The sequence below is a fragment of the Zea mays genome, chromosome 2, assembly GCF_902167145.1.
Source record: "Zea mays cultivar B73 chromosome 2, Zm-B73-REFERENCE-NAM-5.0, whole genome shotgun sequence".
Classification (NCBI taxonomy): Eukaryota; Viridiplantae; Streptophyta; class Magnoliopsida; order Poales; family Poaceae; genus Zea; species Zea mays.
Window position 1 is genome coordinate 1,569,406 of NC_050097.1, and position 70,687 is coordinate 1,640,092.

The 70,687-nt window shown below is 46.9% G+C and overlaps 4 protein-coding genes across 37 annotated transcripts; 3 read left to right on the top strand and 1 right to left on the bottom strand.

Moving 5' to 3' along the window:
* Nucleotides 1-2,181: 2,181 nt before the first annotated feature.
* LOC103645755 (general transcription and DNA repair factor IIH subunit TFB2) lies at nt 2,182-22,473 on the bottom strand. Of its 33 annotated transcripts, none has more exons than XM_020548051.2 (19): nt 21,995-22,234; nt 19,152-19,264; nt 18,835-19,073; nt 18,352-18,392; nt 18,075-18,255; nt 17,836-18,003; nt 16,672-16,740; nt 16,076-16,169; nt 15,784-15,884; nt 14,987-15,032; nt 14,851-14,910; nt 14,690-14,758; nt 14,216-14,299; nt 14,062-14,145; nt 13,831-13,916; nt 3,495-3,585; nt 2,965-3,045; nt 2,818-2,892; nt 2,182-2,703 (listed from the first exon to the last, which is right to left on the bottom strand). In XM_020548051.2, the coding sequence occupies exons 5-19, from the start codon at nt 18,185-18,187 to the stop codon at nt 2,569-2,571; spliced, it is 1,356 nt and encodes a 451-aa protein (XP_020403640.1). In that variant the 5' UTR covers nt 18,188-18,255; nt 18,352-18,392; nt 18,835-19,073; nt 19,152-19,264; nt 21,995-22,234; the 3' UTR covers nt 2,182-2,568. The 33 variants fall into 33 exon arrangements, with proteins under 33 accessions (XP_020403640.1, XP_020403644.1, XP_020403636.1 ...); XM_020548055.2 differs by having other exon boundaries at nt 18,075-18,237; nt 18,835-19,022; nt 21,995-22,217; XM_020548047.2 differs by lacking the exon at nt 21,995-22,234 and adding an exon at nt 20,887-21,465.
* Nucleotides 18,974-20,990, top strand: LOC111590815 (uncharacterized). The gene is made up of 3 exons (XM_023301578.2): nt 18,974-19,087; nt 19,148-19,273; nt 20,893-20,990. The coding sequence occupies exons 1-3, from the start codon at nt 18,993-18,995 to the stop codon at nt 20,966-20,968; spliced, it is 297 nt and encodes a 98-aa protein (XP_023157346.1). The 5' UTR covers nt 18,974-18,992; the 3' UTR covers nt 20,969-20,990.
* Nucleotides 22,474-38,749: 16,276 nt separating the features above from the next.
* On the top strand, nt 38,750-42,029 carry LOC100192904 (Tetraspanin-19). 2 transcript variants are annotated; one of them, XM_023301427.2, is made up of 6 exons: nt 38,750-38,979; nt 39,047-39,245; nt 40,343-40,442; nt 40,837-40,917; nt 41,034-41,138; nt 41,498-42,029. In XM_023301427.2, the coding sequence occupies exons 2-6, from the start codon at nt 39,085-39,087 to the stop codon at nt 41,699-41,701; spliced, it is 651 nt and encodes a 216-aa protein (XP_023157195.2). In that variant the 5' UTR covers nt 38,750-38,979; nt 39,047-39,084; the 3' UTR covers nt 41,702-42,029. The 2 variants fall into 2 exon arrangements, with proteins under 2 accessions (XP_023157195.2, NP_001131563.1); NM_001138091.2 differs by having other exon boundaries at nt 38,769-39,245; nt 41,498-42,027.
* A 6,232-nt stretch (nt 42,030-48,261) lies between these two features.
* On the top strand, nt 48,262-49,815 carry 100272838 (Rubisco accumulation factor 1, chloroplastic). The gene has a single exon (NM_001147291.1). It carries the CDS (start codon nt 48,281-48,283, stop codon nt 49,670-49,672), a length of 1,392 nt encoding a protein of 463 aa, NP_001140763.1. The 5' UTR covers nt 48,262-48,280; the 3' UTR covers nt 49,673-49,815.
* Nucleotides 49,816-70,687: the final 20,872 nt, after the last annotated feature.

A 70,687-nucleotide genomic window follows, 5' to 3' on the forward strand; every position in this document is an offset into this window, starting at 1 on the left:
TACAAGTGAGTATGAATCTCAAGAAAGAATGAGAAAGAAGAAAGCAATCCAAGCGCAAGAGCTCAAAAGAACACAATAAATCGCTCTCACTAGTCACTAAAGCTTTTGTGGAATTGGGAGAGGATTTGATCACTTGGGTGTGTCTTGTATTGAATGCCTAGCTCTTGTAAGTGGTTGGAAGTTGGAAAACTTGGATGACTTGAATGTGGGGTGGTTGGGGGTATTTATAGCCCAACCACCAAACTAGCCGTTTGGTGGGGCTGTCTGTCGCATGGTGCACCGGACAGTGTCCGGTGCGCCAGCCACGTCACCAGGCCGTTGGGTTCCGACCGTTGGAGCTCTGACTGCTGGGCCCACCTGGATGTCCGGTGGCGCACCGGACATGCACTGTAGAGTGTCCGGTGCGCCACTTCGCGCGTGCCTGACTTCTGCGCGCTCTGGCGCGCATTTAATGCTTCTGCAGGTGACCGTTGGCGCGAAGTAGTCGTTGCTCCGCTGGCTCACCGGACAGTCCGGTGTACACCGGACATGTCCGGTGAATTATAGCGGAGCGAATTTCCGAAGCTGGCGAGTTCCAGAGTCACTCTTCCCTGGGGCACCGGACACTGTCCGGTGAATTATAGCGGAGTGCCTCTGGATTTTCCCGAAGGTGAGAAGTTCAGCGTGAAGTCCCCTGGTGCACCGGACACTGTCCGGTGGTGCACCGGACAGTCCGGTGCGCCAGACCAGGGCACACTTCGGTTATCCCTTTGCTCCTTTGTTGAACTCAATTCTTGGTCTTTTTATTGGCTAAGTGTGAACCTTTGGCACCTGTATAACTTATACACTAGAGCAAACTAGTTAGTTCAATTATTTGTGTTGGGCAATTCAACCACCAAAATCAATTAGGAAATAGGTGTAAGCCTAATTCCCTTTCAGTCGGCAAAGGGAGGATTAGGGTTGAAAGAGACCCGGCTCTTTGTGGGCGCCTCAACGAGGAAGTAGGGCACCTTGGTGGTGTGACCGAACCTCGGGATAAATCTTGTGTCTCTTGTGTTCTTGCTCATTGTGTTTGTTTGTGTTATTCGTTCTCTCACCATTCCGTGAAAGATTTGTTTATATCTTTTTGGTGTGTTGATTTTGAGAAGTGCCATTCTCAGATCTACTAGTTTGAACTCTGTGGATCAACTAGAACATTTCATTTCCAAAGTTAATTGGGTGAATTTCGAGATCAATTCAATTTATATCACATTCTTTAGTTGAGCTCGTGCAAACCGGTTGAACCGGTTTTGACACCGGTTGAACCGGTTTTACCCAGTTCGTTTCTAGTTTTTGTTGAAAAAAGTTTCCACTTGCCTATTCACCCCCCTCTAGGCAACTTTCAATAACCATAAGAAAAGAGATGGTGATGATCATAAAGAATAATCAAGTCCTCGACATAGGAAGAGAAAGAAAGAAAGAAAAGGCAAAATACAAATGCTCAAGAGAAAGGTATAAACTAAGGATATTTTTTATCGGTGAGGACATAATAGAGCGTGTGATTAGATTTAGAATAGATTATCATACTATTAAGAGGAGATTCTAATTAGACAACTCGGCCATCTAGACCTCTAAATATAGAGTGTTTCTCCATTATCTTTATATAGAGAGATTTATCTTCTTGTCTATATATTTTAATACGTTAAATAATGAATTAAGTAAAACTAAAATATGTAACATTTGAAAGCATAATAGATATACAAACAAAATTAAAATAAAATATGTCTTATTTTTTATATAGAGAACGGTGGTCAGGCTCACAAATAGACAGCGTGTTGAAGCACTTTTGATTGGCTCCCACACGCTTCAACTTATTGACGCGAGGCCGCCCAAGCATAAACCCCCCGAGTTTTATTTATGCTTGTTGGACTGCAGCAGATGGAAGCTGGAACCATGTTGCTGTTTATTTTTGCTTTCGCCCAAGAAGACGCAAGCTGCTGCTTCTAGATCAGTTGTCTTTCATTGCCTACGAGAATGTTTCACTTGGTTAGGCATGGCCAAGAAAGAATTCGGTGCTGCCCATGCAGAGTCAATAGTAAGAGCAGGCAACGCTTGTCCGAATTAAGATAATGTTTAGTTCTGGAGCCAGTTAGAACTGGAGCCAGTTAGAACGGCTCCATCCCCAGAGAAACGGCTCCGTTCATAAGATTTTAGAGAGTTAAATGGTTCATCATTTGAGTTTTTTTCATTTTTAAAATCACTCCGTCCTATATAGAATCAATCCAAATAACAACAAATTAAGAGCATACCAACTCCATCCCACCATACTACCTACCTAAGAGTTCCAACAGGACCTGGCCACCAGCCATACACCAGCATAGGGTACAGTCACTAGTAACATTTAGAAGCAGATCAAGGATGTTGGGCCTTGCTCCATTGAACACCACATTATTCATATGCTTCCACAGCTCACAGGTCACCAAAATAATTCAAAAACTGAGCCCTTTTCTAGACCCTTTCCTGATATTTAAAGGAGAACTATTACCCGATACAGTGTTTCTATGCACTACAAAGAAGCATAGCATGGTCCGTCAAGTACAAGGTCGTTCCTCATCTTTGCCTGCGAAGGAACTCCCTCATTTCGGGGTGGAACTCCCCTCGTACAATTAGTCTCATTCTCTTGGGGTCCTCCCACAGCAAGTACCCATTATCCCTTGCATAATCACAGCATTGTTCAAACCATTCCTGCACGAGGAAGCACAATTAAATGCAGCGCCAGTGTGCCAGAAACATCAAGGAGCACACTATGCGAGTATATGTTTGCCAGATGCCCTTGGGCAGAGATAATAACGTGTTTACCTTGCTAGGAAAATCTTCGTACAAATGCGATGGAATCATCTCAACCCTGTTGAGGTCAGTTTCCCACAACCTAATCTGCACACATGAGCATTGAATTACTAAAGTACTGTATATTAATAGTAAGTGATGCCTCGTCACAGTTCTTACCTGATCTGTGACATTCTCCGGGACAGCGGGTATCTTGTCAGCAACACGAGGGTGAGCATTTTGCCTAAGAAATGAAATTATCTGAAAAACAAGAACGTAACCAGTCTTGTTAAAACAATATGCAAGCTAGATCTTAGATGTACGACTGCTTTTACAGGTACCCTACAACTGCTTTTTCAAGACAAGATAAAGAACAGAAAAGAAGCTGGTGGACAAAATCTGTTAATGAAACTTGCATAGTGCCTACCAAATAAAAACTGTAAATTCTGATAGGTGATGCATAACGGATTTTAACATACTCCCAAACTGTCTATTACTCGTCAGTCTGGTTGACACAATCTCCACAATAAACACCAATGACCATTCCAAGTTTTAGATACATGTCAATACTTTTGATAACAAATCTACCTACACATTTTCCTCATTTCACATGAAAACAATCTACCATACTTAGTGGCCACAGTTTAGAAGATCCGCGGTGCACCTTTAAAGATTACAAGTAAGCCTAGGTTTGTATTATACAGATGTACCTGCTCAGCAGTTATCCCATTTTCAAAAGCACCATAGATACTTTCTTTTGTAACAGCTCCTACGATGAGGTTTGGAAGTTGATACTCCACCCTTGAAAGAAAACACAAACTGAAGACTGAATACTTCCCTTTCAGAATAAATGAGTACATCCACAAAGATAAAAAAATGTTGGCAACAGACAAGGTAATATCACAGAAATAATCAGGTCAAATTGCCAATATAATGAAAACTTAAGAACAATCCTGTCAACTAAACTCATTCAAAACCATGTTTCCAGTTTGAAATCTTGGAGTCTCTAATCAACCCCAGTAGCGAAAGGGCCTCTAGCCGAGTTGGTTAGGTGGTCTGAGTAACACTCCTCAGGTCCTGGGTTCGACTCCCCGTGGGAGCGAATTTCAAGTTGTAGTTAAAAAATCCCTCATATGTCCCACGCCAAAGCACAGGTCTAAGGCTCAAGCTCGGTCGCGGTCGTTCTCACATGGGCTTCGATGCCGCTGTGTATGGGTGGGACAGGGGTTCGGGAGTTTTCTCGACCTGTGTGAGAAGGTCTTCTTCTTAATACAATACTCGGGGGCTGTCTTACCCCCAACCGCAGGTTGAGTTTTTAATCAACACCAGTAGTAGGATACAAAAGTCAATTTCACATTGCCATGTCGGTTGCAAAGCTAGCAGTCTAGCACAAGGGTGGCAAAGCACCATCCGGACACAATACAGCCAACAGTGCACAGCTGACAACAATACTTTCAGATGCAGGTGGTTCAAAAAGCAAGATTTGCAAGATACCCACATTACCACAACTCTAAAGTGTTACCATCTCGAGGAAATGTCTACAGATGACTTACTTTAGTAATTCAAGAGTTTTGCCTAGACATAATACTTTATCTTAGTCAAGTTTGTCATGGGTGATTTGGTCTTGAATGTAATTAGCGTGTATGCCCCATAAATAGACTACGATGAGTCACTAGGCCGCGGGTTCGAAACAACCTCTCCGTATTTGCGGGGCGAGGCTTGCCTCAGTTTATCCCTTCATATTCCACTCATGTGGGAGCCTCTGGCGCTGGGTCTGCCCTAGATGGCATGGTTAAAGCTATGCCAATTAGTGAGAAGCTTTTTATAGGAAGAGGTCTTAATGGACATGTAGGTACAACAAGTGCAGGTTCTGAGGCGGTTTACAGAGGTTTTGGGTATGGTAGTAGAAATTAGAAGGGAGAGAAAGTCTTGGACTTTGCATTAGCTTTTGGCCTGTTGATAGCCAACGGTTTCTTTAGGAAGAGAATCTCATTTAGTCACCTATAGCAGTGGCCAACACTCTAATCAGATTGACTTTGTCCTTACAAGAGAGGATAGATGAGCATGCTTAGATTGCAAGGTGATATCTGGGAAGTGTGTTGTCTCGAAACATAAGCTTGTGGTGGTGGTCTTTCTTTTTCATGTGCGTGTCCATAGGAATAAACAAGCCAAGATTGTGAAAACAAAGTAGTGAAAACTGAAAGTGCAAATGTCAGAAGTCTTCAAGGAAAGGGTCATCAAAGAGAGCACTTGAAAGGGAGAAGATGACACAAGCAACATGTGGGAGAAGATGGCAACCTGCATTCAAAAAATGGCCTCAGAGGTGTGTGTGGATCCACCAAAGGAGTGGAGGCGAAGCTAAAGATACTTGGTGGTGAGGAAGTCCAAAGGGCTATTAAGAAGAAGAAAAAATGCTATAGACGTTTGCGCCACGATAGGAGCGTAGACAATATAGAGAAGTATAAGGTGCCAAAGAAGACCGTAAAACAAGCTATAGGTGTGGCAAAGATAGGGCGTACGAGGATCTTTACCAACGTTTAAGTACGAATGAATGAGAGGACATATATAGGATGGCTCGAGTTCGTGAAGGATGACTTCAACCAAGTGCATTAAGGATGAACCAGAGCACCTTTTGGTGAAGGATGATAAAAACAGACATAGATGGCGATGAAAGTATTTTGACAAATTATTCAATGGGGAGAACACACAACCTTTCAGTTAGATGACTCTTGATGACACAAATAGGTGTTTTATGCGCATGATGATATGATCCAAGAATCTAAAATTAGAGAGGCATTAAAAAGGATAAAAGAGGGTAAGGCGATGGACCCTAATGGTATCCCAGCTGAGACATGGAGATGCCTTGGGACATAGCTATAGTATGCCTAACCAAGTTGTTCAATCATATCTTCCGATCAAACAAGATGCCTCACGAGTGGAGAAGTATATTGGTACTGATATACAAGAAAAAAGGGGATATTAAAAGTTGTACTAATTACCACAAAAATAAGTTCATGCGCCATACTATGAAGCTATGGGAGAGTTATCAAGCATCGTTTTTTTCTCAAACACACAGGAGAGTTGTGTGCCTTTATAAAATAGAGAAGAGAAAAAAAGTCTTACAAAAAATACCCAGCTAGGTCCAGACAAAACACCCACATAAAAGAAAGGTTACATAGCATCAAAATAACTCAACTCAGTGATCCTAGAAGACACAGCCAAACACAGGCTGCCCAGCTTGGTTTTACGCTCGAAAGGTTAATCATGGAAGCAATTTTCTTAACAAGACAAGTGATGGAGCAATATAGGAAGCAGAAGGACTTAACATGGTTTTTATTGACTTGGAAAAGTTTAACACAAAATACCAAAGAATGTTTTGTGGTAGGCTTTGGACAAATGAGTACGTTGGACTCATTAAGGGCATGTACAATAGTATTATGACTAGTGTTCGAACAAGTGATGGAGACACGGCGAATTAACCGATTAGAATAGGACTGCATCAAGGATTAGCTTTGAGCCTTACCTTTTTTCCTTGGTGACAGATAAGGTCATAAAGAGACATACAAGGGGATATCACTCGGTGTATGTTTTTTTTGCGAACGATGTAGTGCTTGTTGATGAAAGTGGGACAAGAGTAAATAGAAAACTGGAGTTGTGGCGAAAGATTCTAGAGTCCAAACATTTTAAACTCAATAGAACTAAAACCTATATGAGATATGACTTCAGCACTAGTGCACATGAGCAAGATGTTAGTTTAAAAGGTCAAGTAGTGCCTAGAAAGGACACAGTTTGGTATTTATGATCAATGCTGCAGAGATGAGAATATTGATGAAGATGTTAGCCATAGAATCAAAACAAGGTGGATGAAATGGCGTCAAGAATCTAGCATCTTATGTGACAAAAAGGTACCACAAAAGCTAAAAGATAAGTTTTATAGGACGATTAGACCTACTGTGTTGTATGATGCAGAATGTTGGTCTACGAAAGACAACTTATTCAACAAATAAGTGTTACGAATAGGGCTGGAAAAATGGCTCGGGCTCGGTGCAGCTCGGCTCGGCTCGGCAAGGCTCACGAGCTCGTAACGAGCTGTGATGTACGGAAATACGTACACACGTCGGCACAGGGCACGCGACGTGCGGCGCGCGGCTGAGCGCGCAGGACGCCTGATCCAGCAGGCAGCCAGGCCTAGCGGCTAGATCTGGAAAGAATAAAAGTGATTGATGGCCTTCCTATTAGTCCGGGCTAGATTTAGAAGGAATAGGAGTGATCTGTGATTGATGGCTTTCCTTTATTAGTCCGGGCTAGATTTAGAAGGGAATAAGAGTGATTAGTGATTGATGGCTTTCCTTTAATAATCTGGGATAGATTTAGAAGGGAATAAGAGTGATTAGTGGCTTCCTTTAGTAGCCCTGGCCTATGGCCTTATATACCCCCTGTAAGCACCCATGATGAGGACAAGAAAGTTTTATCTCAGTCTCCTACCTCTCTCTACTCGGCAACAGGGGGCATAACCCGTTGACGAAGACCGCCGTTCCTGGGGGCATAACCCGGTCGGCAACACGGACGGCGGCTACGACCTTCGGAGCCGCGGTCCTCCTACCCTCGGGCCCGACGCCCTTGACAACCTGGTATCAGGAAGTCGGCGATCCCCAACCACCACCCCCAGCCCTTCAGCCGCACCACCACCACCAGCCCCCACCTCACCGTCCACCGCTACGTCCAGGTTCATCACCATGGGTGACGGCGCTCAACCCTCCATGGCCGACGTCATGCAGATGCTCCAGACCCTGTCCACCAACATGTCCAAGATGCAGTCCGACATGGTGATCATGCAGGAGAAGGTCGCCTCCGCGACCGACTACGGTGGCCACCAAGATGGGCAGCCCCGCACGGATCACCCGCCGAAGTTCCAGAGGATGGAGTTCCCGCGCTATGACGGCAAGTCCGACCCGCTGATCTTCATCAACAAGTGCGAGTCGTACTTTCGACATCAACGCACCATGCCGGAGGAAAAGGTATGGATGGCATCTTACAACATGGACGACGTGGCCCAGCTGTGGTTCCTCCAACTCCAGGAGGATGAGGGCACGCCGCCCTGGGGTCGCTTCAAGGAACTCCTCAACCTCCGGTTCGGACCAGCGCTGAGATCAGCGCCGCTGTTCGAGCTGACGGAGTGTCGACGCACGGGATCGGTGGAAGAATATTCCAACCGCTTCCAGGCCCTTCTTTCGCGTGCTGGCCGGCTGCAGGAAAGCCAGCGCGTACAACTGTACACAGGGGGGCTGCTGCCGCCGCTGAGCCATCAGGTCCGCGTTCACGCGCCGGAGTCCCTGGCCGCAGCCATGAGCCTGGCCAGGATGCTGGAACTGGTGGAGCTAGACCGGCTCAACCCCCTACTCGGTCGGGCGGCCCCGCGCGCGGCCCTGCCCGCTCTACCTACGCGGCCAGCGCTGCCAGCGGCCGGCGCGCCTCCGGTGCTTCCCGTACCGGTTCCCCCAGCACAGCAGCTGGCCCTCCCGGCGCCTCCTCCACGCGGCGCGGCTGGGGCTGCCAAGCGCCTTACGACGGAGGAGCAGGCGGAACGTCGTCGTCTTGGCTTGTGTTACAACTGTAATGAGCCGTACTCCCGCGGGCACAATCGGGTGTGTCGCCGCGTCTTCTACATTGACGGCTTCGAGCTGGAGGACGCTGCCCAGGAGGCTGACGCCGTCGACACCTCCGCACCATTGTTCTCCCTTCGCGCTGTGGCTGGTATGCCCATTTGTGACTCCATGCAGGTGCGCGTGCAAGTGGGCGCCGTGACGCTGACCGCCCTTCTGGACACTGGCTCCACGCATAACTTCATCGCCGAGGCCGCAGCGTCACGCACGGGGCTTGCTGTCCAGACCAGCCCACGCCTCACGGCCACCGTGGCGAATGGCGAGCGCATCGCCTGCCCGGGTGTTTTCCGTCAGGCCCCGATCACCATCGCAGGCGAGGACTTTTGCGTCGACCTCTATGTGATGCCACTGGCCGGCTACGACGTCGTCCTCGGCACCCAGTGGATGGTCACGCTAGGCAAGATGGTGTGGGACTTCACCACGCGCACCGTGGCCTTCACACGCCATGGCCGCCCCGTCTGCTGGGAGGACGTGGCCGCCCGGCGCACACCGCGCCTCGACAGCATCACGGCGCCCGAAGCCTTGCTGGAGGAGCTGCTGACCACGTTCGATGGCCTCTTCGCCGAGCCCTCGGGCCTGCCACCGCCGCGGGCGCGTGACCACAGCATCGTACTCAAGTCGGGCACACTGCCGGTAGCGGTCCGGCCGTACCGTTACCCGGCGGCCCACAAAGATGAGTTGGAGCGACAATGTGCAGCAATGATCGCACAAGGCATCGTGCGTCGCAGCGACTCCGCGTTCTCGTCCCCGGTCCTCCTCGTCAAGAAGCCGGACGGATCGTGGCGTTTCTGCGTCGACTACCGGGCGCTTAACGCGCTCACGATCAAGGACGCATTCCCTATCCCAGTTGTCGACGAGCTGCTGCACGAGCTCCACGGGGCATGCTTCTTCACCAAGCTCGACTTGCGCTCCGGGTACCACCAGGTCCGCATGCGGCCGACTGACGTGCACAAGACGGCGTTCCGCACACATGACGGCCTCTACGAGTTCCTGGTCATGGCGTTCGGGCTGTGCAACGCTCCCGCCACGTTCCAGGCCATGATGAACGACGTCCTGCGCCCCTTCCTCCGCCGCTTCGTGCTGGTATTTTTTGACGACATTTTGATTTACAGCCGCACATGGGCGGACCACCTTCGTCACTCACTCACTTGCGTGCTGTCTTCGGCGCGCTTCAGCAGCACCAGCTCTTCGTCAAGCGCTCTAAGTGCGCTTTCGCGGCCTCCTCCGTCGCGTACCTGGGACATGTCGTCTCGGCGGCCGGAGTCGCCATGGACCCCGCCAAGGTGCAGGCGGTGCGCGACTGGCAGCAGCCGCGGTCGGCCCGCGCGGTTCGCGGTTTCCTCGGTCTTGCCGGGTACTACCGGAAATTCGTGCACAACTATGGCACAATCGCCGCGCCGCTGACCGCCCTGCTCAAGAAGGACGGGTTCCTGTGGTCGGACGAGACGGCGGCTGCCTTCGCCGCTCTGAAGGAGGCGGTCACGTCGGCCCCGGTACTCGCCATGCCGGACTTCTCCAAGACGTTCGTCGTCGAATGCGACGCTTCGTCCCACGGCTTCGGGGCGGTGCTGGTCCAGGACAGCCACCCCGTGGCCTTCTTCAGTCGGCCCGTGGCGCCTCGTCACCGCGCCCTAGCCGCCTATGAGCGGGAGCTGATCGGCCTCGTCCAGGCAATCCGCCATTGGAGGCCCTACCTTTGGGGGCGCCGATTCGAAGTCAAGACCGATCACTACAGCCTCAAGTACTTGTTGGATCAGAGGCTGTCCACCATACCACAACACCACTGGGTGGGCAAACTTCTCGGCTTCGACTTCTCCGTCGAGTACAAGCCGGGACATACCAATGCCGTCGCGGACGCGCTCTCACGCCGCGACACACCGGAGGAGGGCTTGGTGCTGGCCTTGTCCGGACCACGCTTCGACTTCATAGATCGGCTCCGTCAGGCACACACCGTCGACCCCACGCTCGCGGCCCTCCAGCACGACATCAGCAGCGGCGCCAGGTCACGGCCCTGGGCGCTAACCGACGGCCTCGTCCACTATGCGGGCCGGCTGTACATTCCGCCCGCCTCCCCGCTGCTTCAGGAGATCTTGGTGGCGGTCCACGAGGAAGGCCATGAGGGCGTACAGCGCACCCTGCACCGACTCCGGCGCGACTTCCATTTTTCTCACATGAAACGTGTGGTGCAGGATCTGATTCGTGGCTGTGCAGTCTGCCAACGCAACAAGCCCGACCATCAGCACCCGGTCGGCTTGCTGTTGCCCCTGCCGGTGCCGCAAGGGGTATGGACGGACATCGCCATGGATTTCGTCGAAGCGCTGCCTCGCGTCCGCGGCAAGACCGTCATCTTCACGGTGATAGACCGCTTCAGCAAGTATGCACATTTCGTTCCCCTGGCGCACCCGTACACGGCCGAGTCTGTGGCGCAGGCATTCTTCACCGACATCGTCCGTCTCCACGGCATTCCCCAGTCGATCGTCTCTGACCGGGACTCGATGTTCACCTCCAACTTCTGGACCGAGCTGATGCGCTTGAGCGGTACCAAGCTACAGATGACCACGGCATTTCATCCCCAGTCAGACGGCCAGTCCGAATCGGCGAACAAGGTCATCATCATGTATCTCAGGTGCTTGACGGGAGATCGACCCCGCGACTGGTTGCGCTGGCTCCCATGGGCGGAATATATCTTCAACACCGCTTTCCAGTCGTCCCTGCGCGACACGCCATTCCGCGTCGTCTATGGCCGCGACCCTCCCTCACTTCGCTCCTACGAGCAGGGGGCTACGCGGGTGCCTGCGGTGGCCAGGACTTTGGAGGAGCGCATGGAGTTCCTGGCAGATATCCGTCACCGGCTGGAGCAGGCCCAGGCTGTCCAGAAACATCATTATGATCGTCTACATCGTGACATCGACATACAGGTCGGCGAGTGGGTGCTGCTTCGTCTACGCCAGCGCCCGACGGCCTCCATGCCCGACTCGTCGGCTGGCAAGCTGAAGCCGCGGTTCTACGGCCCTTACCGCGTCGTCGAGCGCATCAACGCCGTGGCTGTCCGCCTGGCCCTGCCTCCTCAAGCTCGCCTCCACGACGTCTTCCACGTGGGGCTTCTCAAGAAGTTCCACGGCGCGCCTCCGCAAGAGCCTCCAGCTCTACCTCCGGTTCGCCACGGCGCAGTTATTCCAGAGCCAGAGCAAGCAGTCAAGATGCGGCTGCTCAGGGGAGTTCGGCAGGTCCTCATTCGCTGGCGGGGAGCCTCTCCGGCATCGGCTACCTGGGAGGATGTGGACACATTTCGCGCTTCATACCCACTATTTCAGCTCGAGGACGAGCTGCCTCTCGAGGAGGGGAGAGATGTGATGTACGGAAATACGTACACACGTCGGCACAGGGCACGCGACGTGCGGCGCGCGGCTGAGCGCGCAGGACGCCTGATCCAGCAGGCAGCCAGGCCTAGCGGCTAGATCTGGAAAGAATAAAAGTGATTGATGGCCTTCCTATTAGTCCGGGCTAGATTTAGAAGGAATAGGAGTGATTTGTGATTGATGGCTTTCCTTTATTAGTCCGGGCTAGATTTAGAAGGGAATAAGAGTGATTAGTGATTGATGGCTTTCCTTTAATAATCTGGGATAGATTTAGAAGGGAATAAGAGTGATTAGTGGCTTCCTTTAGTAGCCCTGGCCTATGGCCTTATATACCCCCTGTAAGCACCCATGATGAGGACAAGAAAGTTTTATCTCAGTCTCCTACCTCTCTCTACTCGGCAACAGGGGGCATAACCCGTTGACGAAGACCGCCGTTCCTGGGGGCATAACCCGGTCGGCAACACGGACGGCGGCTACGACCTTCGGAGCCGCGGTCCTCCTACCCTCGGGCCCGACGCCCTTGACACGAGCCGAGCCGGTTTTGTGAACTCGAAATTTTGTCGAGCCGAGCCGAGCCAGCTCGTGCGAGCTCGCGAGCCGGCCCAACCAGACTACGCATGTGTTGCGTGCGCGCGGTGCTCCTATTGGCGTATGGCTGTGGGCTGCGGCCCAAGTGCCCAACCGCACAACTCCCAATCCCAAGTGACCAAGCCCAACAGAGAGACGTGCTTCAGCCTAAACCCTAAGCGTCGTTCTAGAGCACCAGGTTGGCAGCTCCAGCCTCAACTCTAGGCACGCCGCCGCCGCGTGCAAGGTTGCCGGCTTGCTGCCGTTCGCCGAGGCGCCATTTGCCTGTCTGCTCGTCAGCTCCGGCGCTCGTTAGCTCGTGGACCTGGGCGTCTGCAGTCTGCTCTTCGCCAAGGCGCCGGACGCGAAGGACTGCTCGTCTGCTAATTGTGTGTGTGTGTGAGCAGTAATGACTAATGGTGTGTGAGTGTGCAGTTGTAGCAAGCCAGCAAGGAGAAAGCAAACAAGCAGTAATTGCTAATGGCGTATGTGTGTGAGTGGGTTCTGCAATCTGCAGTGCGGGTGATCTAGAAATCTGCAACCTACATTGTGTTATTATGTAGACTAAGCAGCACCCAAGCAGGCTTAATTGGCTCGCGAGCCGGCTCGAGCAGGCTCGCGAGCCTGTACTGAGCCGAGCCGAACCTCAATACTGAGCTCGTTAGAAGTCCAAAACAGACCGAGCCGAGCCGGGCTCGGCTCGTTTCTAGCCCTAGTTACGAAAATATGTATGTTGCATTGGATTTGTATTCATACAAGAAGGGATCGAGTCTAGAACGATAGTATACACGATAGGCTAGGGATAGCATCGATTGAAGAAAAACTTGACCAACACCGGTTAAGATGATTTGGACATATACAACACAAATCTCTAGCGACACCGGTGCATAGTGGGATCCTAAGACACAATAGTAATGGAAAGAGATATAGGAGAAGGCCGAAGTTGATACGAAAAGAGACAGTAAATAGAGAATTCAAATAATGAAACCCAAAGATTTATCCTTGAATAGGAGTGCATGGGAAACAACTATCGACGTGACTAAACCTTGACTTGTGGCTTCTGTTGAGTTTCAACTCTATCATATCACAACTTGATTGACTAAAAGACTTTGTTGTTGTTGGTGGTGGTGGTGGTGGTGTTGTTGTTGTGAAAGTACACGATTACACTAGAAGCTTAACCTATGCAGTCTAATTTATCAAAGCCAAAAAAACAATCTGGAACTCACAAGAGTGACCACTGAGCAATATAATAGGAATGCCAGATTAACTGAATTAAAATATACTAACATAACAATCAGGCAGAGTTATGACACATCAGTTGCCCTCTTTGCATGCGAGTTCTCTAACAGGAGCTAGTGCGCTACGTGCTAACTGCTACGATACCATAACATTAATTTAAAGTAGTAGATTGGTGATGTAGGTTATGCCACACATAAGTCATAAGATATCTCATGTACCTTGCAAAAAGGCGTAGAATTTCACAGTGCAACTTGGAAGTAGAGTATGCATACATTCGAAAGTTTGTCTCCACAACCACAAATCCCTGCGACAACAATACCAGTATCAACTCTGAGATTAAATAATCATGATCACTGCTTATAGGCGACAAGTAGATGGAGGTTACAAAGAAGAATTGAAAAAAAAAAACTAAATAATTGCAGAAGGAAGTGATGTAAATGTTATTCAACCTCTTTGTTAGATGACGAATCTGACAAGCTTGCTGAAAGATTAGTAGCCAATTGGGTAGGAATGAACCAGCTATCCTTTCGACCCTGAAATTCAAAACTTCTATTATCATCAGAAAGATTGTCGGAGCAAAAGAACAAAAGATAAAATGTCTACCTGCTGCTGTTTGACTAGTCCTAATTCTGCAAGATCCCTGATGGCAATCCTCTGGACATCAGTCAGAGTGTTCAAGCTATAAGCCTAAAACATTAACAAAGCAGACAGAATGCATGGCCTTGAATCTCTCAAGCAACATACCAGGCACAAACTTGGATGTAATATGCAGGATAATTTCATCTATTAGATTCAGACTGCAGCGCCTTAAATTTTTTTCATGTATTCTTAATCAGGCATGCAAGCTTGATGAGTTGATGTTCCTACCATGTAAAATACTGTGGAATAGTTACAGTTTCTTAGATATGCTCTTCTGATATCACTTATGAGAACTTCATTTTTCCTATTCATGTATTGTATTGCCGAAGGACAAGTTGCTATAGAAGTTTTCACCGACATCAGACATCACCATATTGGTAAGAGAATTATGTATAGCTACTTGCTTAACATGATGTTCTGAAAGTACTATCACTTTACCGCTCCCAATTTATGAAAGCTAAGTTCCAAGAGAAATGATATCAGCTCCGTAGGGTCCACTCCACGTTCCTATTTAATAACGCAAATAATCAGCAACCAAGTTTAACACAAAGTCACCAACGTGAATCAACAGAAATATTACAAGGATATGCCACAAATACCTCAGCAGATGAAATGTATTCTCTCATTATGTACCAAAGTTGTGCATTTGTTTCCATCAGCTGATAGCATAGAAAATATTAAGAGCAAAGACGGAAATCTGCCGGTTATCGTATTAGCTGGGAACAGAGAACTAACAAGAAATTGGAAGCCATTTTCAGTCAACTTTGAAGCTTCACCATCCCTGCAAGCACACCAGATCAGGAAATCATATCATCGAAAATATTGCTTATATCAAAATAAAGGGCAGGCCCAGTGCGGTTGGCTCCCACATGAATGGAGTCTAGGGAAGGGATAAACAGAGGCAAGCATCCCCGCAAATGTGGGGAGGCTGCTTCAAATCCGCAATCTGATGACTTGGTAAGACAGCTCTCACCACTTTACCAGGCCTACCCTTCATTGCTTATATCAGTCAATGAAAAATATATAGAGATATCAAACATGTTTTACAAATATCTTGATTATTTTAACAAAAAAACATTAAGCTGAACTGAATCATTTCTAGGATAATCAGTTAATCAACTCTTACAACCAGGGCATAGTACAGTAAACTAACAGTAATTTGTTGTCAGCCCCCATCAACTTGAATATACTACTCCCTCATTTACAAATTTTAAGATGTTGTCTTTTTAGATACATTGCTTTTACAGAGTACCTAGACATAATGTATATCTAAGTGCATAACAAAAACTATGTATCTAAAAAAGCCAAAACGTCTTGTAATGAGGAATGGAGGGGGTAGTTACTACTTACTGTTTAGTGTATGTATTATTATGTAGAATTCTAGAAAATGCCACAGGATATATTATCCAACTGTACTAGAAGAAATAAAGAGTTGCAGTAACTTGGCAATTCATTATTGTTCAAATAACATTTGACTACCACTAATATATGTGAAACTAACCTAGCTGTCAAGACAGGGAATTAGATGGAACCTTGAACTCAGAAGACCACGCTGAAACGTCTTCATCATGGAGGAGCTAAAACTTGACCCTTTTTCGACTTGAGATGAATTGATCAATTGCAACAAGAAGCACTATAATCCCAATACGAAATAGGAAAATTATATGTATTATATATATATATATATATATATATATATATATATATATAAGCCAACACAGAATTCAAAGAAGGAAAAAAGAAGACGGTGAAGATACTATAAAGAACAGTAAAAAACAGGCAGGCATGATAAACACATTCTGAGTTAAGCATTGGCATCCTAACCTCCCATTGATCAAGAGCATAGGCTTCCAGATCTGCTGGTGTGGGCAATCGACCAGTGACACTTAATGGTAAAGGTTCCCTTGGTAAACTTCCACTGCAATGAAAGTAAAAAAAGAAAAAAAACATGTAAAAGTCGTATGATCAACTGATTAATTTGCTCCACAAATAGACCTCGGAACAAAAACATAAAATATCACCAGCTTGAGATATATCATGCTGCATTACTTACATCACCAGCTTGACCTATCATTTTAGATTGTTTCTTTAAATAAACAAATAGTATGAACAGTATCACCACACAATAATCTTCGTTCCATGTAGTCATGTACAAAATGGTACTTTCTTCACCTTTTCAATACAACCATCTGTCGAAGTGAATTATTTTCTTCATAAAAAAACACCATAGAGTTTTTTCCCAAATGATATTGATACCAGCAGGGCATAGGGTAGTTTTATAAGGCAGAATAATCATTCCACACTTGGTATATACTGTGCATAATATGAGTGATGCTGATGCCATCATAGCAGCTTTAAGTTTGAGAAAGGATGGCCCATGTGATTTCAAACAAAGAAAAGAGTAGTTGAGAAAATCATACCCATCAACCAAATACTTCTGCATGTTTCCCTGGAACTTCTGATTCATCTTGTAGCTCACGTCCCGTCGTCTACATATCAATACCGAAACCATGAGAGCTAGGAAGTGATTAATTTACCACGCACCAGCAAGCTTGCAGTACTAAGCACAGCAGTTAGTCATTGTAGCAGCAAATGCTAATAATTAGTTAGCAGTATTCTCAAAGAAGTACACAGTAAAGAGTCAATTGTTATGATCAATCAATCATTACAAATTCTCGTTTCTCCACCTTAAACAAAATGGTATGGATATTTCAAAAACAAGCATTCATACCAAGCCATGTGCCCATGTATACAAGCATACCATTCACCTTGACATGTTAGAAGTATATAACTAAGACAAAAAAAAAATTCAAGCAATACAGGACAATCTCTTTCAGCCAAAGTAAAGAAACATGCAAAACTATAAGTGTGTGCTCAACAACACTAATCAGCACCCAATTTTTTGCATCCAAACTCCAAATACATGGTCACCTCATGATGATAATTTAGCAACATAGCCATCACATTTCCTGTGATCACCGGTTATTTCATCATGAACATGTAGAAGGTTGGCTGACTAAATAAATAAAGCAGGTGTCACAACTTAATAGCTTGCTACACCCACATGTTGTCAAACACGCACAGATGATGTTAAGGCTAGTAGACCGACACTTATGAAGGCTATTAGTTCCACCGTACAACAGAATAGGATTATTTTGTTCAAGTTTGTTAGCAGATAATATTAGTTACTTGCATGGATAAGATCTGTTACTTGCATGCCTAACAACCTACTAACAAGTAACAAATCTTTCCCACGCAAGTAACTAGTCTTATCTGCTAACATACTTGAACAAACTAATCCTAATCTGCTGTGCTGCAGAACTAACGATCCTGGTCAGTGCCAGCCCACTGGCCATAACAGCTGAAATACAAATTATTGCTTACTCTGAACAACAAATGTGTTATTGATTGGCATAGAGGAAAACAATTACGATAAAATTTTAACATTGGTAACTGTAAAAATCTAAGCTCCCATTAAATTGATTCGTTAACAGCTGATCTACTCAAGGCCAGTTGCAGTATGCTGATACTTCAAGTTCAAGCTATAAATACCCAAAATCTCGTGGAGATTGATGATTTCTTACCTGTCGCGCACTTCAACAAAGACCCTGAGCTGTAGAAGCTTATCAATGGCAACCTTATGCTTGGCAGCATATTCATCAAGCACCCACTCTTCCATTGCTGCAGCGGTCACTGGTGCCAGCACATACAACATCTGCAGTGCATACTTCTTTGCCAGTGGGGGAAGTGACCTGTGAACTTAACTGGATCAAGATGAGGAAAGCATGAACTAATAATGCACAAAAAAATGTGGATTATGGACCTGAGTACTGCCTCACAGATAAAGGCTGAGTCATAGAGCATATCAAGCTTGCCCGCAGGAAGAGCAGCCACCATATCCATGAAGTTCCGTGCCACCACCATTACCTGCGGCATCTTCGAAGCGGTGGTGGAGAACAGAGGGCTGGGTTCCAAATCCTTTGTTACTTCAAAATTACATACACCTGACCAGTTTCAGTAACCAAGGGCGGACCGATAACTTTTTCTGCAAAATAAATTAGGGTGGAGTTGCTTCGCACAGCCGGGAGGGAAGGGTGTACCTGTACCAGAAGGATGCTACTGTGTGCAGTTTGAGTATAACCTAAATTCACAGTTCGGTATACATGTATGATACTTGTAAGAAATTCGGCATGCAAACACAAGGCTGTCGAAAGCACTATACACATTTAAAAGGCATCGATGGCATCTTAAATTCAACACAATACGTCGGTGTAGATAGTTCTAATATAACTCGATCATTTCCGTGCTTCATTCATAAGCTATGTGACAACAATTGCAATGTGTAGGTAAGCTGACACAAGATTAAGCCCAGATATGAAGTGAAATGGAAACCGGCACTGAACTAAATTCTCCGCCGGATATGCTCAGTGCTGCTCTATTTAAGGAATTGACAGAATAGCTGCGTTTAGGGATGGCAGCGGGTCGGGTTGTGTTCGGGTATAATACCCGACCCGATATCATACTCGACCCTTTACAAATATCCATACGCACCAAGCCAATCGGGTAAAAAAATGGACCCATACCCGTGCCCACCGGGTACCCGTCGGGTATCGGGTATCCGGTGGATATGCTGCTGTAAAAATTTTCTGACTAGTCGTGGGCTCGTTGATCTGCCACCGCGTTGATCTGCTGGTCGTGGGCTCGTGCCGCCGTGGATGCTGGTCGACTGGGGCGGCGGCTGATGCTGGTCGTCGTCCGTCGAGGACTAGCGCTGCCGAAAAGCATGCGACATCAGCTGACCGGAAGCAAACGCGGGGGCGAGCTGCGAGCAGGAGCGTTTGGTGAGCGGCGTGCAGCGGGAGGAACTGCAAGGGGAGCGATTGAGCAGCCGAAGAGTCACCTGGCGACCTGTTGCTGCCTGCTGGGGAACGACGGCGACCTGCTGCTGTCTGCTGGGGAACGGCGGTGTCGGGATGCTGCCTGCTGGTGCGGCCGACGGTGCACTCGAGATGCCTGTCTCAGGTTTAGCCGGTTAGGGTTAGGAGAATAGGATAGGAAGGGTTTAGGAGTATCAGTCGGCATGCTAGCAGGCTAGCAGCAGCCAACACTCCAACAACGACACGACCTGCACACGTCGGGATGCCTTTGGGCTTTTTTGCTTTGCTTCATGGGCCAAAAACACAACATGTGAAATTGTGAATTAATATTTCGGATATCCAGTGGATACCCATGGATAAAATATATTATCCGTACCCTACCCGACGTATTTCGGGTACCCCACCCGACAGGATCCACGGGTGAGTTTTTCAACCCGTATCCATGTTCATTGGGTACGAAACCCGTGGGTATCCATACCCACGGGTCCAATTGCCATCCCTAGCTGCGTTATAGCAAATAGCGATTCCCATTGCCTAGGTACAATGCCAAATAGGCTCAGTGCTCAACACTGAATAAGACGAGACGAGGAGGTGCTACAGTCTGCAAAAGGATGTCCGCCACTCTGCCCCTGCGGAGGTGAGCAGCGGCTGAATCCCTAGAACGTCGGCAGGGGAGAGATGGGCACGGCGGGTGACTGGGTCCCTCACGCAGCAGTGGATGAGGAGCAGAAGACGGGGCACAGAGCAGCGGGGGATAGTGTGGCGGTGGCAGCGCAAAGCGAGGCGAGGCAGACAGCTAGAGTCAAGGCCTCGCGGTCGCGGGTGTTGAATCTTCATTTCACGCCCGGAGATAGCAGCAGTGGGACCAGGAAGGACGATGGCAGCGCTTGCGGCTGGGTAGGATGGCGTCGTCGCGACTGGAAAGGGGAGCGGCGGGGCGACACGAGGGACAGGGGAGGAGGAGGAGGGTGCGGGCCGTGATGGCAACAGGAAAGCGGGATGAATGAATGGACAAGCGGACGAAGAACACATGACAAAATGAGAATGGTTGGATGGAGATGAACTAGCTCTGCCAAACCCCGATAGGAGGAGAGACTTCCCACGATAAGGAGAAAAGTGGATTTATGCCATTATAAAACTTAGGATTCGCTCAAATGCCATTATGGGAACACGCTTCGCTAAGAGACCATTATCAAACGTTGTCTTACAGACAAAATGCCATTTGGGGGGTTATTTGAAACTTAACCTTATTTGATTATATTGGCAGCTAGTGGCCGGACACTTTTGCCCCTATCAAATCTGTTCGCCGTTCTCCCTCCCCCGACAAATTCAGAACACAGTCGGCAGTCGCTAACACGCGATGGGATACGGCGAACACCGAGCAGCAGGTCTCTAAACTAAAACTTTGGCAGCACTCTTAACCAGTCAACAACAGATCACCAACCATTCGATTTCACACAAATGTAATCCTACTGCAAGTGCAACAGCCACCTTTAGAGGCGTTCATTAGCAAACGCTAGAAAAACTGCAAATGGCCATATTCATATCGAACCAATATGCATAGTTGAATCACGTAAGAAGCAGACCAGACCAATATGCCACTAGTTGAAGAAACAATCAAATCGAACCAGTGGAGATCTTTATAAATTAATTCGAGATAATAACTAGGCAAACCAATTCTATATCATAGTTTCATTCAATAGGATGGGATAGCAGGCGATTCGAGCTGTTGATTGGGAATCTAACCGAGCTGCTCACCTGCAGATTGGAATTGGATCGATGGATGGACCGCGGACGCCCGCACGCCGATTGGATCTCCTCCTCCTTGGGCGGCTGCTAACTGGGTTGGGATGGGACAGGAGCCTTCCTCGCCACAGCTGCCGTGCCGTGCTGCTCCTCTTCTCCGAGACGCTGGGACCCCGATTAGAGACGTCTGGAAGACGGGAGGCGGAGAGGTATGACGTGACGGAGTTTCGTCGTCTAACTCCACCGGCGCGCTGAACCTTCAGCTCGGCCTGCAGGAGGACGCTGGGAGCTTCGGCTGCGTCGGGGCAGGAGCCGGTCGTTAGGCCGAGTAAGCGGGTGCGGTCCGGATCACCGGGGGCGCTGGGGGAGGGCCGGGCGGCGGTGGGACTGCCAACGGAGGCGCGAGCTACCCGATGTGCCAGATGGATGACTGCCGAGCGGATCTGACCAGCCGCCAGCGCCCGCCGGTGGAGCTCGCCGAGCGTCTGTGGACCACCGCTGGTGGAGGGAGAGCGCCGAGCACCGGTGGAGGAGAGCGACGTCGTCGTCGGTTTTGGTGGAGGGGACACAGAGGATAGAGAAGAGAGCGCCGTCGGGTTTGAGATGCAGGCGCTTTTAGTTCGAAGGGCAAAAGTGTCCGGTTACTGCGGTTACTGGCTGCCAATATAATTAAATAAGGTTAAGTTTTAAATAACCTTTAAATGATATTTTATTTGTAAGACAACGTTTGATAATGGTTTTTTAGCTAAACGTGTTTCTATAATAGTATTTGAGCGAATCTTAAGTTTTACAATAATGACATAAATTCAATTTTCTCCGCGATAAGACGCGATAAGATACAGGAACTATGGTGCTCAAGGCTCACTATAAACTACAAGAACAGACACTCATTGTGCTTAGTCTAAGAGCCTGAAATTATAACGACAAACACCGATATCTAGTGAACAACAAACAAAGAAAACTAGTGAAGAACAAACAAATTTACTCTTGTACAGTATACAGTGACCAGCTGCCCCAGAGGCTATAAGCAAGCATACTGATATTGCCATCTAGACTTTAACTGGCTGCGGTCCAACAAGCACAAAAGAAAAGTAGGCTACTAAAGAATCAGATCAAATACCTGTTATAAGAGAAACTGAGAACCTGCAGTCTGCAGAGAAGCCAGGTCTGGCTGAGTGAGTGGGTTGCAGCCGGGGCCGGACAGAGGCTCGACGCGCGCGAGCCGGGGCGGGGCTCGACGCCTGGTGGACTGCGGGCGGGCGGCGGGCGGGGCGCAGCCGCTCGGGGCGGAGATGGAGGCGGGCGGCGCTGACGGTGGCCTAGGCCCTGGGCGGCTGGGCGATATCCTGCTCCTCGAGGCGAAGTAATTATTTTAGGGTGTGTCTGGTATATGACTCTGTTTTATTTTAGAGCAGCTTTATTTAAAAAAACTCTAGATATATTAGTTTTGTATCATAATTTAGATTGTTTTATCATGGCTAGTGGCAGTGATAGGTACTCTAAAAATTGTTTAGATTGTTTTTTAGAGATTTTGAGTAGTAAAATAGGTACTTTAAAAAATTGTACTATAGTTTTTAAAACTCTACGTAGTTTGCAACTCTGAAGCTAGAGTGTTTGACAGACGTTGGTCGGTTTCTCAATAAAGTTTTGCTCTAGAACTATGTCAAACACGTACTTAGTCACTTAGGAGTTAGAGATCTAAACATAATGAGCTAAAAGTGACTAAAGGCATGTTTGTAAGCAACCTAACTTTTAAGATTCTAGTTTTTAGAAACCTGGTTTAAAAGCACTAGATAGTAGTGTTTGAAACCACATCAGTTCTTATAAACTGCCTTTAGCTAGGGGAGACTAGCTTCTTAGTTTTAAGAAACTGAGAATCCAACTTTTATAAATTATAAAAAAAAACTAGTATGTTTGGAACCACCTCGATTTCATAGACCAATTTTTAAAAAAAACGAGTGTTTCCAAATAGGTCTTAAATATAGTCACTTTTAGCTCTTCATATTTAAATGTTTAACTCCTAAATGATTAAAAATAGTCATCTTTAAAGTTTAACTCATAAATGATTAAAATTAGTCAATTTTTTGCTTTAGCTCGTGAGATCCAAATAAACCCTTAGATCTGCCCCTAGTTGAAGAGACTGGTTTTTTTGGTTGACCATGGTCCTTGAACAGTTTGGCATTGCGAGGAGGCTCAATGTTGAGTTGAAAGACAAACATCTTTTTTCTATTTGTCGGTCAATAGAGTGGGTTAACGTGTATCTACAAATATGTTGAAAGTCGCCTAGAGGGGGTGAATAGGTGAAACCTGAAATTTATAAACTTAAACTTGCACTAAGGTCGGGGTTAGCATTAGAATTAAATTGGAATTCGAAAGATAGCTCTCCTGACTTAGAGTTGCTCAATCAATGCGAATGACGTTTGGGAGCAAACTCAAATCAATATGAACAAGGGAACTTTAGAGAGAGGAAACAGGGGAACAAATCAAATGAGAATCAATGCAAGTGGACACGATGATTTGTTTACCGAGGTTCGGTTCCAAAGAACCTAGTGCCCGTTGAGGAGGCCACAAAGGCCGGGTCTATTCCAACCCTTTCCCCTCTCAATCGGTCACATAGACCGGTCGAGCCTTCTCTTTAATCAGTTGGTTCACTAAGACCCCGCAAGGATCACAACACACTTAGGTGTCTCTTGCTAACTTTACAAAGCACTTATGAGAATAAGAATAGAGAAGGAGAAAGCAATCCAAGCAACAAGAGAACACAAATATTTCTCTCACAAGTCTCTTAAGCACTAGAGTTGATTTTAGGAGCTTGGAGTGGATTGAATGTTTTGAATGCGTCTTGGAGTGTTTGGCTTTGCTCTTGCAATGAATGTAGAGTTCAGAAAACTTGGATGCCATTTAAGGAGGTGGTTGGGGGTATTTATAGCCTCCAACCACTTCCTAGTCGTTGGTTGTTTTTGCTGGCGATGGGCACACCAGACAGTCCGGTGGTGCACCGGACAGGTACTGTTCACTGTCCGGTGTGTGCCACGTCAGCACGACCGTTGGGGTTTGGAGCGATTTGACCGTTGGAATGGCTGCACCGGATATGTCTGGTGGTACACCGGACATGTCCAGTGTGTTTGACTCGCTGCTCTGACTTCTGACTTCCATTGTTCCCTTTTTGCAGTCGACCGTTGGCGCCAGGTTACTGTTGCTCTGTTGGCTCACCGGACATGTTCGGTGCACACCGGACCAGTGAATTATAGCGGAGCGCGTCCTGAGAAAACTCGAGAGTAGCATGTTCACTTGGTGCTCGGCCTGGTGCACCAGACACTGTCCGGTGCGCCATTGGCAGCACACTCTCAAGTCCTTTGCTCCAAATTTATTTGAATCCTCAACTGATTTTTTCTTGGTTTGTGTTGAACCTTATACACCTGAGATAAATAACATCTTGGCAAAACTAGTTAGTCCACGTGGTTTGTGATGGATGTCAACCACCAAAATCAATTATAGGAAATAATTAAACCCATTTCCCTTACATATGCAAAGTCACAAAATAAATTTTCCAAAAAATATTAACATCTAGAATAGATTACACCATCTATAATATCAATTATGAGTATTAAATATAAACCCAATTATATTTAACAAATTTGCCTTGTCTTTTAGTTTTCATCGTTGTAGTTAGTTGTATAATTAGACTATATCTAATATTAGTAATTTATACAATTATATAATCCATTAGTTTAAACTTTGCAAAACATACACAATCAAATTACCTGCACCCATAACCTCCACTAAGCCCACCAAACAAATTACACACAGTCTTAACACACTATCAAAACCAACGGTTAAGACCGCCGAATAACTCGGTCTCTTGTCCACTCAAATCTAATGGACAGTATTGTCGGTACCCTGAATCAGGTGTACCCCTTACTACAGTATGAAAACACGGTGCCTGTGCAGCTATCTCTGGCCGCGTGGTGAACAGCGCCCGACTCCACCACGTGGGCGGTCCCAAGGACGCCACGTGACCAAAAGAGGTGATATACTCTAGGATGCCATCAGTGGGTCCAGACCTCCACGAGAGAGCACTGGACCCCTGTACACTCAACCCGGACCTCCGAGTACGGTTCGAGACTCCCAAGTAAGCAAGCCGGACCCCTTGGGTGGGGACCGAACCCCTATGAGTGAGGTCCGGACCACCTACAGCAAGGTCCCGGGACAAGGGATACCCTGGCCTATGTCAAGGACACGCAAGGGTCCGGTACTGACGCGTGTCCAGTCGTCGATCTGTGCGCTTCCGCTCTCTGCTCAGGCGGAGGCCCGGTGCTGCCACGTGGCCTATCGCCCGTGACGTAAGCCAGCGGACGGAGCCTGACGTAAGGTCTCTGGGTCGCATTGCCTCTGCATTTATTGCGGAAAAGACGTGTCGCCTGTCTATCCCGCTGACAGACGATGTGCCCCCTCAGCATTTAATGTGTCTTGTCCACTCCGCTGGCAGGCGGTGTCACACCCGGTTTTAGAAGGCAAACCGAATGCGAACCATGTACGTGCCAGGATCAGTTATTCACGTACACAGCAGTTACATAATATGGACATCATCACACAGTGCTCAAAATAGTATTAATAAGGGAAATAGTCGATTACATCATACGTCTGAGACGTCCATATAGTTCTTACAATAAATCAAAGTGCGGAAAAGAAACGTAGATAACGCGGCCTTCACAGGCAGCCGACTGGGGGTTGCCGCTAACCCACACCTAGAACTCGTCGTAATCTTGGAACTCCTGGAAGTCTCCTTCCACAGCTTCATCTTCTCCTGAGCAGTGGTTGCAATGCTGACAACCTGGGGGGGGTTTGGTGTGTAGAGCAAGGGTGAGTACACATCAACATACTCAGCAAGTATCCTGTTTGGCTGTAGTGGACTAGCTTTATGTGGGGATAAGTCAAGCAGTTGCTTTTAGTTGGTCAGATTATTATTTACTAGTAGAAAGCCAAGTTTTAGCATTACCCAAGTTATTAACCCGATGTATCCTTTCCAAACGGAAAGAATACCACTTACCAACACCATAATCATAACCGGAACCATCAATCTCATAACCATCTGTACCACAATGTCTCTGATCAAGTATCACTAATCTCTGGAGCTCCCTTGGCCGCTCATAACCGTGAGCACGGCTGATATATCAGTTTCATAACACTCTGCAGAGGTTGTGCACTTTACCCACAAGCCGTGATTCCCTCTCTGGCCCGGGCTTGCAAGACCCTTATTCACTCCCGAGGTGAATGGCCAGGGATTCACTACGAAGCCTTTACAAAGATTCCCCGGGGCTGTAGCCACCCGTTAGGTTTCCTAAATGCACCGCACTCCTCCCCAAGGGGCGAACCCAAACTTGGCAGAGCGAGCCGCATACACCGAGCCCCATTGACGGCACGACGGCTAAGTGAACTACACCCCGGATCCTCTAATTATTCAGCTAAGGGCACCCCATTCCACCCTCATGGTTGCACTGTTTTCCCGGGCGGTCATCCATAGAACAGGTCCTTACGGAGAGGCACTCGAGAAACCGCTCGAGTCCCCTTGAAAACCACAAGTATAATCATAAAGAAGAACGGGAAAACAGCGTATCATAGATAATCACATCATGTTCATTGATTAGAGTTGAGCAATAGCATCAGACTAAGTAGTAATAATCCGACCCAAATAGGTAAACAAGGACTTGGATAACAAAAGCTAGTCAATCCTTAGGTATAAATGTGTAAAGCGGGAGGTGAATTAAAGAATGAATAGGACAGAGATAGGTCAAAGGACACTTGCCTCCACCAACCGACTGCTGCTCAGGGGCTTCTCCTGCGAATTCCTCGGGCTCTTCGACCGGATCGTTCTCTATGCGAGCGCAAACATACATACATACATCCACATATTTAATACAAAAGAACAGTACACCATACAAGATAACAAATAAAGCGAATATGCATCAAGTATGACATTCGATAACGCATTTGTTATTGTTAGAAAGAAACGGGAAAGGTCTCGCAGGGGGTTAAATCTTATGCACTAATGACACAATTGGTTTTTAACAAAATAATTCTGTTATATATATTTATACATACTGATGGAAACCTAATCACTTTTAGTTGATCAACATTGCACAGGGTAAACAATTAACTACGTGAATCAATAACATAACGGAATTTTAAATTAAACTTCCTATTTTCCCATAGCATGAACAGTGATTAGTCTACTTAAAATACAGTAATTATGATCACAGAAAGTAAATAAAATAAAAAAAAATAAAAAAAACAGAGGGGGGGGCGGTTGAACCGGCCCTAGGGCGGTTGAACCGGCCCTAGGCGGGGCGCGGGCGGGGCTGGCCGGGCGGCTGAGCCGCTGCGCCGGCCGGTTGAACCGGCGGCCAGGCGGGCGCGGGGGGGGTCGGGCTGGGCGGCCGAGCGGCCGAGCCGGCCGAGCCGGCCGAGCCGGCCATGGGGCGCGCGCGGGGGGGGGGGGGGGGGGGGGGCCGGGGGCGCAGCCAAGGGGCCGAGCGGGCGGGGTGGGGCGGGCGGCCGAACCGGCCATGGGGCCGAGCGGCGAGAGGAAGGGGAGGGAGGAGAGGGGAAGGGAGGAGAGAGGGAGGAGGGGGGGGGGGCGCTCACCGGCGTTGGGGATCGACGGCGAGGGGCGGCCGGCGGCAGGGGGCGGCGCGGCGACCTAGGGCAGGGGGCGGGTAGGGGGTAGGGGCGGCGGCCTAGGTGGGGAGGGAGAAAATGAGGGGGGAGAGGGAGAGGGTTAGGGGATAAGGGAAAGAGGGGGGGGGGGCGGCTGGGCCTATTGGGCCCAAGGGGGGGGGCGCCAGGGGGCGGCTGGGCCGGCCGGGGTCGGCCCAGGGCGCGGGAGAGAGAGAGAGGGGAGAGAGAAAGAGAGAGAGAAGAGAAAGAAAGATCTTCTCCTCATTTTCGAAATCCGATCTTTCTACATGAATGCAATTGCGCTTTCAAAGCAATCAAAAGAAATGCAAGGTTCGGCATGGTGCATCGAACAACATAAAGTATTTAGGGTTTTTCCTACACGGGAGATCCAAACCGAATCCCGCTAAACTTTGGAAAATGTCAAGGTTTAGCGAGGGGAAAAAGAAAAGGAAAAGGTAACGCCCGAATTTTGGCGAGTAAAGAAAAGAAAAAATTCAACTGCAAAATTCGGGGCGTTACAAACCTATCCCCCTTAAAAGAATCTCGCCCTCGAGATTCAGGGCTGGCTAGCAAAGAGCTCCGGGTACTTGGCCATCAGATCATCTTCACGCTCCCAGGTTGCTTCTTCCTCAGAGTGGTGACTCCATCTGACTTTGCACATTCTGACGGTCTTCCTTCGGGTGACTCTATCTGCAACCTCAAGGATCTGAGCTGGCTTCTCAACGTAGGTCAAGTCCTCCTGGACCTCAAGACCTTCCACTGGCAACTGCTCTTCTGGCACACGCAAGCACTTCTTCAACTGAGACACATGAAAGACATCATGCACAGCAGACAAATTCTCTGGCAAACTGAGCTGATAGGCCACTTCTCCACGTCTTGCAAGAATCTGATACGGACCAATGTAGCGGGGTGCCAGCTTGCCTCTGACTCCGAATCTTCTGACTCCTCTGATCGGTGACACTTTCAGATAGACAAAGTCTCCGACTTCGAAGCTCAGCTCTCTTCTTCTTGTGTCTGCATAGCTTCGCTGCCTCGATTGCGCTATCTTCAGATTCTCTCGGACCATCTTGATGTTCTCTTCGGCTTCAAGCAAAATGTCTGGCCCAAACACTTGCTTTTCTCCAGGCTGATCCCATTGCAACGGAGTTCTGCAACTCCTTCCATACAGCGCTTGAAACGGTGACATCTTCAAACTGGCCTGATAACTGTTGTTATAGGAAAACTCCGCATAAGGCAATCGCTTGTCCCATCCGGACTGATCTTGCAACGCACAGGCTCTCAACATATCTTCAAGAATTTGATTGGTCCTTTCAGTCTGACCATCTGTCTGCGGGTGATAGGCTGAACTGAAATTCAGATGCGTGCCCAAGGCTTCATGCAACTGCTGCCAGAAATGAGAGGTGAACTGCGTTCCTCTGTCTGACACTATCTTCTTTGGCACACCATGAAGACAAACGATCCGAGACATATACAATTCTGCCAATACTGCACTGTTGTGGTTGGTCTTGACAGGTATGAAGTGGGCTGACTTGGTCAAGCGATCCACTACTACCCAAATGGAATCGTAGCCGGCTCGAGTGCGAGGCAATCCGACTATGAAATCCATACCAATTTCATCCCATTTCCACTGAGGGATCTGCAACGGTTGCAACAATCCAGCTGGTCTCTGGTGTTCTGCCTTAATTCTTCGACGACTATCGCACATAGCCACATGCTCTGCGATTTCTCTTTTCATTCCGTACCACCAGAATTTCTTCTTCAGATCCTGATACATCTTCTCACTACCAGGGTGAATCGAATAAGCTGTCTCATGAGCTTCCTTAAGAATCAACTCCCGAATAGACTGGACATTGGGAACACACAAGCGGTCTTTGAACCATATCACGCCTTCTGCATCTTCTCGAAAATCTTTGCCTTTGCCATCTAGAATCAATCGCCGAATCTCACTGATCTTCTCATCACTCTTCTGCGCTTCTTTGATTTCGCGCTCCAAGGTAGGTTCCAATTCAACTGTGACTCCTCGCGAATTGTTCAGAAATCCGAGACTCAACCTGTCAAACTCCTTGGCCAACTCATAAGGCATCGGGCGAGCGACCATCAGATTAACTTGACTCTTTCTGCTCAAAGCATCTGCCACTACGTTTGCTTTTCCTGGATGGTAATGAATCTCCAACTCATAGTCTTTGATCAATTCTAACCATCTTCGTTGCCTCATGTTCAATTCTGACTGAGTGAATATGTACTTCAGACTCTTGTGGTCTGTGTAAACATCGCATTTCTGTCCATACAGATAGTGCCTCCATGTCTTCAGTGCGTGAACCACTGCTGCCAACTCTAGATCATGGATTGGGTAGTTCTTCTCATGAACCTTCAGCTGTCGGGACGAGTAAGCCACAACTCTTCCCTCTTGCATCAACACACATCCCAAACCTGTGTAACAAGCATCGCAATACACCGAGAAGGGCTTGTGCACATCAGGCAAGACTAGGACGGGCGCTGTAGTCAACTTCTCTTTCAGCGCTTCAAAGGCCTCTTGGCATTTCTGGGTCCACTTGAACTCAACCTTGTTGCCTAGCAACGCTGTCATTGGCTTCGCAATCTTCGAAAACCCTTCAATGAATCGCCGATAATATCCGGCCATTCCAATGAAGCTCTTGATTCCTCGAGCATCCGTTGGCGCTTTCCAGTTTAGAATGTCTGCCACTTTCTTCGGATCCACAGCCAATCCTTCTTTGTTGATTATGTGACCCAAGAACAGGACTTCACTGATCCAGAACTCACACTTGCTCAACTTTGCATACAGCTGGTGCTCTCGCAATCTTTGCAATACCATCCTCAAATGTTCTGCATGCTCTTCTTCGCTTTGAGAATAAACCAGAATATCATCAATGAATACCACCACAAACTTATCAAGGTAATCCATGAATACACTGTTCATCAAATTCATGAAGAATGCTGGCGCATTGGTCAAACCAAAAGACATCACTGTGAACTCATATAAACCATACTTGGTAATGAATGCCGTCTTCGGAATGTCCGAAGGTCGGATCCTGAGCTGATGATAACCTGACCTCAGATCGATCTTGGAGAACACACTGGCTCCTCTCAACTGGTCGAACAGATCTTCTATTCTGGGCAAGGGATACTTGTTCTTGATCGTGACCTCATTCAAAGCTCGATAATCGATACACATCCTTTTGGTGCCATCTTTCTTTTCCACAAATAGGACAGGGGCGGCCCAAGGCGAGGTGCTTGGCCGGATGTAACCTTTCTCTGACAGCTCATCAATCTGCTTCTTAAGCTCAACCAACTCTGGTCCGGATATTCTGTAAGCTCTCTTAGAGATGGGGGCGGTTCCAGGAAGAAGCTCTATAGCAAATTCAACTTTCCGCTCTGGTGGCATACCCGGTAAATCCTTTGGAAACACATCTGGGAATTCAGACACAACCTTGATACTCTCAATTGGGTCTGCTTCACTGCTATCGACAGCCATCTGATAACAACTTCCTTTCTTTGGCTCGGGCGGGACTAACTCGGTCACCACTTCCTCTCCTAGTGGGGACACCAACTTGATTGTCCTTTTATCACAGCTGATAACTGCCTGATACTTATCTAACCAATTCATCCCTAGGATGACATCTATTCCCTGAGTACCCATTACTATAAGGTTGGCGGGAAATGCTATCCCCCTTATTTCCACACTTACATTTAAACAAATGCTATCAGCTCGAATTCTACCACCGGCTGAGTCAATTTGAATGGGGGTTAACATGGTAGTAGTTGGAAGATTATGTGCTTCTACCCATGATGCAGTAATGAAAGAATGTGTTGCTCCAGTATCAAATAACACTTCTGCAATATGGGAATCGACTGGGAACATACCTACTATCATGTCGGGGGTCTCCTGAACTGCTTCAGCTTCCAAATGGTTCAGTCTTCCATGATTATAGCGCGGCTGAGAGCGATTGCCTGCTCCAGGCTGAGACACATTCTGCTTTGCTGGGGCATTGGGGCCTGACTGCTGCTGGGCTGCCTTCTTCGGACATTGCATCACCCAGTGGCCTTGCTCTCCACAGTGGAAACATGCCCTGTTTCCAACCTGAGCTGGTGCTGCCTGACTGTTCTGCTGATTTGCTGGGGCAGGAAGACGAGGTGCTTGCTGATTCTGCTTTTGAAACTGACCTCCTGACTGATTGCTCTGACGGTTCTGGTACTGATTCTGAGGATACTGCCTTTGGAACTGCTGATACTGCTGACGCTGCTGATGCTGCTGAGGTGGACGCTGGTTCTGCCTGAACTGCTGAGGTTGATTGCCTGAGAAACGAGGACGGCTGCTGCTTCCAGGCTGGGGTCCACTGATCTTGCGCTTACGATCTTACATCTCCTTACGCTTCCTTTCTGTCATGATTGCTCTGTCAATCAGGTGCTGGAATGTCGGGAATGTGTGATTCATCAGCTGATACTGCAGAGGGTCAACCAAGCCTCTCAGGAAACGGTATTGTCGCTTGGCGTCGGTGTTGACATCTTCAGGAGCATAGCGAGACAATTGCAGAAACCTGTCTCGATACTCACTGACAGACGATGACCCTTGCTTGAGGGCCAGGAACTCCTCCTTCTTCACTGTCATCAGACCTGCAGGGACATGGTACTGACGAAAGCTACCTCTGAATTCTTCCCAGGTGATGGTGTCGGGGTTGGCATGGGTGGCGAGGTAAGACTCCCACCATGATTGGGCTGCTCCTCTCAACAGACGGGGACCATACAAGACTTTCTCCCGGTCATCGCACTGAGCGGTATGCAACTCCCGCTCCACGGTGCGCAGCCAATCTTCAGCATCCATGGGGTCAGAAGAGTGAGCGAACGTTGGTGGATGACCTCTCATGAATTCAGCACGCTTGTCTCTAGGCATCTGAGGCTGGGGTGGTGCTTGCTGCTGTTGCTGCTGCTGCTGCTGCTGAATGGCGGCCAAAGTCTGACCGATGGCTTGAACTGCCTGAGTCTGCATCAGAAACATCTGCTCGATCGACATCGGGGGCGGGGGCGGCAGATGCTGCTGCTGGGGCACCTCATCCTGCGGAGCGGCTCGCTCCTGCTGAGCACACCTTCCTCCTCTACGCCTGTTCTCTGACATCTGCAGAACGCAACCACACATCAGAACTGATCTGACAAATCTTGCAGCATAAGAAAAGAGTATAGAATTCTCCAACAGCACTGAACAGATGAGCATCTTCACTGATCTCCAACACAGACCACACAGCTTCTCAGATAAAGAGGAAAGGAGAATAATGGGTTTCCCAACTATATAACTAACTTTATTGACATAGTATGTAAACCAAAATGCAGGGGATATCCACACTCTGGTGACAATCATTACAAAGATCCAAACCAAACATAGTTCATCATGACAAACATAAATGCACAGGATATAGCAAACTACCCTGTCTAACTAAAACTAACTAAGACCGAGACTAACGCTAAGACTGAAGCTTCCATGTATATATTTATTTCGTATTAATTACAAGATCCAACTCTAACGATCTATGGTTCTAGGTTTATCTTGGTCTTGCAGGCGGGATTGCCATAAGACTGGTGTCCACGCTGAGGTGAGCGGTACGGGTGCTGAGTCCCAACGGGAGCGGGGGAACCACCGTCCAGATAACGACGTTCCGCGCGCTCAGCCCGCAGCAGGGCGATCTCAGCACGAGCCCTACTCAGCTCGTCTAGTGCATGGTCCAGCTCCGTGTTTAGCACGGCGGCTAGGTTGACTGTGCTGCTCAACCTAGGATTGCCCTCACCGACAGGTGAGACAATCACGCCTCCTGTGCTGCCAGATGAACGGCGGGGGTAATACTTCAGGTCAAGACCGTCAGCTGCCCCACCGAAAACCGAGCAGTAGTGCGAAAGCGCACGCCGTGCAGCATCTTGCATGGCTGCCTCAGCTGAGTCCCGCTCAGAGATAGAATAGTGCTCTGAACAGGCCTCTGCACCCTGGAGACTGTCCTCCGGGCAGCGCACCAAGCAAGTCGCCTCCCAGCGGTCCGGGTAGACCCCGCGACTATGCTGGTAGACCACACAGCGATACTCGACGGACCAAGTATGCCGGTCAAATGCCCGACGTAGCAGGGTGTCGAGCGCATCATGGAAGTGACACCCGCGAGCAGCGTCGCGAGTGATGGGTCGAGCAACCCATCCTTCCGGCTCAGGGTTAGCAGAGAAGTCGGTGTCGTGGCTCGAGCTGTCGTCGCCATCTCCGTCGTCTGGGTCTCCTCCGGCAGCTACTCCAGAAGCTGGGGCGCCCAGTGGTGGTGCAGGGGGCGGCTCCAGAGGAAGCACAGGGGAGCAGCTCCTCACAGACTCTATCTCCTGGTGGAGCGAGAAGGAAGAGCTCTGCTGCTCCTGTCGTCGACGCTCCTGCTCCTCACGCAGGCGGTGGTGTAGTCTCTCCAAGTGGCTGGACTGTCCGGCCACGGGACGGCGAAGCGGACGCTCAGCAAGGCGGGAGGGTAAGAAGGGGATGACTGACTTTCGTGCAGTGTGTCTAAGTCGAGCCATCTACAAAAGACATCGCAAGCAAAAGGGTGAGAACAGAATTAATATGACCAGCAAGTAATGAATCATAAATAGATGAAGGATTGGAGTAGAACATAATTTTCAGCAAGGTATAATATATAGTAGAACATAGGTTTGGTCAGTAGGACCAACTTTTGAAGAGATATCAAAGTCAAGGTAGGGACAGAGGTCTATAGTCCTTAGAACGACCATTCTACTCTAGGTTAGCGGTCCTACAGTCAGCACGACTTTGATACCACTTATGTCACACCCGGTTTTAGAAGGCAAACCGAATGCGAACCATGTACGTGCCAGGATCAGTTATTCACGTACACAGCAGTTACATAATATGGACATCATCACACAGTGCTCAAAATAGTATTAATAAGGGAAATAGTCGATTACATCATACGTCTGAGACGTCCATATAGTTCTTACAATAAATCAAAGTGCGGAAAAGAAACGTAGATAACGCGGCCTTCACAGGCAGCCGACTGGGGGTTGCCGCTAACCCACACCTAGAACTCGTCGTAATCTTGGAACTCCTGGAAGTCTCCTTCCACAGCTTCATCTTCTCCTGAGCAGTGGTTGCAATGCTGACAACCTGGGGGGGGGGGGTTTGGTGTGTAGAGCAAGGGTGAGTACACATCAACATACTCAGCAAGTATCCTGTTTGGCTGTAGTGGACTAGCTTTATGTGGGGATAAGTCAAGCAGTTGCTTTTAGTTGGTCAGATTATTATTTACTAGTAGAAAGCCAAGTTTTAGCATTACCCAAGTTATTAACCCGATGTATCCTTTCCAAACGGAAAGAATACCACTTACCAACACCATAATCATAACCGGAACCATCAATCTCATAACCATCTGTACCACAATGTCTCTGATCAAGTATCACTAATCTCTGGAGCTCCCTTGGCCGCTCATAACCGTGAGCACGGCTGATATATCAGTTTCATAACACTCTGCAGAGGTTGTGCACTTTACCCACAAGCCGTGATTCCCTCTCTGGCCCGGGCTTGCAAGACCCTTATTCACTCCCGAGGTGAATGGCCAGGGATTCACTACGAAGCCTTTACAAAGATTCCCCGGGGCTGTAGCCACCCGTTAGGTTTCCTAAATGCACCGCACTCCTCCCCAAGGGGCGAACCCAAACTTGGCAGAGCGAGCCGCATACACCGAGCCCCATTGACGGCACGACGGCTAAGTGAACTACACCCCGGATCCTCTAATTATTCAGCTAAGGGCACCCCATTCCACCCTCATGGTTGCACTGTTTTCCCGGGCGGTCATCCATAGAACAGGTCCTTACGGAGAGGCACTCGAGAAACCGCTCGAGTCCCCTTGAAAACCACAAGTATAATCATAAAGAAGAACGGGAAAACAGCGTATCATAGATAATCACATCATGTTCATTGATTAGAGTTGAGCAATAGCATCAGACTAAGTAGTAATAATCCGACCCAAATAGGTAAACAAGGACTTGGATAACAAAAGCTAGTCAATCCTTAGGTATAAATGTGTAAAGCGGGAGGTGAATTAAAGAATGAATAGGACAGAGATAGGTCAAAGGACACTTGCCTCCACCAACCGACTGCTGCTCAGGGGCTTCTCCTGCGAATTCCTCGGGCTCTTCGACCGGATCGTTCTCTATGCGAGCGCAAACATACATACATACATCCACATATTTAATACAAAAGAACAGTACACCATACAAGATAACAAATAAAGCGAATATGCATCAAGTATGACATTCGATAACGCATTTGTTATTGTTAGAAAGAAACGGGAAAGGTCTCGCAGGGGGTTAAATCTTATGCACTAATGACACAATTGGTTTTTAACAAAATAATTCTGTTATATATATTTATACATACTGATGGAAACCTAATCACTTTTAGTTGATCAACATTGCACAGGGTAAACAATTAACTACGTGAATCAATAACATAACGGAATTTTAAATTAAACTTCCTATTTTCCCATAGCATGAACAGTGATTAGTCTACTTAAAATACAGTAATTATGATCACAGAAAGTAAATAAAATAAAAAAAAAATAAAAAAAACAGAGGGGGGGCGGTTGAACCGGCCCTAGGGCGGTTGAACCGGCCCTAGGCGGGGCGCGGGCGGGGCTGGCCGGGCGGCTGAGCCGCTGCGCCGGCCGGTTGAACCGGCGGCCAGGCGGGCGCGGGGGGGGGTCGGGCTGGGCGGCCGAGCGGCCGAGCCGGCCGAGCCGGCCGAGCCGGCCATGGGGCGCGCGCGGGGGGGGGGGGCCGGGGGCGCAGCCAAGGGGCCGAGCGGGCGGGGTGGGGCGGGCGGCCGAACCGGCCATGGGGCCGAGCGGCGAGAGGAAGGGGAGGGAGGAGAGGGGAAGGGAGGAGAGAGGGAGGAGGGGGGGGGGGGCGCTCACCGGCGTTGGGGATCGACGGCGAGGGGCGGCCGGCGGCAGGGGGCGGCGCGGCGACCTAGGGCAGGGGGCGGGTAGGGGGTAGGGGCGGCGGCCTAGGTGGGGAGGGAGAAAATGAGGGGGGAGAGGGAGAGGGTTAGGGGATAAGGGAAAGAGGGGGGGGGGCGGCTGGGCCTATTGGGCCCAAGGGGGGGGCGCCAGGGGGCGGCTGGGCCGGCCGGGGTCGGCCCAGGGCGCGGGAGAGAGAGAGAGAGAGGGGAGAGAGAAAGAGAGAGAGAAGAGAAAGAAAGATCTTCTCCTCATTTTCGAAATCCGATCTTTCTACATGAATGCAATTGCGCTTTCAAAGCAATCAAAAGAAATGCAAGGTTCGGCATGGTGCATCGAACAACATAAAGTATTTAGGGTTTTTCCTACACGGGAGATCCAAACCGAATCCCGCTAAACTTTGGAAAATGTCAAGGTTTAGCGAGGGGAAAAAGAAAAGGAAAAGGTAACGCCCGAATTTTGGCGAGTAAAGAAAAGAAAAAATTCAACTGCAAAATTCGGGGCGTTACAGGCGGCATACTTGTCCAGTCGATTGTCAAACAATATGCACATGCTACGAGGTGCACTGTGTCCATCACCACTTATACGTTGCTAGTGAAGCTTCCCCTGCACGTCGATACTACGCAGATCTCGGATGTCAGGGCACAAGAAGATTGCTCCAACAACGAACATTAGTTGCTCCAAGTATTACATCTGTTATGTTCCTGGGCCCACATGTCTGGGCTTAGTACCCTTGTATGTGCCCCCCTTAGCTATAAAAGGGGAGGCATGCAGAAAGGCTCACTCAAGCACACTTAGACACTCACAAGTTCATACAAGCTCAATACATTACACAGTGGAGTAGAGTGTTACGCTCTGGCGGTCCGAACCACTCTAAACCCTTGTGTGTTCTTGTGTCCTCCCTATTTTCCAACTAACAAGCAAAACACTTAGGCCCCTCCTCATCTAAGGATTTAGGACGGGTGCATTCCGCCACCCGGCCAGAGATTTCCTCTCTGACAAGTATTATTTGGACTATCCCTCATCTCTTCCCCCTCCCTCCCTTCCTCCCCCACGACCAACCGACCCTTCCCTCTCCCCTCGTTCACACTGCCACCGCTGTCGACCCCTCCTATTCCTGAGATTGTAGCGTTAGCATGAGCCATACGCTAGTTAACATCTAAACATTCGATGTGATATGGACTAAACTTTAGTTAGGTGGAACCAAACACCTCTTTAGCATTCAAACACTCGATGTTATGGTACTAAATTTAGTCATTTGAATTCAAACGACACCTAAAAAATAATAACTAAACAATAATATGTGCTTAACAAAGTCCGATGGATACTTTCTACGGGTTTGTTTTGTCATATATTAAGAGCAAATTTGTTGTTAGTAGCTAATTGCCGTAACAATTATGTATGTATATGTTTGATATGTGGAAGTCAAATTAGCCCCTCCTAAAAGTCGCCCCTAGCTAAAAAAATATCGTATGGCATTATTAACTAAAAATCACGTCTTAGACCATCTACAACATATCTTCTATCCAATCCTTTGTTTTAAACTTCACTATCTAAACAGTATCATTTACAGTGACATATCCTCTATTTTACATGATCTATCGAAAACAATTTTAGGAACCGTTCCGTATGTCATGCCTTTTTTTTGTGCACCTTGACTATTTATCGAAGACAATCTTAGGGACTGTTTTGTATGTCATGTCATTTTTTTTGCACTTTGTTTGTTATAGCTACGTCATACCATATTTTGTAAGCATATTGTCTCACATGTCATACAATAATTTTATTAAAATATTATAAATACAGCTTTATTTCTCCTCGCCGCGCTTTCTTTAGCTGCCACGGCATATGCAAAGTTAGACGTGACAAATTTAGACAGGCCCTTCCCTATTTTACGCAATCATAACACATCATTACCGGTGTTTAACGTCAAGTCGTGGCAGGAATCTCGCTCCATCCACGTCTAAAACAATCAAAACAAACGATGAAACCAAACACAAACACGTACATCCTCCCGTAGATGCCTAGCAGAGATCACCAACCCATGCGGTGCAGGACGTGACGGCGATGGCGAGGCGGCAGCTGTGCCGGACCAAGCGTACCAACCGTCCCCGTCGGCCGTCGGGAACTCCCCACCCCCGCATTTTCTCCGCGTTTTGTCAACGTCACGCCTCGCCCGCCGTCCTTTCCTCTCCCACTCCCACCCCCACCCCGCTATCTCCCACTCTTTCTCTGCACGGCGGGGCTCCACTCGTCCGCCACTCCACCGCTTCTACAAGATCCTACACCACGTCAAACCAGACCCAGCCGCGGAGAAAGCTAGCTGTAGCTACCTACCCGGTCCGGTCTCCGCTTCTCCCGCACGCGCAGCCTGCTGCATCCTCCTTCCTGCGACCGCCCGCTTCGTTCGCGGAACATAAAGGTGAGCCGGACCGGACCGGCGACCCAGCCGAGAGGGAGCAAGAGGTGCTGAGCTATCGGCGCCGCAGGTCTTGCTCCGGTCAGCCACGGCGGCATCGGCATCGGCATGGCGGGGCGGATGGTGCGGAGCTGCGTGCAGACGGCGCTCAAGGCGGCCAACTCCGTCGTGGGGCTCGCCGGCATGGCCGTCATCCTCTACGCGCTCTGGATGCTCCGCGCATGGTACAGGGAGATCGCCGGCCTCGGCCAACGCCCCCCGGCCCCCTGGTCAGCAACCGCTTCCCCCCTCATCCTCCTTCCAGCCTACCAGTAGATCTCGGCCACCGTTTCTGTTCTTGATCCGCAGCGAGCTACGAGGCAAGCTCCTAGATTTGCACTTCTCTTTGCTCGCCCCTTCGCTGTTCTTGATTTCTTTTATCCCCACCACGTCCCTCGCTCGGAGAAATGCGTTCGCTTTCAGCCCGAATTCGCAGCCAACTGTTTCATTCATCACACCTTTTTCATTAGACTAGACTGTAGTTCCGCGACCAATTCACGATGCCGTGCAGGAACGGGAGATTATTACACAGCTGTGGCGCACAAAACGAAGCTACCCAGCCACCGCCGAAAGCGCTTTTGAATTTTCCTGTGGCAGTTAAAGGTTGCTCCTTTGGGATGGGGGTGATGGGCACGGCAGATTTGGCTACAGTTAGTGACGCATGACAGGGAAGAAGCCACCATCCTATGAATCCCTCTAGTGGACGCTAGTGCTATTCGGTGGGCACGGCCGGTGATCGGCTTCCGTGTTGCTGCTTTGGACTTGTACACCAGAGGAGATCTTGGTGGCGGCTGCAATGTGGCGTCAGATCGGGACGCATGATATGATGCAATGGTCGGCCTAACTCGAAAGTAGATCCGCGGTTAGTTGATTGGTGGGGGCAAGAGCACTGATGAAGGATATACAAAACAATGACGATGCTGATGTTAAACCGCCAAACAGTGAGCATGTTTAGCCGTCGCTTTCCTCATCCTAACAACTGTAGTATATTAATACTGATTTCCTCATCCTAACAACTATAGTTATTAATCAAATGGGCCAAGCGTCCATGCTTTTGCTGCCACCATTACTAATGATATTGCTGCGTGGAACCGACACTTTAAACACTTCAAGAATAGTTCTCCCTCCGTTCTTTTTTATTTATCGTGTTTTAGTTTAAAAATAAACTAGCGGACTACAAATATTTGAGAACATAAGTAGCAGTTAAATATGATTTATTTTTAATAAAAATTTGAGGACCATGTCAAAAAAATTACGCCTTCCAATATTTCGGAGTATATACTGTCGGACTGGTGGTTTCACTGAGAAAGCATTACTGGTCGTGCAGGTTCATCTACACATTTCTTGGCCTGGGGATCTTTCTCTGCATACTGACTTGCTCTGGGCATATTGCTGCTGAAACTGCAAATGGTCACTGCCTCTACTGTGTATCCTTTTAGTTAGTAGGTACATAGTAGATTTAAATGTTGTTCCATATACCAGCCTCCATTGGTTGTGTTTGATTGCTGACTACCTATGCTAAATCACATGGAGTTACATGTTATCCAGCTGCCATCACCTGGGTTTTTTGCTTGTTGGCTACATATAGTGAATGAGTGGTTAGCAGCTTCTGCTGGTTCATCCAAGGTTTTCAGCTAGGTGCAGAAACCACATCTTTTTTCTAGGTTATATAATTATCTGTACATGAGATGCCAAAAAGAACTGATCTGAGAGTGAGAGTGCTGGCCTCGAATTGCAGTTACATTCTTTAAGCTCTGTAATGTTTAGTGCAGTGCGACCTCCCAGTGATATTGCCCTTCTTTTTCCTTAACCCACATGTAGTACATGACCATCGTATTTATGCTTATTATACTGGAAGGCGCAATCACTTTGGATGTATTTCTGAATAGCAACTGGGAAGAGGTAAGGAGCTCAGCTGTGAACTTTGATACTTTATGAAAATTTTCCCTTATATCTGCTATTTTATGACCTGACCCATCAGGCAAGTTTGATACTTCATAATTTTGAAAAAACTTCAGGGTTTCCCTCCTGACCCATCAGGCAAGTTTGGGGATTTCAAGCACTTTGTGAGATCCAATTCCGAGATATGTGAATGGGTAGGCCTCTCAGTGGTGGCTGCTCAGGTTAGATTCACCTTGACTGCAGTAAAAATGAACCGTTCATTATCGTATAATTCTACCTTGCATATGACTAGTAAATACTGTACAAGTTCTTGTGGGTGGTGATAGAAGACACTGGTATGCGCAGCTTATTGTGGTGGGTTTGAACATTCTGCCACTGTAGAATGCTTAGAAACTGTACTTTCTGAAGAGAAACTAAATCAGATGCTGGCATCCTGTTTTGTTTCGGAGGAACGCAAATGTTGCTTGACCTTATTCTTATGTTAAACTTGCCTAGCTGCACCACCGAAACTGTACTTTCTGAAGAGAAACTAAACCCTTTGAGCACGAGTGATCCGGTGCTAACGAATTCAGTTCTCCAGGTGCTATCAATCGTTCTTGGGATGGTGCTCAGGACCCTTGGGCCTGACCGTGAGACCGACTATGACAGTGAAGACGACACAGCCGTGCCCGCAAGGCTGCCTCTCCTGAGAAACCAGTCCCAGCATGGATCTTGGGACTACGCTGAAGCTACCACGTCTCGTCAGGGACTTCCGTTATTACATTCTAAATGTGTTCAGCGTTAATAAAAGCCTTGCGACGTTCCATTGCAGGTGAAGAACAACAGACCCTTCAGGATGGTCATAGATTATATCTTTTTCTTCTTCTTATATGGAGAGAGTATTCCTATGTTAGAATAGCAGAAGCAGCAGCAGCAGCAGCGGTAGAGTAGTTCTGAAACCTGGACGCCAATCAGCATGCTCAGATATTTGAGTAGCATGTGAACTGACCCTTATAACCCCGCATACTGGGGAAGGAAGAGATGAGGTCACGATTGGTGCCTTCACTGACCAAAGACAGAGATGTTTGTTCTTTCCCTTGTTGTTTATCCATCAGCTGCACCATCCATTTTAATCTGCTTGTTTGCTGCCAGATTTCCTTCCTATTCGCATCACCTGTCAACAGCCTTGCCTTTCATCACTCCGGCGGTGGTAAGCAAGGAATGAAAGCAACCCGACGCTGAAACTACAGAGCATTTCATTTCAAGCTTCAAACTGAACCCAATACATACATGCACGACATGGTGGTGGTGCTCCCATCCACATAAACCTTGTAGATTAGGATCATGAGCAGCCCCAGCGCGTCGGCCAGGCTGCACGAGGAAGAGGAACATGCGCATCTCGAGAAATCCGCTGCCCTGTCCACTTGTTTCAGCAGTCATCAGGCACGCGTCGGGCTCGGGCAGCCATCCACACGAGCACGGCAAGGCAACTTGATGTGGCTCAGGAAGAATCAGCTGGGAGCGGGACGGCACTCACAGGGTGTTGGCGTGCTGGATGTCAGCCTCAAGAACCTTGAACGACGACTTGCGCATGGAGCAGGCGACCATCTCCTCCTCCTCCTCGCCGCTTCAGGCTTCAGCGATCGCCACAGCCACACGCCCACACCACCACCCGCCGGATGGCGACAGGGCTCGCTCCACTCCCACCCACGCCCTTTGGCCTTTTGACCTTTTGGCTCCGCTCCGCTCCGCACCACCACCTGGCGGCTGGAGAGACAGCGTGCACGGTGGCGACCGTCGAGCACGGGTTCCCTGCTTTCCCGCAAGGAAACCGGGAGACAGAAATGTCGGTGAGGAGCACCGAACGGAACGGAGCGTCTAGGCGTTGACCGAACGGAACGGGACTGGTCGGTGCCGTTCATCCCGCCGCCCGCGAGCCTCCACCGCAGCCGCAGTCAGCACACGAGAAACCACCGCGTCATTGCTCGCTACAAATATATTCTACCTTTATAACTAACTGTTGTTACCTAATTCCTATTCAAGATATTGATGCGGGTCTAGTTTTGGAGAACTCTCTTTTTGTTGTTGCACAAAATACAACAATGCAATCAGAATTTAACTTAGGCGCTGTTTGGCTACAGTCAGAAAATACAACAATATATTCTCTAGGGTAATCTAGCGACGTTTTTGCCTCGGTTGAGTCCCTCTTAAATAAAATAATTTAATGGTTACTTTGCTTGTAACCGTAAGCTAGTTATCTTACGTCACATAAGTACGATCAATTGTTCTTTACTGATTTATTTGTAAGGCTCTATATGTTTTTCACTATATAATTACGAATATCCTTGTTGCATTCTTCAATTTATGGTAAATCTGACCGTCTAACTCTAACTCACGTGTATCTTTGTTACTTTATTAAGGGTGCAACGAAGGTGTCCACACCCTTCTACCCCGCCCGTGCACCCTCTCCACACTTGTCGCGTGTTCACACCTAAGTAGGGTGCGAGGACATGCCCCCGCGACGCAACTGTCGCCGTGATGACCGCCCATGCCATCGCGCACTCCCCCCCGCGCCGTGATGACCGCCTATCCCCACTGCTACTGCACACGCCCTCTCACGGTCACCATCACCCTCAAGTGCATCCTACAGATCAACACCAGTGTAATCCACGTCGAGGAGGTTAGGAGCCCCTCAAGCGGGTGCTCGTCTTCGCAGACACACACCGATAGAGCCAGGGCGTGGCTCTGTCGATGACCGTCGCCTCGCCTCGTTGCGCTATTTGAGAGAAGGAAAGAAGGCCAGGACGGCGGTGGCAGGCGTGACGACTAGGGGCTGACCTAGTCCAAATTATAAGGGTGTGTTTTGTTGTAATGACAAAACAACATGGGATAGGACGATACCTTAAATAAGTCTACGTGGTTCAGGGTAAGGGGTTTGAACAATACTATCCCAGTGTTATCCCCAATTGTCATTCAAAATTGGAGGGGCGAAAGAGAAAGAGGACGCCAGGGGACGCCCCTGTCCTACCTGTCACCGGTTGTCCCGCAACCAAACGCATCCTAAGCGGGGGATAAGTATGAATAGAGGCCTAAGTGAAGGTCTATTAACTAATAAATCTTTGTAGCTACACTAAATAATATAAAAACTCCACTAAAACCAAAAAAAATGAGTAGGGCCTTGTGCCCCACTTCTTTCAACGTGGGTCCGTCCCTGGTGACGACGGCGAGGCCATTGTGGATCTCACCAGGCACCACTCGCCGCCATGGGGGCAAGCTCTGAGGCAGCATCCCTTCCCTTCTCGCCGACTTCCATTCTCCACCACGCTCCCTCCTCCATCTCTCGCTGTGTCCCCTTCCTCTCCACGGCCTTCCACGAACCCTACAGCTCGCCCGTCCATGGAGTACAGGCTCACCAACAACGGATCCCTAGGTCATACCTACTCTAGAAACCCTAGCTCGTTGGTCCCGATCCCTAGGTTTTACCCCAATCCACAACAACCTCTGCTCTTCAGGTGATTTCACTGTTTTCACTAATTCTTTACTCTGCATGCATTTGTACCATTTTTTGTTAATCTCGTAGAAACACACGGATATAGTGCAGATGCGGCAGGTGGTGATGCTTATGTAGAGCTTACACGTGGGGTGTAGTGCGGTTGGTGATTTGATATTTGTGTATGGAGGTTTACGTGGAGGTAAGACACTTCACTCTCTTAGCTAATCTAGTTTCTGATATCAGTATCATACATGCCCTAAAGGTGTTCGATGAAATGGACAAAGATATGCATTTTTTTGTTACGGCTAACTGGTGATCCTAAGAAGTGAAAACACCTATTGCCAGTTGGACATCGAGTCCTATAAACAGGTCCAGTTGCAGGTGTTTACTTCTCTACACTTCGGTAGAGAATTAGAGATCCTATTCAATTCCGTTTGTTTGATTCACTAGATTTGAGACTAATTAGTTACATTTTCTGGTGCAAGTTATTTAGAAAAAGCTTCCCTCTTTGGTTGGATCCTCCAAAGAATGTAATTCCATTTACACATATGATTTCAAATTCTTAGCTGGATATTAAGCTAATTACATTGTAATTACTATATATCAGAGTACACATGGTTCTTTTTCTTACGTGCTAAATTTATTTTTTTCTCAAACTGGGCAAATTATATATGAAAATACAAGTTCATTAGCATTTAGTTGTCTTCCTCTAATCTATCATATTGCTCGTATAGGTAGGAGAGAACCAATTTATATGTGAGAGTGTTCATTACTCTTTACATGAGATAAATAACGAGCTATGGTGGCTGCCACACGCAAGCGACGCTCGCTCGCTCGCTCGCATTTCACGTTTTTAACGTTATTTATCGCGTGACTTGTGATGACGCGCGATCGTGTCATGACGTGTTCTAAATAACAGTGTATTTTTTTTGCCTTTTTTTATTTGGTTATCGAATATCACACCTAGAGTCCTAGACTGTCACGTGAACTAGAAGTAATGGGCGCGCACGTTACGTGCAAGATCTCCGAGCGATCGCACGTTGTCGAGCAAGTCCGCGAGGCAAAGTGGCCGACCAGGTCCCGGCCAAGCAAGTCCGCAAGGTGGAGTGGCCGACCAGGCCCTACTAAGCAAGTCTGTGAGACAGGACGACCATCCAGGCCCTACTAAGAAAGTCAGCAAGGCAGAAACTCAAGTAAAGTGTCACGAAGTCCATGCCAACTAGGACAATACATGACGACACCTGAGGTTGAGGCCAGCCATGCGAACGATAGGCCGATGGCGCGTCGAGTGACCGCTATCGACATGATCGTACCTCCACAAGTACGGCCACACACACGCTCCCACTACCTCGAGGGGTTGGACGGCCCTGTTCACATAGGACCTCAACATTGGAGCTTCTACAGTGACTCGAATATCGGGTAGTGCGCAGAAGATACATCGTACCGAATGTATGCATACACACACCAACGAATGACGCAGGCTCATAACGGTGGGCAACACCGCACGATGCACGACAACTCCATACGACTGGCCTGCGGGGGAGTACGACTACGCACGATCCTACGAACACCGTCAAAGGAACAATGCCACCTAAGGGCAACCGGTCGAGCTCCTCCAATAGGAAACAAGTCCCCATTGTAAGGTCCAACACTTGAATTATAAAAGGAAAGACCCCTCTGAAAAGTCGCCTAAAGGGGGTGGATAGGCGAAACCTGAAAATTAAAACTTTATCCCCCAACTAGATCCCTTGATTAGTGGTTAGAACAAGATATATAATTATCGGAGTATAAAAACTAAGTCCTTGCTTGTAAAGAGTATTGCTTTCAAATAATGCGGAATTTGATAAATCAATACTACTAATAAGTCTATGAGAATAAAGCAAGAAGGCTTAGGCAAGAAGAGCAATAACGCAAGTTACCTCTTGCAATGTGTTGCTTCACTAAATGAGAGTTTAACTTAAAGCAACACCAAATAGAATTAGCAAAGAGTAGTGCAAGAGAAACTTAGAAAGGGAAAGGACAAACAAATCACAAGCAATAAGCACACGAGACACGAGTGATTTGTTTTACCGAGGTTCGGCCCTCGAAGGCCTAGTCCCCGTTGAGGAGTCCACTTAAGGACGAGTCTTTTTCAACCCTTTCCCTCTCTCCACCGATCACCCAAGGATCGGCGAGCTCTTCTTCTTCTCAAGGATCACTCTCGATCCCGCAAGGATCACCACACTCTTTGATGTCTCTTGCTAACTTTTACAAGCCTCCAAAACTTTGGAGGAAGTTCGATGGGAGTCAATACTCCACGCACAAATGAACACAAAGATGTAGCACACACTATCTCTCAATGAATCTCACAAGGCACTAGTGCTAAACTCAAATGAGTAGCTCTCTTTTACTTGCTCTCTCTTTTGTGGCACTTGTGTTGGTTGTAGTGGTCTAAATCTTGTGTATAGGATGGATCAATGAATATATGTGGTTGGGAGGGCTTGAGTATGTCAACTAGATGACTTGGAATGTTGCTTGGGCTCCCACCCGTTGTAGTGGCCGGTTGGGGTGGTATTTATAGCCACCAACCAAAATCTAGCCGTTGGTGAAGTCTGTTGGCGAAGGGCGCATCGGACAGTCCGGTGCGCCACCGGACAGTGTCCGGTGCGCCTCCACGTCACCCTGCCGTTAGGTCCTGAAGCTAGTCGACCGTTGGAGGCTCTGTCCTCATGTGGCACCTCATGTGGCACCGGACAGTCCGGTGCCCCTCTGACCGCTGCTCTGACTTCTGTCGCAGTACTGTTCACTTTGCAGATTCGACCGTTGCGCGCAGATAGCCGTTGCTCCGCTGGTGCACCGGACAGTCTGGTGGCACACCAGACAGTCCGGTGAATTATAGCGGAGCTGCGCCTGGAAAACCCGAAGGTGAAAGAGTTTGAGCTGAAGCACCCTGGTGCATCGGACACTGTCCGGTGGCACACCGGACTGTCCGGTGCGCCAGACCAGGGCAGCCTTCGGTTCCCTTTTTGCTCCTTCCTTTTGAGACTTAACTTGTTCTTTTGATTGGTTTGTGTTGAACCTTTGGCACCTGTAGAATATATAATCTTGAACAAACTAGTTAGTCCAATTATTTGTGTTGGGCAATTCAACCACCAAAATCAATTAGGAAAAGGTTTGACCCTATTTCCCTTTCACCCTCTTTCTTGACACACGGGCACACTAGTTGTAATACACCCTCTACTACGATCACCACTACACCGGACTAAGACACAAGTCTGAGCCAGTATAATCCACCGCCTCAAATCCATCATCTAAATCCCGACAACTCACCGTTTGGAGTGATTCCACGCCAACTTCTTCTCCCAACACAAATCTCAGTGCCGTGGTTTTCAACAGGTTTGACGATCTTATATTGGAACCTATGAAAAAAAACCAGTACACTACTGGACTAAGACACAAGTCTGAGCTAGTATAATCCACCGCCTCAAATCCATCATCTAAATCCCGACAACTCACCGTTTGGAGTGATTCCGCGCCAACTTCTTCTCCCAACACAAATCTTAGTGCCGTGGTTTTTAACAGGTTTGGCGATCTTATATTGGAACCTATGAAAAAAAAAAGATTTTTCAATATCATCGCTGGCAGGCGGCAGCCATGAGCCATGTGCGTGTGCAGGAAGCTCGCGCGCGGGAAAAGGGCGAACGGCATCGCCGGGCCAACCGTCAGCCGACGCCGCGCGGACACGGCTAGGAGCAGGATAAGCCGTGGCTTTCCGCTGCCATCCCTACCATCGCCGGCCCAACCGTCAGCCGACACCGCGCGGACACGGCTAGGAGCAGGATAAGCCGTGGCTTCCGTGCTTCTTTGATCCTCATTCCTCTCCTCCCCCTCCCCCACCCCCTTATCGCCACCATGCTCTCCCTCTCCCACCCCCACCCCCACCCCGCCGCGTCCACCACCGCGCCGCGCCACCAGCGCACTGCTCCCGTGTGGCACCGCCGTCGCGCCAGCCACATCGCCGCGAGCGCCATCCTGCTTCCGGGAGGCGGCAGCACCGGCGGCAGGGGCGGGCCCGGCGACCGCAGGCTCCCCTTCACCCCGCCCCCTATGGCGCCGCCGGGCCAGCTCTACCAGCCGTTCCACCCGCCGCCGTCCCCTCTCCCGCCCAGCCTCCGCAACCTCGACCTCAGCGAGCGCCTCCAGATCCTCCGCGACCGGATGGGCCTGTGGCACGAGTACGCGCCCCTCATCTCCTCGCTCTCCCGGGACGGCTTCAACCCGTCTTCCATCCAGGAGGCCACGGGCATCTCCGGCGTGGAGCAGAACTGCCTGGTCGTCGCGTCCCAGGTCCGCGACTCGCTCCTCGACGACCGGGCCGCCGCGTTCCCGCCCGACCTGCTTCCCTACTTCGACTCCTTGGGTGGGCCCGAGGTCCTGTACGAGCTCCGCTTCCTGAACGCGCGGCAGCGCGCCGACGCCGCCAGGCACGCCATCGGCTACAGGCTCGAGCCCAAGGGCGTGCGGGAGCTTGCGCGCGCCATGAAGGGCTTCCCGCGCTGGCGCGGGGAGGAAGGCTGGGAGGCCTTCTCGAAGGACTCCCCCGCCGACTGCCTCGCCTTCGCGCGGTTCCGGCAGTCGCGGGAGGCCATCGACGTGCAGGACCGCGTCGCGGAGCTGGAGCGCGCGCTGCAGGTGGTGGAGACCGAGTCCGGCAGGGCGCGCGTGGAGCTCGAGTTGGAGCGCGCCAGGAGGAAGGCGGCCGGGGAGGAGGAGGTGGACGAGGAGGGCGAGGAGGACGACGCTGCCGCCTCGCTGCGGCCCGGCGTCACGGTGGTGCGGCTCCGCTACGGCGAGGTCGCCGAGGCGACCACCGTCATCCTGCTGCCGGTGGTGAGGGAGACGGACGGCGTCGCGGCCATGGAGTCGGCGCCCAGGCGGGCTAAGACGGACGTGGGCCTTGGCGTCGTGGAGGTGGACAGGGCGTGGGCGCGCTGGGCCGTGGTGCCCGGATGGGGCCCCGTGGCCGAGGCAGCGGACGACGCCGTCGTCGTAGAGCTGGCCGACGGGCGGAGGCTGCCGTGGCGGATGAGCGACGAGGAGCCGGTGCTGGTCATCGCCAACCGGAGCAAGAAGGAGGTAGTGGAGGAGGGGGTATACGTCCTCGAGAGGGAAGGCCGGCTTGTGGTGGAGAGGGGGAAGAAGCTGGCTGAGCAGGGCATAGCTGCTGCGGCGGCCGAGGTGGTCATCGTGGTCCGGCCGCCCAAGGACGAGGACGACATGGTTAGCGACGAGGAGTGGGACTGATGACTGATCTGGAGAGCGTTTTGGTTGTGGAGATGCCAATTTGTCTTTTCTCCATAGGGTACCGGTGGTAAAGCTTTTCCCCCTCTCTTTACCAATTTGTCGCGTCGCTGAATAAGAATTTGCCACCCTACTTTTGTTGTTGCATTGCTCCTGGCTATGCCTATTGTTTCCACTCATAAATTAGACTGATCCCAACCCGGCTTGGTACCGATCAAGTTGGAGCTGGATCAATAGATACCGATTAGTGTGTTAGATGATATGATAAATATCGGTATTGACCTAGAAAGCATATGCTATGAACAGCATCACTTTCGTGCATATATGCACAAAATTAATTTGGACCCTTCGTCCAACAACGTTTATATGATATTTTTTTTATAAATATGTAGCTAGGCTTAAGGAAAAGCGTGAAAGGTGTTTTTATTATAAAACACGTAAGGCAAGAAGATTATTACACAAAGAATTTAGATTGATGAATCATATGTATAAGAATGTGGTCTTGTGCATAGGATATGTCCTCGTAAACCAGGACTGGTTAGTACCGACTGCCTTTAGCATGTGTCATGTTTTAATTGATCCACGTCGTTTTTAATCCTTTAAGGTCTACAGTGGGTTGGGCACCAAAATGAGAGGCCGAACGGTCCCGCCCTGAGGCCGGACGGTCCGCGGTCCAGACAGTCCGCGCCTGTGGGCTGAACGATCCGCGCAGGCGCAGAACAGATTAGGGTTCGGAGTTTCTTGCTATGTTTGTTGGCGAGAATCTCGGGATAAGCTCGGAAATTAGTTTGTAAAGGGTCCAGCCCCCTCCTCTATAAATAGAGAGGTATACGACCGATTTGTAATAATCAATCGAATCAATAACACTTATATTTCGCATTTATTTCCAGTACAATTTGGAGTAGTTCTAGTCTAGTTCTAGTTTAGCCTCTCGATCCCCAAATTCTCCGCTTCTCTTCGACTCTACGTCGATTATAGGAGTCTAGGTCGGCCGCCCCGAGCCTAGACAACTCATAGGATCTCTCCTCCCCGACAGGGTCCCTCTCGGGAGCGAGATCCAGGCGCCGCTGGCGATCTTCTGCCGCCCCTGCGCACGCGCGGACCGTCCGGCCGTCAGGCAGGAAACCCTAACCTCGCACCAGGCCGCGGACCGTTCGGCCCCTGCGCGCGGACCATCCGCCCCTATGTAGAGAGCACGACCGCTGGTTCGTGTTGAGTGTTTAGCGCCCTAAAAAGGTGTCAACATACTTTTTGGCGACTCTGCTGGGGAAAACACATCTAGACCTATCAAATCGGCCCTCAATGGCCGGTTCAAGGGATAGTTCTGAAGTCTCCCCCGGCAACATTATAGAGCCGACTTGGGAAACCTTGCCGGCCGACAAACATCTCTAGTTCGAGAAAAACAAGGAGCAGCTGATCCAGGAGGCGAAAGCAAAGTTCTTGGCCAACTTCAAAGTGGATAGGAACAATAAGGTCGTCCGACAACGGGCGACGGATCCGGCTTCGCTTCGACCCACACCAGATATCCCCAATGTAAGTAATACAAACGAGCTGCAATCTCTTAAGAATTATGTAGATGAACAACGAGAACAAATGCAAAATGTCATAGGGGGTATGCAAAACGATTATAGGAGACTAGTACGTGTATTTGATAAATCTAGTATTGCAAATTTTCCTTCGCACGAGGTTGAATTAGGGGATAACATGCGTAATACATCGGCTATAGGTTGTTACGACCAGTCACAACCCCTTTATGGGATGCCGATGAACACATACCCTGAGCAAGCGCAAATCGGTAGTAAATCAGCCGATCTGCACATGCCCGGACCGTTCGCACGTGAGCGCGGACCGTCTGGGCCAGCCACGGCCGGACCCATTTTTAATGAGTTACCCAGACATGCACCCGAGCCACCACATATGGCACAGAATCCGAACTACCCAGTCGGACCGTCCGCATACAACGACGGACGGTTCGCATATAATCACGGACGGTCCGGGCCAATGTTCGAACAGTCCGCACATGACCTTTTTGAGGAGGATTGTCACCTGAATCCTCACCCGTCCCAGCAATACTTCCCATCACACTATGCAATGCATCAGCCCATTAATTCAAGATCCAGAGCCCAGGAAAGCTTTTCGGCCCCACCTAGAAGGCCGGAAAGGAACGATCAAACCTATGAACCATATAGGGCAAGTGGCAATGCACCACATAACCAGTGGGGGGAAGACAACATGCTAATTTCCAGCCAACCCCACCTATGTTTGACCAGAGAGCCGGCGGTCTTGCACCAGCTGCCATTGATATAGTAAGGGAAGAAATAGCCGGAGCGTTCCGAGATAAGCTCGGAGTAAGCATGGCACATGGGGGGTAATTATATCGAAAACCTTATGACAGCCGATTTGATCACCACCCATACCCACAGGGAACCAGGATACCCGAATTCGCAAAATTTTCGGGTGACCAAGGAAAAAACACGCGCGAACACATAGGCCAGTTTTTAGCACAGTCAGGGGAATTGGCCGACACAGAAGCATTTCGCGTGCGTTTATTTTCATTATCTTTATCAGGAACCGCGTTTGCATGGTACGCCACTTTACCTCCTAATTCTATTTTGTCATGGGGGGATTTAGAACAAATATTTCATGACCACTTTTTCTCTGGTGACTATGAGTTAGATTTGGTAGATTTAGTGTCCTTGTGACAAGCGAAAGATGAATCGGTTAATGATTACATCCGGAGATTCCGAGATACAAGAAATCGATGCTTCCAAATTCATTTAGCAGAAAAACAGCTGGCATGATTAGCCTTTAATGGTCTGCGATATTATTTAAAAGAAAGATTAGAAGGCATCCAATTTTTCACACTAGCATAGTTACACCAGAGAGCTTTGGCCTGTGAAAGCCGAAGCAAAGAAACTACCAAAACCATTCGTCACAATGTCCATATAGTAGAATGCGACCAAAGTAGCTCGAACGACGAATCAACAGAAGTTTATACTGCTGAAATGGTTTGGCCTAAGCAGGCCAAATCTTCGGCTTGTTCCTCCTTGCAGCCGGTTCAGAAGAAACGGCAAGAGGAAGTAAAGTTTACATTTAATGTTGGTAAATGTGATAAAATATTTGATGAATTACTCAAAAATGGCAACATTAAAATAAATCACAATGTTCCATCCGCCGACGAGCTAAAACGTCGGGCATACTGCAAGTGGCATAACTCATTTTCTCATGCCACTAATGATTGTAATGTATTCCGTCGACAGATTCAATCGGCCATTAATGAGGGACGATTGAAATTTCAGGAAATGCAGGTGGATACGGAGCCCTTTCCAATGAACATGATCGACTTCGAGGGCAAGAAAGTCCTGGTTCGGCCAAACACAGCCGATAAAGGCAAAGGCGAGGAGATAGTCATCGGTAATGCAAGAGAGGCCGATGAGAATCATAAAATTTCTTGCAGAAAAGTGGTGGCAGAGAAGACTCCCGATGGAGGGGAAACCCTTAAGTTGACCATCACGACCTCCGGCGCTGGAGGGCAGGCACGGACCAAGGAGCAGGAACACGTGCTGCGCATCCCGGACGGTCCAACACACAGGCACGGACGGTCCGAAGAATTCAAGCGGACGGTCCGGCCCCACTCAGGACTCGCAACAACCACGTATCTTCTGTCGGTGTTTTGAGTCCGACCGCGCACCTGGGGTTGCCCCTCGAGGTGCTTTTTGGAGTAGGACGGTGTTACCGACTGTAGCTCGATGGTTTGCGCTAGAAGTACGAGAGACAGTGGACAGTTTTGTACAGGTTCGGGCCGCTTTGAGATGCGTAACACCCTACGTCCTGGCGTGAATACTTTGTGTGGTGGGTTACAAGGAGGTTCTCTAGTACCGAGGATGTTAGAGAACTGGGTGGATGGCTAAGTAGTGAGAGTTGTTTTGAGGGGATGCCCCCTAGGCCTTATATACTCGACCGTGGGGCATTACATGTGGATATGATAACGACGTGAGCCTAAGTAATAGTGAACCGACTGAGCCTATCTTCCTATAATTCCGCCGACCTATCTCCGCTCTGTTCCGATGTACGAGGCCCCTGCGTGGGAAGGTCGGATCCTTGTTGCGGTTGCAGTTCAAACTCATCGGGCCATCTGGGCCTGCGTCAATCCAGTATCGTGTCAATCCACTTTAGCGGGCGCTCCACCCTCGGCCCACGAAGAGGTGATCTTGCGAATTATTGGGCCCACAGGCCTTTCGCGAGGTCTTTTATCCTTCCAGTGGACCCGGGGGATATTCGTCCCCCACAAGCCCCCAATCTTTGGGTTGATTTTGAAATAAACGACCCAAAGATTCTAGGTCCAGCTTGCGGTTTTTGATTTTGATAAGGAATGCCTTGAAAATGAGTCTGTCGAGCCATTGCTTCTGAACTCTGAGTGACTCGGTAAAAACAATCTTCTGTTGTCTTCTTCTGCCATTATTCATCGGCCTTCGCTTTATTCCTCAAAAATCGGTGCTCTGTCTCGGGTTTATGCTTTGAAGATCAGCATTTTGCTCTTTAGAATTCAAAATTCATTGGGTGCACCGAAGGTGCACCTAATGGGTGTAGCCCCCGAGCTTCGAGTGTATTTTTGTAAATAATCCACTCTAAGGTCTTCATTTCAAGTTTTCTCAGAAAGCATTTATATCTTCCACTCGTGCTTTTAGAAGTCAGTCTTGTCTTAGTTTTATCTTATGCTTTAGAAATCAGCATTCTGTCTCTTGGATTTGATGATTCAGGTGCACCCAATGGGTGTAGCCCCCGAGCTTTGAGTGCATTACTGAAACTAATCCACTCGAAGGTCTTCATCTCACGTTGTTTTTCAGAAATCATCCTTTCCTTTTTGTCGAATGCCTTAGAGATCAGCATTATATCATCAACTTTATGCTTTAGAGGTCAGCATACAGTTTTGCCTTTGAGATCGAGCGTACGATCTGCCCATATCTTGTTAGGTCTTGAAATTTATTTGATCTGCGACAGATTGGACGTTCGGTAGATGGCCTTTGGCTAGTCTTCATATCACTTCGTGCTTCAATACTTCTGTTGATTTGACTTGTACCTCATCGGCTATTTTTGGCTTTCCTCTGATCTCCGTCGATATCTTCCTTCTGTCTCGATACATTCATTGCGTATACTGTGTGAATGTGACTGCTTGGGAAAATCTATTGAAAATTCTTGGACGTCCCCCCCAATGGGTGTGGGCAAGGGACGACTTGGTGTACTGAGCGTTTAGCAAACTGCCCCTGAGTAGTAACTTGACGTGACCGCGGGTGTAATCATATCGTCCAAACAGTTGACTTGAGTCCCAATGGGTGTTGTGTTACGTGGAACGGCGCCAGCCGCCTGACGTGTTTTCAGACGGTTTGAATTGCATATTGAATTTTTGCGACTGTTCGGTGGCCGTGGTAGGAGGTGAGCGGTTGAAGGCCGAGTCATTAGATCCCCGGTAGAAGTCCTCGATCACCGCCGCTTCTGCGACCTCAGGGATACGATTTCTCATGGTCTGAAATCTTTTGAGGTATGACCGGAGAGTCTTGTCCCCTCGACGCTTGATGGATTTGAGGTCCCATGGCTACGCCGATTTGTCGGAGAGAGATTGGAAGTTGGCGGTAAAGCGCCGACTGAAGTCGCTCCAGTCGTCGATGCAGTGTCGGGGTAGGTGTCGCAGCCATTGCAGTGCATCCTGCCCGAGGACGATTGGCAAGTATGCGGTCATCACATCTTCGGTTGCCCCAGCGGCTCGAGCGGCGGTGGTGTAGACGACCAACCAGCCTCCCGGATCCTGCTTAGGCTCGTACTTGTCGACGTTGGAGACTTTGAAGTTAGGGGGCCATTGAATGGCCCTGAGGCGTGTGGAGTGAGCGCCGATACTCCACACTTGTCCTCCTGTCGTCGATGATGATGTCTGTCCCGGGGAGGGGAGTTGTTGTTGTGGTGCCTCGACCGTCCCTAGGGCGTGCCACCAGTCAAAGTCGTTGCCGACTCAGTTCTGGTGGCCTGACTCCGCGCAGGGATGCCGTGATCCCGGTCATATTCTTCCCGGCGCCGGATCTCGTTCTTGTGTCGTCGTTCGCGTGAGGCATTGATGGAGCTCCATGCGTCTCGCCGACTGTTGATGGCGTGTCGTAGATCACTCGGTGGATGAGCGAGAGGTAGAAGGTGATTAGCTACTCGGGTGAACAGCCGTCGATAGCCCTCTGCATCTGGAGTCCGGGGGAGGCCATCAGCTATCCGAGCCAATACTCCACCGACCTCACTCGGTGTGTTCATGGCTCGGGCGAAGTCAGGGTTCAGGTTGCGTCCGAAATGTGGATTCTCTCGGCGTTGCCTCGCTTCCTGCTCAGCCTACTCTTGAGCTTGCCGACGGTCACGTCGTCGGGAATTCCTCCTTTCCCTGAAGACCCGTTCTTCTGGAGTTTCTCCTATCTTCGAGACCTCGTCTCGTGATACGGGCTGCGCTGGGTCCCGCTCTCCGGCCTCGTGATGTCGCCGAATATTTCGGCGTCGGTTCCTTCGTCGGCGGGATTCTCGCTGAGGAGGTTCTTCCCCGGGCGCAGTTGGTTCATCGTCGGAGACGGGGGGCGACTCCACTCTCCCGATGAAGAGGACGTCGGGGTAGAATGGAACCACCGCTCTGACGAGCTTCTTTCTGTTCTCCTTTGAGGACGGAGGCACCAGAAGAGCAGTTTGACAATCCTTTACCTTGTTCGCTTCCTTTTTCCTTGTGATCCATGTCCATTTTCCGTCGGAGAGGTGAACAGCGAAGTTCTCCGGGTAGACGGACCCTCAGCTCCTAGCTTGCTGAAGGTGTTCTTTGCTCGGAGCGCTGGAGGTTGTGTTTTTTCCTGCTTCGCTCCGACTTTCCCGGGGATTTTTTAGGAAGACTTTCTCTCCGGCGGATCCGTGATGCGATGTAGAGTTCCTTCTTCATCTGCTACGGACGAAATGGTTCCGAAGCAGAACACGGACCCGGGGCGGAGGACGATCTTGTGCTGGAAAGTGACGGCCATTGAGCTAGCTTGGATCGGTGACACCCCCTACCTGGCGCGACAGCTGTCGGTGTTTTGGGTCCGACCGCGCACCTGGGGTTGCCCTAAACCCTAAACCCTTGTGCAGCACCCTGCAGGTATGGCCGTTGAAGAAATGGAGACCAAAGGTCGTTGAAGAAAAACAAACGGCCACAAAAATAGAAAATAAAACAACACTTGTGCAGCACCCTGCAGGTATGGCAGATAGCTTGGCCAGCAAGGCCAGACAATCTGCACCAGGCGCGGACTGTCCGCCCTGAAAGTGCATTCATCCCTTTTGTGAGTTTTGGTGATTTGGATAACAACACATTTAAAGGTCTAACGAGTTTGCTAAAGTGTTGAACAGGAAATTCAGTATGATGAACATACTTGAATAGTGTATAATGACAGTGAACAAAGGTTCAACACAAGGTTAAATAACCAGATGTGACTCAAGAATGGCTTGATAGGGTGAAGATAGCAAGGAAAGGGCTTCGAAAAACTAAGCGAAGGTGAAGGCCAAGCAACGGCTTGTAGACCGAGGTACCATGGCTAAGGTGAAGAAGAGAGTACTTGCAGTAAGTCGATGAACTAATCAGCTATAAAGAGTTACAACATGTTGATGCATCAGTAAGGTGACTTGAAGCCATGATTTGAACTCATATTTGGTGAAATGGTACAAGTCACAAGGTTTGCTTTGTGTTTGCTTCAAAAGGTGAGACAAGGATGTTTGTGATCCTTATGAAGCAACGCCATGGAGAAATCACATGAGACACCAATTACTCAAGGAGTTTACTTAATTATATTTTATCTAACTTGAGTATAGGAATCGTCGTACTATCAAGGGGGGTCCAAAAAGAATGTTGGTGTTGGTACTAAAGCTCAGTCCAAACCCTTTCAAATCCTCTAAGAAAATATTTTACTAGATCATGAATGCTCTTAAAAAAACCACTTTTACTCCCCACTAAAGTTTCATCTTGGTTCAGCTCAGTTTTATCAAAACTTGTTCTTCAGTTTCAAAAACCGGTTCAACCGGACCTAAAATCGGTTCAACCGGGTTTCTGCACTGTTCCCCTCTGTCACAGTCTGACCTGCCAGTCAGAAAAAGTCGCGTGCAGTTTTTTGGAAAACCGGTTCAACCGAATTTGAGTCCGGTCCAGTCTCCGATTGAGTCCGCCAGTGAACCGAAAACCCCCTGGTGGAATCTGGTTCAACCGAATTTGAAACCGGTTCAACCGAATTTCAGTCAGATTTCCCCAACGGCCACCAGCTTTTGGGGGCACCTTTATATACACCTCCCACACTCTTCCCCACAGTAGAGCACGCACAAAACTCCATTTCCAACCTAAGAAACACCACCCACTCTCTCTCACACACCTCTTGCCTCTCCCATTTCAAATCTTTGGAGAGAAATCTTTGAGTGAGTTTGAGAGCTGCAGTTTTTGTGCTTCATCTCCACATCTCTCTTGCTTTTCTTCATTCGAGCTTTGGTACTACATCGAGTTCTTTGTGGATTCATTACTCTTGGAGCTTCTAGCTCCTAGATGACTAGGTGTCTCTTGTGAGTCTCCAAATCTTGTGGAAGACCACAAGAAAGTTTGTATTACCCGCTCGTTTGAGCAAAGATTATTGTGTGGGCTTGACCTTTGTGGTCGGCAAAGGGAGGATTAGGGTTGAAAGAGACCCGGCTCTTTGTGGGCGCCTCAACGAGGAAGTAGGGCACCTTGGTGGTGTGACCGAACCTCGGGATAAATCTTGTGTCTCTTGTGTTCTTGCTCATTGTGTTTGTTTGTGTTCTTCGTTCTCTCACCATTGCGTGGAAGATTTGTTTATATCTTTTTGATGTGTGGATTTTGAGAAGTGCCCTTCTCAGATCTACTACTTTGAACCCTGTGGGTCATTTATAACATCTCATTTCCAAAGTTAACTGGGTGAATTTCAAGATCAATTCAGTTTTACCAAGTTTGCTTCTAGTTTTTCTTGAAAAAGTTTTAACTTGCCTATTCACCCCACTCTATGCAACTTTCAATTGGTATCAGAGCCTAATCCTCGTTCTAACGCTTAACAGCGTGAGGAAAAGATCATGTCGGGGGGTCTAAGAAATGAAAGTGCTTCTAAGCTTGAAAAAGTTGAGATTGTCTCGACTTCATCTTTTGGTGCAGATGTTGATCCTAGGGCAATAGATCTTGCCATGAGAATCGCCGAAAGGATGTTCCTCAAAATGAAGGAAGATGAGGCGAAAAACAAAATTGAAGAAGAAAATGATCGATGGAGACCAAACGACGAATCCACCTCTTCACAAGGTTCGTCTTTCAAATCCACTTCTCATATGTGCTTTATTGCTAATGGGAGTGACAGTGAAAGCGAAAGTGAGGATGAGGAGGAGCAAGAAAGTGATAGTGAAGATGAGGATGATCTTCAACAATTCTTCGCTCAGCTAAGCAAGAAACATCGGATGAGCTTGCTCAAACTCATGAAAAGAGCAGAAGAACAAAAAGAAATGCTTCATAAGCAAGAAGACTTCCTCATCAGAAAAATTGAAGACTTAGAGAAGTTGACCAAAGAGCATGAGAAGCTAAAGTGCTCTCATGATGATTTGGTCCAAAGGTATGAAGATATTTCAATTGAGCAAATTAAAGATGTTAATAATTCATCATATATTGCTCAATTAGAAAATAAAAATGCTATGCTCAAGAACATGATAGAAAAGCTAAATATTGAAAATCTAGCTTTGCAAGAAAAACATGATATGCTTGTGTGCTCTCATAATAAATTTATGGATTCACATATCATGTTAGAAATGGCTCATGAGGTTATGTTATCTAATTTTAAATCATACCAACCTCACATATGCACATGTACTCAAATAGAGACTATATTATCATGTGCTAACAAATGTTGCTCTCAAGAAAGCCAATCTTCCATTGAGCTAGAATTTTCAGGAACAAGTAATGTTTCCTATGCAAAAGAAAACAATGAGCTCAAGGAAGAAAATGAGAGGCTAAAAAGGAGCTTGATTCAATTGAAGGGAAAGTGTCATGCTCAACCTTCTCAAGATAACCGTGATAATATGGTGAAAAAGCTTGAGAAGGGGACAATAGTAGCATGCACAAAACCCCTTCAAAAGAATATCAAGCTTTCCAAGAAGAACATGAGCAAACATCAAGAGAATAAAGCCAAAGCTCATGACAAGTGCCTCAACCACGCCTCCACATGCTCCACACAAGGTAACAAACAAGTCACTCTTCCAAATAAGAGAAGATGCGCTAGAAAGTGTTATCAATGTCATGAGAAGGGACATGAGATTAAGTCATGTCCCTACACAAAGGATAGTGGCTTAACTTTAGAAAGAAAGAGGCTCACTAACCATGTAGCAAACAAGAAGCAAGGCAAAAAGGAGTCTTGCAAAAATTAAAAATCAGATTTGCTACACTTGCCGAAGAAAGGGACACCTATGCAAGGATTATCCCATGAGTGAGTATCCTAAGCCTACCATGTCAATTCATTCATATTCACTTAGGAGACCCAAAAATGACACTTGTGCTAGAAAGGTAATTAGTTCACCTAAAACTAGCACAAAGGCCATTTGGGTGCCTAAGTATTTATTAGCTAACCTTGGTGGACCCATCCAAAAATGGGTACCAAAATGTACTTAATAAGTTTTGCAGGTACCCAAAGATGATATGAAGCTTTGGGGGGGTGCTTGAGCGGTTTAACTCAATTCTTATCTCAAGCTATCAATCTTACATTGTCTATCCTTTAAGATTGACCCAAAGATGAATTGAGTTGTTATATCACTAACTTCATATTCATCTCTAGCAAGAACTTGTGTTGTAGGGAATAAGGATTAACCTTTGTGGGAATCAAGCAAAAGGCGTACAACCAAGTGATATCCAAAGGATGATAATAATTAAATCTTAAGTGCACATTGCTTTTAATTAGTATATTCCTTTGTGTCTTTTGTAGCCACAAAGGAAAAATGAAGCACTTGAGAATGAACTTAAAATTTTTTTACCTTGCTTTGGAAAAGATCTAATTATATGGTAGATTGCAAGTTCATATTTTTATATTGTGACAATCTACATGCTTTAAAATTGGTTGTATGTATCTTGTGGCATATTTTAAGTTAATCATCATATTATTGCCATGACCTAGACATAAAGAGTATTATCCCATGTTCTTAAATGAATAGAGTGCTAAGTAAGAAATTCAAATTCTTAAAGCACTTATCAAAAGGGGAATTCTCTATATGACTAGAGTTGTGAGACTAATGTTTTTATCTAAGTGTTTATGTAGTTTCACAACATGAGAATGTGTTTCCCAAATGGAGTGTGTCATTAAACATTCCAAGAAGATCGAACCAATACTATGTGATGTATTCATTCTTGTTTAAATTGGTTTTGAGTTTTCTACATTAATCACTCACCATGCTATGAATTAAACTTGCCATGTAAACTTAATTAAATATTCATGCTACTTTTATCTTTTTTACAATTGATGTTATGCATGATGCTTGTAAGGGTAATTTAGTTCATATCATGAGGTTTCCTTGTTTTAGTAACCTTCTTGTCATTCATATACTAGAGGTTACTAAATAGGAAACTATTGCTTGTGTTACTAATACAATCTCTTTTAAGATATTTCATGGAAATTCATAAGTAGAGATTGTGCTCTTTCAATTGGTAAAATCACAAGCTTTAAAGGTTAATCTTCACCTAAAAGAAAGATTAGGAATGCTCAAGGCAAAGGTATGGAACAAATTGCTTCAGTTGGTAGTTGATCAATAGTAGTTCCTTCCAAGTGGCATTCTTTCAATTGGTAATAATATCTTCTATGGAAAGGAATGTCAATATGAAGGTTAAATTCCTTTTGGATTAAATTTGTAAATTAGTGCATATTGTGAATTCACTGCTCCATGTGCATTAACTTAAAAGGAATTTAATTTATGCCTTTACGCCTCATAAATGATGATTTGTTTGCCATTCATATATAGATATCATCATTCATTAAATACTTTCTTGTACTACTAATACCTCTTTTCAAAATGTTTTATCGACTAGTTTTAAAAGGAAAAGAGATAACAAAGAAGGAAGTCTCCACAAATGATGAAAAGAAAAATACTAAGGTGACACCACCACAGATAGTAAGATCTGTCAAATAGGTATAACAAATGGTGCATTCTATATGGTGGTAATTATTCTTAGGCATAAGTTAATTTATTGCAAATTTGTCATGCCTTGACCATGATATGTAATATACTCCTCACGAGACTCTTAACTGAATTGAAAGTGCATGTGGCAAGCCATTCAAATACTTGATGCACATATCTAGTGGGAGAACATTATATATCTTGTGTCATAGAGAATAAGTTTCACTTGAGTAAGCTATACTAAGACAATCCAAAATGATAAATTTGTATCTCATTCATATGAATTGTAATCTTTGTTTTCTAAATAGCTACTCTTGATGCAGTTTAAAATTCCCTTATCGTTAATTCTAAAAGTGCATAAGAATCTTTTTGTTGATATTCATCACATACATATGCACTAACATGGATATGATTTTTAAACTGTAAAAGACACAATTAGTGATCCATACTCTCTACATTTTGGAAACCCATATTTTGATATCTTAGAAATCTACTTCAATCGATATATATATGCTTCACATTGAATTGGATCACGAAGTTGTAAATTCCATGCATAACTTGTCTTTATGATATGAATGCTTGTGCAACTAACCTTGATAAGCTAGGTGCACCCAAAGTCAAGGTAGGTTCATCATCAAAAAGGCAACACAACGATGTATTAATAAAAGGAGAAAAGGCTCCTATTCTTAACTCTAGTTTTTATCTATGTGATTAATTATTAACTTGAAACCATGTAAGATGGTTGTCAAGTATATATGGGTGCCTACACAAAGAGAAAGACCACAATAAGGATTGTGTGGGTACTCAAGGCTCTTACTACTAATCTCAAAGGACCCAATTCAAATTGGGTACCAAGATATGAAGCTTAAACTTGTTTTGCAGGATCACTCCTTCAATGGATCAAGTTGGGTGCTCGATAATGGATGTATAAATCATATTTGGAGATAGTAGCAAGGGTGGTAACAACTGAATCTCAAGTGCATATTATTTTCAAATCTTATATCTTTTGTGACTTGTGTAGCCACTAAGGAAGAAGAAGCACTTGAGGATACACATCAGTTGTTGATTATGAAATAAAGGTCTAATTGGAAGATGAATGAATATTATCATATGGTCAACAATCCAAAATTATGTGACGTATTTTCTATCTAGTTAATTTGGATTTTATTATTCCATATTAGACACTCACCATAATATGGATTAAGTCAGCCCTTTAGACTTCATTGAACAACCATGCATATTATCCATGTCATTCAAAATATATTGTGCATAAGGGCTCAAGGGAAATCTAGTCCATATTATGAGGTTTCTTTATTTTAGCAACACACTTGCCTTCCACATATAAAGGGTTGCAAAATAAGAAACTAGTGCTTGTGCTACTAATGCCATCTTTTGTGTTGAGTTTATCCATAGAAAATCTATGTTAAGAGATGGTGCTTATTATTAAATTGGATAAATCACAAGCTTAAAGGATACTATTCAACTAAAGTAAGATGGAGTTGATAAGAGGCCAAGGTATGAAAACTTCCTCTCCTTCAGTTGTTTTAGTATTCTATCCTTAGTGGGATGTACCATAGTATAGGTTAAATTCCTTGCAATATAAAATGTTCAATAGTGCATATAACTTTGACATCAACTATATGTGTGCACTAATTTAAAGGAATTTAGTCTATCCTTTTGGGTTTCAATAATGATGATTCATTTGCCATCCACATATAAGGATCATCATTTGTGAAACCCTCTCTTGTGTTTCTAATGCTCTCGTTTCTAAGTGTTTCAACAAGGTCCTCCCAAGTTCTTTGAAGATGAATTCAAAATCTACAAATATAAGAGTCTTGGTTGTTTCAATCATTGAGCTTCAATTGATCTCATATCAAGTATGATCGAATAAAGAAAAGATGAAAGAAGTTCATGATCACTTGGTTGGATGAAATCGTAAAGAGAAAAGAGATCACAGTGATTCAAGAAGGGAGTTATATTTTTTTGTCAACCAAATAATGAAGATGTAGTGACATATTTATGTGATATCCTTCATTATGAGGTTTGAGGTTCATATTAGCATGCTTTACCCTTCAAAATTCCAATTGATATACTTTTAGTTCTTAAACTTTTAATTGATATAATTTTTATCATCTATGTAAAGCATGTTACGTTAAACCAAGATATAGTGCAAACATCTCCTTTAACCTCATATTGTTGATATGCATAAGTGTACTATGTGTACCCTTGCATGCACAAATTGAGGGAGATTTTAGCCTATATCTTGTGAGACTAATGATTTCTTTCAAGTTCATGTTGTTTAGTCTCACACCTTGGTGAAAAGAGAACATCAAATGAGGATAAGTGGTTCAAAGGAAATGATCAAATATTTACCACATGTCACCACATGGATTACTTCTATTGGGGAAATGATATGTGTTATCTAGCATAAGTTCAATTGTTTCAAATATATTATGCCTTGACCAAGATATATGATGAACTCCTCTAAGAATCTTAATTGAATCAAGTGCATGTTACAAGTAATTCGAGTACTTGATGCATACATTTAGGGGGAGCTCATTATATATCTTGTGTCCTTAAAGACTAACATTTTCTTTTAGTGAATTTGTGTAGTTCTTTGAAGAGAATGAGTTTCTCTTGATCGTTTAAAGAGGATAAGTTTCTCTTTGAAATGTCAAGCCTATCAAAAGCTAAGATAGAAATTCATGATTATAATGAAGACCATATGGCATGGAACAAAGGTGTGTCACTCCATGAACTTGTATTACATTTGTGTATCTAGGCTCTTATAAGTCAGTGTATGCATGTATATGCAATATCGTAAGTCACATCATAAGGTTGCACTTGAATCTTGCCTTAAAATATTGCATATCATGTCTATTAGTATACCTTTTGATTATGAGTAATTCCTTAAATTGGTGCAATTTATATTTTCATACTTTATTTGTACCAAGGTTCAAATTGTAGAACTTAATCCCCTGGCCTCACAAGCATCACTTGTATGCATACATTTAGGGGAGAATGGTCTATAATTTAAATCTTTGAGACTAACTTCATTTTTAAGTCTATTATGTGTGTAGTCTCAAATTAGAAAGGAATCTTCAAGCAAAGACAATCGCTTCCACTGCAAAATTTGATGGGTATCAAAGATTATTTGCTCCAATAAATGTATCTTTTATACATTTCATAAGAGAATGAGTTTCTCTTGTATATGCTACTCCAAAATCATCTAAAACTGGTAAACATGTATCATATTCTTTTGGATTGCAAATGTCTAAAGTAGCATAACTTATAAATTCTCCTGTCTAGAACTTAATTGATTAAATAGTGCACATGTTTCTTATGTTGCATGATTATGTTCAATTGATACTCCTTTTATGCCAATGGTACTTTAAGTTGCAAATAAGTACTCTCAACAGATATCAATTGAATTCATATATATGTGTGCACTAAAACTTGAGGAGAACTTAGTGTAATATGCTATTAGTGATCTGCTTATCTATCAAATTGTATCAATTGGTGTTTTTCAATTGATATTTTTCATACATGATCATTAGTTGTATAATCCATACTTGTGCAATTTTCATGCTGCCTCTTGTTATGATAAGAAAATGCTAGGTGACATCTAGACTCCAGGTATCAAGATTTATCTTTCAATCAGTATGACAATATTCATTTGATATCTTGGACCTATGTCACAATTATGCCAACAAGAGATTGCAAAATGAACTCTAAATACAACACAAGTGTGGAACACCCCTTTGAAAAGGTAAAACACAAAGGTACATCACTTATGACACTCCATTAACTTTGTGCCATCTAAGAACCCTCTTCATGATAGTGTGTTCACATCATGCTTACTCATAATTTCTACCCTTTATATTCTTTGTATCCTTTTTTTGGAGATTGATGACAAAGGAGGAGAAATTTTGCATTAAAGCTTACCTTTAGTCTTATGTAACTAAGTGTTAGAAGACTTTTGAAAAGGGGAGAAATAATTAACAAAAGGTTGAATCATAAGTAAAACATAAGATGAAGGAAATTGATGAGTGCATAATATGTCATGAGCATCACGTTTATTTATGACACAAAGCACCCTATGAATAGTATGATATAAGTTGTCTTCACTCTTTGACCCAAATATGTGCTTTTGGCATTTGAGTACAAAATTGGTATTTTCTGAAATGCACATATTTAGGGAGAGGAAACTATATCATAGGATTCAAAATCTTATTTATCAAATCTTATGTAAGCTTTAAATGTGTTGTCATCAATCACCAAAAAGGGGGAGATTGAAAGTGCATTCATCCCTTTTGTGAGTTTTGGTGATTTGGATAACAACACATTTAAAGGTCTAACAAGTTTGCTAAAGTGTTGAACAGGAAATTCAGTATGATGAACATACTTGAATAGTGTATAATGACAGTGAACAAAGGTTCAACACAAGGTTAAATAACCAGATGTGACTCAAGAATGGCTTGATAGGGTGAAGATAGCAAGGAAAGGGCTTCGAGGAACTAAGCGAAGGTGAAGACCAAGTGACGGCTTGTAGACCGAGGTACCATGGCTAAGGTGAAGAAGAGAGTACTTGCACTAAGTCGATGAACTAATCAGCTATAAAGAGTTACAACATGTTGATGCATCAGTAAGGTGACTTGAAGCCATGATTTGAACTCATATTTGGTGAAATGGTACAAGTCACAAGGTTTGCTTTGTGTTTGCTTCAAAAGGTGAGACAAGGATGTTTGTGATCCTTATGAAGCAACACCATGGAGAAATCACATGAGACACCGATTACTCAAGGAGTTTACTTAATTATATTTTATCTAACTTGAGTATAGGAATCATCGTACTATCAAGGGGGGTCCAAAAAGAATGTTGGTGTTGGTACTAAAGCTCAGTCCAAACCCTTTCAAATCCTCTAAGAAAATATTTTACTAGATCATGAATGCTCTTAAAAAACCACTTCTACTCCCCACTAAAGTTTCATCTTGGTTCAGCTCAGTTTTATCAAAACTTGTTCTTCAGTTTCAAAAACTGGTTCCACTGGACCTAAAACCGGTTCAACCGGGTTTCTGCACTGTTCCCCTCTGTCACAGTCTGACCTGCCAGTCTGCTAGTCAGAAAAAGTCGTGTGCAGTTTTTTGGAAAACCGGTTCAACCGAATTTTGAATCCCGTTCAACCGAATTTGAAACCGGTTGAACCGAATTTGAAACCGGTTCAACCGAATTTTGGTCCGGTCCAGTCTCCGACTGAGTCCGCCAGTGAACCGAAAACCCCTTGGTGGAATCCGGTTCAACCGAATTTGAAACCGGTTCAACCGAATTTCAGTCAGATTTCCCCAACGGCCACCAGCTTTTGGGGGCACCTTTATATACACCTCCCACACTCTTCCCCACAGTAGAGCACGCACAAAACTCCATTTCCAACCTGAGAAACACCACCCACTCTCTCTCACACACCTCTTGCCTCTCCCATTTCAAATCTTTGGAGAGAAATCTTTGAGTGAGTTTGAGAGCTGCAGTTTTTGTGCTTCATCTCCACATCTCTCTTGCTTTTCTTCATTCGAGCTTTGGTACTACATCGAGTTCTTTGTGGATTCATTACTCTTGGAGCTTCTAGCTCCTAGACGACTTGGTGTCTCTTGTGAGTCTCCAAATCTTGTGGAAGACCACAAGAAAGTTTGTATTACCCGCTCGTTTGAGCAAAGATTATTGTGTGGGCTTGACCTTTGTGGTCGGCAAAGGGAGGATTAGGGTTGAAAGAGACCCGACTCTTTGTGGGCGCCTCAACGAGGAAGTAGGGCACCTTGGTGGTGTGACCGAACCTCGGGATAAATCTTGTGTCTCTTGTGTTCTTGCTCATTGTGTTTGTTTGTGTTCTTCGTTCTCTCACCATTGCGTGGAAGATTTGTTTATATCTTTTTGATGTGTGGATTTTGAGAAGTGCCCTTCTCAGATCTACTACTTTGAACCTTGTGGGTCATTTAGAACATCTCATTTCCAAAGTTAACTGGGTGAATTTCAAGATCAATTCAGTTTTACCAAGTTTGCTTCTAGTTTTTGTTGAAAAAGTTTTAACTTGCCTATTCACCCCCCCTCTAGGCAACTTTCACGCCCTCAGAGTTCGAACCGTCCGCACCACACCAGGAAGCCTCCAACGACATGCCAACATCAATGGAAGAAGACGACCTACTGGGAGAAGACCTGGTCAACTACGAGGCTTCTCCAGAGCGTCCAGGTATGGACGTAAATGTTATTACATTTTCCACCGATTGTACTATTGTCGGCGACGATGAACCTATTGTTGCCCAGTTTGATTTTGGTCCTAAAGAAGCCGCCTTTACTAAACCAAAGGAATCTGTAAATCATTTAAAGCCGCTCTTCGTGCACGGTCACATTGATGGGATACCGATTGCTAAAATGTTGGTAGATGGAGGGGCGGCTGTAAATCTAATGCCTTACTCATTATACAGAAAATTAGGTAAACAAGATGACGAACTTGTCAAGACCAACATGACCCTCAGTGGTGTTGGAACTGATAGTTCGATCAAAGCCAGTGTTGGGACCATGCTTCGTCGCCGAAGGTCTTATAGAGAGAAGCGATCCTCGGATGAAGCTGTTTGTATAAGATAGCCGAAGGTTCCTCTTCGTAAAGCTTCGGCATTGCAAACCGACTTAAAGATAGAATGACCTTTTAGTCCATAAATGTCTGAGTCAATGTTGTAAGTTTTTATAAGGGGCATACTTGTAATTCCTCACAGGCTGCGTCCTGTGCCTATAAATAGGTGAACAGTACCCCTGTACTGTTCACGCTGACTTGGCATTTGCTTTTGCGTCACACTTGTATTTTCATCTCCTTCCAAGCCGAAGGTACATCTATAATTCAATATTGTCCCTATTTCTCTATGATGAAATAATAAAGTTAAATGAATGATGTTATATGATTATTCATGCTATCTTTTATGTTTCATATGCTTCGTCTTTCATTAATGTATACTGTAATGATGAAGGTTAGTCCTTCATGACCTTCGTCCGGAGATCGTTATATCCTAAGGGAAATAATGCTTCAAAGGACGAAGGACCTTAACGTTTAACATTTTCTGTGTTGCCTTGTTCTTAACTCATAGCATTTGAGAACAAGTCCCCAACATTGGCGCCCACCTTCGGTGAACTCACTTCCACTTTTTGAGCTGATGGCTTCGTTCAACGACCAAGCTGGAGCTGCTTCGGACCCGAAGCTGGTGCTCCCGATCACAGGTGGCTCGTCCTCAGAGCCAGCTAACAAGAAACAGAAAAAGGAAGCACAGAGAAGGGTACAACATGTTGGGGTGCAAGGACCCTTCATCAAGACAAGATGGTCTCACATTCCTATTACCTTCTCCCAAGAGGATCTTCAGCTCAAAGATTACCCACACAACGATGCCATGGTTATCTCTTGTGTTATCAAAGGATTTCTGGTCCACAATGTCTTGGTTGACACAGGCAGTGCAGCTGACATCATATTTGCTAAGGCCTTCAGACAAATGCAAGAGCCAGAAGATAAGATTCATGATGCTACACATCCTCTCTGTGGCTTCGGAGGAAGACAGATTGTAGCATTAGGCAAGATCACCATGTCAGTAACCTTCGGGTTCATCAACAACACTAGAACTGAGCAAGTTGTGTTTGACATTGTCGACATGGAATACCCTTACAATGCAATTATTGGTCGCGGTACTCTTAATGCCTTCGAAGCAATCCTTCATCCTGCTTATCTTTGTATGAAGATACCTTCGGATCAGGGACCCATCGCTATCCATGGAAGTCAGGAAGCTGCAAGAAGGGCTGAAGGTAATTGGACTGACTCAAAAGCAATCCATAATATTGATGGAGCTGAAGCTTGTGAACAGTACAAATTCAGAAGGGAGAAAGCAGCTTCAGCAGACCAGCCGAAGCCTATGCTCTTATGTGAGGACATAGCAGAGCAGAAGGTGCTGTTAGGCTCTCAGTTATCCGAAGAGCAGGAAAAAACCTTGATAAGGTTTTTGTTCAATAACAAGGATGTTTTTGCATGGTCAGCCAATGATCTCTGCGGAGTTAATAGAGATGTTATCGAGCACTCACTCAATGTCGATCCATCCTTCAGACCCAGAAAGCAAAGGCTTCGGAAAATGTCAGATGATAAGGCCGAAGGTGCTCGCAACGAAGTCAAAAGACTCCTCAGTGCAGGAGTTATCAGAGAAGTGAAGTACCCAGAATGGCTGGCTAACACTGTTATGGTAAAAAAGGCCAATGGCAAGTGGCGAATGTGCATCGATTTTACAGATCTTAACAAGGCTTGTCCGAAGGATGAATTCCCACTACCAAGGATAGACTCTTTAGTTGATGCAGCAGCTTCGTCAGAGCTCATGAGTCTGTTAGACTGTTATTCAGGCTATCACCAAATTTGGATGAAGAAGGAAGATGAGCCGAAGACTAGCTTCATCACTCCAAGTGGCACATATTGCTATCTTCGGATGCCTGAGGGGCTCAAAAACGCTGGAGGAAGTTTCAGCCGAATGACTGCGAAGGTTCTTCAATCTCAAATAGGCAGAAATGTGTTAACTTATGTTGATGACATCATTGTCAAAAGCACGAAGCAGGAGAATCATATTGCTGATCTGCAGGAGACCTTCGCCAGTTTCAGGCAAGCTGGTTTGAAGTTAAATCCAGAAAAATGTGTCTTTGGAGTGAAGAAGGGGAAATTTCTTGGATGCTTGGTTTCAACAAAGGGAATTGAAGCCAATCCAAGTAAAATTGAAGCTATACTTCGGATGGAGCCACCAACTACAAAGAAGGGGGCTCAAAGATTGACAGGAA

What these genes read in the sequence shown, in the direction of transcription:
- LOC100192904 (XM_023301427.2), top strand. Translation starts at nt 39,085, where the DNA reads ATGGCGGGGCGGATGGTGCGGAGCTGCGTGCAGACGGCGCTCAAGGCG. An exon ending in CAACGCCCCCCGGCCCCCTG is followed by an intron (nt 39,246 to 40,342) that starts GTCAGCAACCGC and finishes CTGGTCGTGCAG; the next exon opens with GTTCATCTACACATTTCTTG. An exon ending in TGAATAGCAACTGGGAAGAG is followed by an intron (nt 40,918 to 41,033) that starts GTAAGGAGCTCA and finishes AAAAAACTTCAG; the next exon opens with GGTTTCCCTCCTGACCCATC.
- LOC103645755 (XM_035965108.1), bottom strand. Translation starts at nt 18,187, where the DNA reads ATGCCGCAGGTAATGGTGGTGGCACGGAACTTCATGGATATGGTGGCT. An exon ending in AAAATGGCTTCCAATTTCTT is followed by an intron (nt 14,911 to 14,986) that starts GTTAGTTCTCTG and finishes CTATGCTATCAG; the next exon opens with CTGATGGAAACAAATGCACA. An exon ending in ATTCTACGCCTTTTTGCAAG is followed by an intron (nt 3,604 to 13,830) that starts GTACATGAGATA and finishes TTCAGTCTTCAG; the next exon opens with TTTGTGTTTTCTTTCAAGGG.
- 100272838 (NM_001147291.1), top strand. Translation starts at nt 48,281, where the DNA reads ATGCTCTCCCTCTCCCACCCCCACCCCCACCCCGCCGCGTCCACCACC.
- LOC111590815 (XM_023301578.2), top strand. Translation starts at nt 18,993, where the DNA reads ATGCTGGTCGTCGTCCGTCGAGGACTAGCGCTGCCGAAAAGCATGCGA. An exon ending in GGCGAGCTGCGAGCAGGAGC is followed by an intron (nt 19,088 to 19,147) that starts GTTTGGTGAGCG and finishes GCAGCCGAAGAG; the next exon opens with TCACCTGGCGACCTGTTGCT. An exon ending in ACTCGAGATGCCTGTCTCAG is followed by an intron (nt 19,274 to 20,892) that starts GTTTAGCCGGTT and finishes GCTCACCTGCAG; the next exon opens with ATTGGAATTGGATCGATGGA.